The 60948-nt window shown below is 37.8% G+C and overlaps 3 protein-coding genes across 5 annotated transcripts; 1 reads left to right on the top strand and 2 right to left on the bottom strand.

Moving 5' to 3' along the window:
* Nucleotides 1-753: 753 nt before the first annotated feature.
* LOC134536066 (shematrin-like protein 1) lies at nt 754-2866 on the bottom strand. Its single transcript, XM_063375597.1, has 2 exons — nt 2591-2866; nt 754-1668 (listed from the first exon to the last, which is right to left on the bottom strand). The coding sequence occupies exons 1-2, from the start codon at nt 2600-2602 to the stop codon at nt 994-996; spliced, it is 687 nt and encodes a 228-aa protein (XP_063231667.1). The 5' UTR covers nt 2603-2866; the 3' UTR covers nt 754-993.
* Nucleotides 2867-4739: 1873 nt separating this feature from the next.
* Nucleotides 4740-12806, bottom strand: LOC134536065 (uncharacterized). The gene is made up of 2 exons (XM_063375596.1): nt 12698-12806; nt 4740-7093 (listed from the first exon to the last, which is right to left on the bottom strand). The coding sequence occupies exons 1-2, from the start codon at nt 12771-12773 to the stop codon at nt 6813-6815; spliced, it is 357 nt and encodes a 118-aa protein (XP_063231666.1). The 5' UTR covers nt 12774-12806; the 3' UTR covers nt 4740-6812.
* A 6133-nt stretch (nt 12807-18939) lies between these two features.
* Nucleotides 18940-50327, top strand: LOC134536064 (uncharacterized). Of its 3 annotated transcripts, XM_063375594.1 has the most exons (3): nt 18940-19219; nt 23076-23311; nt 47800-50327. In XM_063375594.1, the coding sequence occupies exon 3, from the start codon at nt 47812-47814 to the stop codon at nt 49948-49950; it is 2139 nt and encodes a 712-aa protein (XP_063231664.1). In that variant the 5' UTR covers nt 18940-19219; nt 23076-23311; nt 47800-47811; the 3' UTR covers nt 49951-50327. The 3 variants fall into 3 exon arrangements, with proteins under 3 accessions (XP_063231664.1, XP_063231665.1, XP_063231663.1); XM_063375595.1 differs by lacking the exon at nt 18940-19219 and having other exon boundaries at nt 19735-23311; XM_063375593.1 differs by lacking the exons at nt 18940-19219; nt 23076-23311 and adding an exon at nt 44178-44321.
* The last annotated feature ends 10621 nt before the right edge of the window (nt 50328-60948 follow it).

Here is a 60948-nt window from a genome sequence, read left to right as displayed (position 1 = left end):
AAATTTTGTATAGCTTTTAGACCGGCTGTTTCGTAAGGAAAGCGAATGATTATATTTAATTTAAAATAATTTATAAGCCTTTGGAGATGGTTTTTGTAAAGCTAAGTACCTACAGTCGTTTCTACGTATAGCTTTATGGCGTGTATTATACGTAATTTTCGTATAAAGAGAAATTTTGAAAACTGCAGCTTGTTTGCTTATTTATTTACTAATATGAGGTTCCTACCTACAACTTTTAACTTTGTCTTGGAAAATTGGCTGGTTAGTAGCCTACAACACTCAGGATTAGGGTAAGTGCTTGAATTTGATGGACAAAATAATTTTTTATTAGTTCAATTCTTTGAGGTCTGCAAATTTTGAGTCTGAAAATAACCCCATCTGAATGCCGCAATTGTGGTGTGCCTTAAATGGTATGAACATCTATTTAAAAGTAATGTTGTATTGCAAATGTTATAACTAACAATATTTGTGTATTTTCTTATTTTAATTCATACTGCAATGATTATATGCAGTGCAGAAGAAAAATTCAGCTATGTTATTTCATTTGTAATTTTCGTCATTTATCTTCATTTAAACAAGTAGAAATAATGAATTAAATATATTGAAACTAAAATATACTTTATTATCTATGGAAACTAAGTGGACTATTAAAAATAAGAAAATAACTAAATCTAAGTTCTCCTTATACTAAACTATCGACACTTTAGACACAGCTGCCTTTAATGAAAGTGATAATGAAATAATACTACAAAATGATAAGTATCAACGAGTTTATTTAGGTTATTTTTTTAATGGTTTATTTAACAATATTCTGTAAAAAAAATTTATGCTTCAAGTTACTATCATAAAATTTCGTGCTAAACGACACAGATTGCTTTCAATGTTAACGTAGTTTTCTTCAGCTTAGTGTGTACCCAAACACGGCCAAAACATAGCAATCGCCACAAGCATCGGGGAATCAGTCTTCGTCTTAGGTATCAAACACGGCTCGCTCTACATACCAGGGTATCCACACCCGCCTATAGTACCCCACGGGTACCCATACCCGCCATATCCTCCGAGACCCGCGAGAGGCCCGACTCCGGCCGCCGCAGCAGAGCTGGAGGCGGCGGCAGCACCGACGCCTGGATATCCCCAACCTCCGACGGGTCCCGGGTACCCCCAACCGCCCCCCAAATACCCGGGGTATCCGTATCCTCCGTGCGGCCCGCCAAAGTACCCGGGGTACCCACAGCCGGCGACGTCGACAGGAAGCGCGTAAAGACCGCCGTGCCAAGGTACAGGTACTCCGGAGGCCCCGGAAGCTCCCGAGACAGAAGAGGAAGAAGATGAAGATGAAGATGCAGAGGCCGCGGATGAAGACGAAGATGCAGATGCAGATGATGACGTCGATGACGACGACGACGACGACGGAGCGGCGTCGTCTGGTCCGCCAGCAGAGGAGGCGCTGGACGATGCCGAAGAGCTCGCGGCGGCGCCGACTTCTGCCGCAGGACCAGGGTACCCGTACCCCCCGTGCAGTCCGCCCAGGTAGCCCGGGTACCCCCAGCCGGAGCCCAGGAGTCCTGGGTAGCCCCAGCCGCCCCCGAGGGGTGCTGACAGTCCCCAGCCCCAGGCCGGCAGGCAAGCGGAGGACTGTGCCAGCGCCAGACCGGCGAAAAGAATGATCTACAGAGAGAGAAAAAAAAAGAATACTTATAGTTAGGTACACCTATATTTCGCGATTTCATTTCATGTTAAAGTATTTCACAAAGCACTGTAGCTTTTTCTAAGAGTCATGGCAAATTGTGAGGGTGCAGCAGTACGGTGACCACATTCTCATTGGCCCCGTCAAGAGCGGGACGACACCTCTCATCGACCTCAGCCAATAACCACAGGAGAAAAGTTACAGTATTTTGTGAAATACCTTGACACGAATTGTATTCGCGAAATACAGGTGTCCCTACTTATAGCATGAAGCGTAATGTTGAAAAAAAAGTTTATTTCGAAGAAAATAAAAATATTTTAGAGGCAGGTAAAATTGAATACATTAACATTGCATATTAACAAAAATATAATAAAGCATAGCAAAAAATATACTTAATGATAAAGTATAACCTAGGATAGAAATAAATCTTGAATGCTAACTAAACGTGCAAGATAAAAGGTTTTCTTGATGACATATAGTGAAAACAGCAATGGTGTTTGTATAAGTAGGGGCATGCAGATTTCGCTAAAAGATTTCGAGACTAGATGAAAGTTAAAACACTGTAGCATCGTCTGTGTTTCGTGATTTGGTGAGTTTCTCCTCAGGTACATATCGATTGTAACAACACCAATCACAGTGATTCAGTGCGCAAGAAAACGCGTCCTGAGTGCCTCGGTCAAACAAGGCAACGACTTCTCTCGCAGACGGCCGCCAATCACAAGGAAGAAACCACGGGTGCGGGTATACCTTGTTGCAGTCTAATAGGAGTTCAGTTTTTTCTCGCGAAAAATGCCTGCCCCTATGTATAAGATAATGTTTTAAATCAATATTCTCGATTTGCAAGACTAAATAATTTAAAGAAAATAATATTACGAATTTTTTTTTAAATTGGGATTTCCTTACCTGGATGATCATGGTTCTTCGAAGTCTGTATCGATGCTGTAGCAGTATAAGTAGTGTAGTTTTAAGTAGGACTCGCCAAAGTATTTATACTGCCAGAGAGTTTGCGCGATTTTTAATCCATCTTCTTCATTATCACGATTTTGCCCAAAGTTTGTAAACGTTTAACAGGAACGTGACACTATACACTGCAGTGAAGTTGTTTTTCCTATTTATTTTTTTTTACTTAAATCTTCAAGCACAATACTAAAAGAAAGTATTTTTATTTGAACGAGAGTTTGATATTTCTTGTCACTGTTTATGCGCGATAAGTACTATTACAATGAATTATTTGTTTGAATTGTCTTTTGTGAGAAGCATTTTCCCGGAAACATTAGAGCTCCCTCAGTTTTGTAAATAAAAAAATAACTTACAATGTTTTTTTTTTCAACGAAAATTTTTATTTCTCCTTTTGTTACAGTTGGAAAAAGCTTATTTCAAAAATAATTTTTCGGGAGAAGGAAATTAATAATGCTACTTTTATGGATTTTTATTTTAATTATACACCTACTTCTTCATCTTTTCAAATGTAATGAATAAACAAACTTGTTTAGATTATTTCTTGCAAATTCATACTGACAGTATATCAATTAAGCCTTGCCTGCAGCTGTAATGACAATGATACATACGTTTGGACATTTTACTCAAAATTCTAGGAAACTATTTTTGAAAACATATATCTCAGAACTGAGCTTGTAACCATTTTTATGCCTAAATTTCCCTGGAAAAAATTTCAATTAGTTACGAAATTGTAAAAGTTGTGTGCTTGGTGCACTAAAAAAAGTCTTATTTACTTAAAGAATTTGAATGTAATTTGGAATTTAGTAGTCTGTCTACAGTTCTGAGTGAAAAATAATTATTATAAATATCCTTTAGTGAACACTTTAGCTTAATTTACTCTTTAATTTACATTATTTGCAGTAACTTGTACAAATCGCGTTGAAAGTAACCAAAAACTATTTTCAATCTTATAAGGGCTTAATATTTCATTAAATATTTTCAAATAATTGAAAAGTCAACACTTTAGTAAAAACAAATATTGATTTTTAAGCTTTACTTACTAGATTCGGACAATAGTGTGTGGTTTATCTATAAAAATTACAAACAGTAGGACTTTTCTTGATTTTCATATGAAAGACATTATACTTACTTAATACGATTAAAGTGAGTAATCATCTACACCGGCTGAATGTACCACGGTACATCTTAAAATAGTTTTTTTTACATTCAATGTAATTAATTTTTATTATGCAAACACCTTTTCATATGGTCATGACAAGTAAATTTTAAAATTTACTGAAATTGATTAATGCGAAAAGTAATAAAAGTTGAAATGATTGTGTCCCAAAATATTTTTTTTATAGTATTGGTCAGGAAAGCCAAATACTTCAAACGAGGTATACCTATTACAGGAAATATAAAATAAAACTTTTTTTCTGCTAATGTGCTAGGATAAAAGCAGTTATATCAATGTTTTATATAGTTTTGTCATTTTAATTTTTAAAAACGCTTAGCTTAAAATGTATTAATAAAAAAGTTGGTTTTAATTTGCAAACCCCAGAATCAGGAGTCAAATTTTAACATTTCATGAAGTCACGTTAGTGATCAAATCATTATTTACGTTTACATCACACTAAGTATATGTTATGTTTATAACTTAATATTTTGGTAGAATAAGAAAGTACTAAAGTACTTTTGGTTCAAAAAATTATGTTGTTACGTGGTTTTTTCACTATAATAAAATACTGCTGCGAGACACTGAAAAGTATATAGAATATATGGGACTTTCCGGCAAGTAATTATAATTTACTTTTAATTATTTCATAATTGATAGTGATTCATATTTTTTGTTGCAATATAAAGATTTTTTGGCATTATAAGTAGTAAAACTAATTAAATGAGTACAAAATATAAATATGTCTTAGCGAACAGGTTTTGTTGATCCAAAAACAAAATTTATTCTGTAAAGCTGTTAATTGTTATCTGTATAAAATTGATTTTAATGTTTATCAAATTTTGGTAATTATTCAGTGTTTTATGATTCGATGTGATTCACAACGATTGTATACAATCCAAATAAAAACACCAATATCAAACAAAAAAAATAAAAAAGTAGGTTTTTAAAGTATTTATTTTAGCACCAAAGAGTTCATTCATATTTGTAACACACTTGTTTTGTGTTTTAAACATTTTTCAAAATGTTGACGATGTATTATTAGTTGCATTGTGTACAAAATGTTACAAATTACAATTTAGCAGTTTACTATGGACAAATGAATTTTTTGCACTTAAGACACACTGCCTTAAAGATAACATCGTACATAAGAAAAATGATGTATTTTGTTTCTGGCCATAATGAATAGTGTTGAACATTATTAATATTATTAATTGTGTATTAAAATATTTAATATTGCGCTCAAAATAATTTCGTAATTTGTTTACAAAGCATTTCTTTTCATATGGATAAATATATTAATATTATTTAAAATTGTTATATGAATATTTCTATTTATACTAGGAGACCTAACGCCAATACCAGGTTTTGTTTTTGAATTTTAACATTGAGATAGGTATGTTTTCTCGCCTTAATGGGAATATAATTTTTTGTAGCCTACTGTATAAAACCTATTTACAAATATTACTTTGATTTTAAATGGGTTACACATAGAAGGAAAATTATACTTAGCCTACTATTTTGCATTAATAAGTATTTGCAAAAACTATTTTTAAGGAAAATTTTAGAATACTTGGTAAGGAGAAGTAAAACTTTCATGTGATAATATACTATCTGTGATAGTGAGTGGTTGTTCTCTTCTAATATTATTTATATCAGCTACACATCTTCAATTAACATGACTTAATAATAAAATACAGTCAATCACTTTCAAATTCAGACTGTCCTATATGATACATAAGTGATATTTATTTACACGTAATTATTGTGTCTAGCTACATTTGAGAACACAAAGCAAGTTTTAAGTTATATAAAGGCAAGATATGATATCTTTCAGCTGCGTTAACTGTTCGAACGATTGTTACGTCCAGTTCGGGAAAAAGTATATCGCAAATGGGATGGCTCCGTTTAAGAGCGCAATGGTTTCTATGGAAAGAAAAAAATCATAGTCAGTTCCTCTAGTATTCCCCCAAAATTGAGTACAAAAAAGTATAGTACCAAAAACAAAGAAAATTCAATGAAGTGTAATTTAAAAAGGTAGCGTCATATTACGCGAACTTTTTAATGTGTAGAGACGTGCAAAATTCGCGTTTTCGATGGCCTGCAGGATAGACTGCACATACCCCTGTACACTCGGGCAAATAACGCAAGTTCATTGGCTGCCGACTTGTAAGTCGTCTCAGCTGGTTTGTCTGTGATTCGATCCTTCTTTGGTTGAGGGTTTATAACTGGTTGAGATTCGTCCAGATGAACAGTAAGCCAATAGCAAAATTATCTAAGAGGTATATGTGTTTGAATTCTAGCCTATAGCCGAATGAATCCGCGAATTTTGCAGGTCTCTAGTTATGTGTAGAGACCGGAAAAATTCGCGAATTCATTTCGCGATAGGCTAAAATACAAATCGTTATATCTCAGTGCTGCCTCTGATATTGGTTCACTACTCACCTGGATGACTCTGGGCCAATCAGAAACACCCAACCAAAGCTTTATCGAATCACAGGCTGCTACGCTGGAACGTCTCACAAGACAGCAGCCAATGAGTGGGTGGCATTTTACCGAGTGTACGTAGAACTATGGAGTTCATCCTGCAGGTCATTGAACCAGCGAATTTTTCCGGTCCCTAGTTATGTGTTAGTTAATATTACAAGATCCGTGGATTTTAATTTTTTTGCCGGTTATTATACAACTGATCATTGATGACGTAATTACGTTTAATTAAAACTAAGAAGAAAAACAGTCTAGGAACACTGGTATCTCGGTGCACTGGTGCAAAGCAGTATTTTGAAGGCAGTGGTGAAGTGGAAAGAGAACCACGTGGAAGGGAGCTGAGGAGAGCGGTACGGAGATGGAGCGGCATGGACGTGCCTGGTGATGGTGACGGTGATGATGGTGACGGTGGTGATGGTGACGGTGACAGCTGAATGGAGACTGCGGGCCACCTGATCTCCCCCCCCCCCTCACCCAGGGACGACGTCCCGCCAGTGTCTCGTCGGAAGCCGTCGGAAGGCGCTGTCACACGAGGCAGCCGATGGACGGGCAGGGCGGCTTCTTGCAAGGCGTCCCCATGTGCACGCATTCGTTCCCGTAGCACAACAGCTTGCACACCATGTCGGACAGCTCCAGGTAGCAGCGGGGCGGCGACATCATCTTGCTCGCGCACACCTCGTCGTCCAAGCAGGGCGGGAAGCAGATGTTGCGCTGCTTTAGCATCGACACCTCGCCCGCGGCCCGGCCCAGCAGCGACGCCAGCGCCAACGGGAGCAGCAGCAGTGCGGCGGCCGGTCGAACCATTTCTGCGGGCACGGCGTCGTCACCCTCTGTACTCGGTCATGCTCGCTCGGCGTTTAAAAAAAAAAACTAACTCTCATTTTGCATGCAAATATTTAATACAAATATATTAATAAAAACACGGTTGTAAAGCATACATAAATTCTTTAGATTATATGTTTTTTTTTAAATATGTAAAAACGTGAATAAAATTAATAATTTAATTTAGAAAAATCATCAAGATATATTTAAATTAATTAGTAATATAAATCAATAACTATTTTAAAATATTATTAAAATTATAATGTAATACTTTACAATTTATAATGCAAATAAATTATGCATACGGGAAAAGTGCCTTACTTATATAAATATGCCTGAAAAAATTTATAATAACAATTTCAATATTTAATATTCACAATAAAGGAATTATTTTAATGATATCGACCAGTATTGATTATCAGTCATTTAAGTATAGGATTTAAAAGTACCTGTATAATTTTTATTTGTATGTAGCTTTTTTTTCTCGTAAAATTCACTCTCAATAATTTTTTTCATAACTCGCTTAAAGAAGTTTAACTTCAAAAAATTCTCTGTACTTTTACAAAAGATTCCTTTGGAAACCAGTTGCCAAGAAATAGTTTGTAGTACAACAAGCAAGATACTGGAACTTTGTTCAACACATTGCTTTGGTTATTTTTGCATATATTAAATACATTTTTCGAGGTAATACTGAGTGAGTATTTGTTACGAACATTGGTGCTTAGTTTTATACTTTAACTGATGTTTCATTCAAACATAATTTTTAAAACGTGAATAAAATAAGTTAATATTAAAAAAAATACTTAATTTTGTTATATTATGCTTATTATGTGCACAGTTAATTCTGGAAAACTATTCAGGGAAAGGATTACAATTAACTTTAACTATTGGGATACAAAGCATAAATGCCTGGGTAAGAATCCGAATCCAGTAAGTATTACTGTGAAGTCCTTTCTGTAGTGACTCAGTAGTTTTCGTGTAAATGTACATATTTAAAAATACTCGTAATTTTACATTAATATTTATGTTCGATTTACGAAAACAAGAATACCGTGCATGCCCAATAGGGTTCCGATCTAGGTGTTGATAAGAATAAGCATGAAAATATTTGGAATAATCTGTGTACGTATGTAATGCAAATTGTTCTTAAGTTAAGCGAAACAAGTCTCTTGGTTACCAAACCAGTGCAATAACTTGCCGAGGCGGAGGGTTTGCTTTGCTCCGTTTAAATTCCGGACATGGAGAGATTGGCGAGAGAGGCGGGCCCATCTGGGAGCGTGCCTGGTGGATTGATTCGAAATTACGTCCAAGCACGCGGTTAGTGCAACACCTCGAACAAACGCCTGCCGAATCTCCACCAGGACGACGCGGCAAAGAAGAAACGCTCTTGCGTAAAGTAGTTGCCGAACTCTCGCGCCACTACGTGACTTGTTCCGTGCAGTTTCTTAGAAGAGCTACCCGGTGATTGCTACAGGCTACACCGCCCGTTTTGAAATCGACATGACGCCTCCACTTTTGAAATTGTCCACCTTGAACTCACAAACGTTTCTAGTTACAAATTTTCCAGGGATCATCGTGAATTTATCGTTTTTTGAAGTTATACTTCTAATGCGACTTCCAACAAGGTTGCGTTAAACGTTTAACGCTCCTGGGGAGGGGGAATAGAAAGAGAGAGAGCGAGAGTGAATGCTATTGTAAGGAACTAAGTAGAGAGTAAGGAAAAAAAAAGATCCTGGCAGTTTGTAGTGTCACCATATTTGTTTCAATTTTCAATACCCTTTTTTGTATATTACAATTTAAATTGCAGAAAAAAATCATGTTTCATAGACACATAAATAGTGAGTGTGTGTCATTTCTCTATGTCCACGAGGTCTCGCCGCGTCAATTTTCTCCTTGGGGCGAACCCGTCCGCTTAGTTAAATAAACAGCTTTTATCGGTGAATGATTTCATGATTTATTTCATGAAAATCTGCTCTCATAAAAAAGTAAGTTTTATAGAAATTCAATAGGTCTCTCTCTCTCTCTCTCTATCTCTGAAAATCAATCTATGAATCGTTACAAATTTATTTCCTTTATTTTTTTAGTTTGATTTGATACAATATGATTTCACTAAAAATCAATTTCTACCCCTTCCTATTTTCATTTCCACATTACGAAGTTTCACTTCTTCCGCGCGGAGGGACTCCACGCACTATTTTTGCATGCAATTAAAAACTTTTTTTTAATGATGCCAAAGAAGTATAACTTCTCTCGCGCGTACCTAATTACACGCACCCATTTTTTTCTTCGTAGTTGTCGGGTACTAAGTTCGCTTTATTCAAACATGAATCAACAAAAAAATAATCTTGGTGTGCAAGCAAAACATTCAAAAACGGTTTATTTCTACTGAAGCAAGACATGTATTTCTTCCGCGTGTGTTTTTAACCTGTTTATAACTAAAAACAGAACTCGCAAGTCGAAATACGGCGTATATCTATGAATGCCGAGTGATCTGAAACTATGAAGAACTCTTTGTTTATTTAAGGAGAATTATTCATTTAAAAGTCCGTAAACTTACTGTAATTTTGGACGGAGTTTCGCTAAACTATATTGAAGGGTTTATTTTTGTGTAATGAATCAAAGTTATGTCAGTTTTTTATAGGCTTTTTATCAGTTACCGGCAAGTACTGTAAACGTATAGTTTGGTAAAGCGAGGTATCAGTCACTGATTAAATTTAAATAGCCGTTCCAAATTTAAAAAAAAATCTGTATAATGTTTTTAATCAGTAAACCACAGAAAGAGAATTTTTGAAAATATTGTTTTTGTTCTCGAATGAATTTTAAGTAGTATACGATAAAAAAAAAGGCAGTTATAATGTTTTTCGCTTAATTATTCATTGGTTTCCAGGACCAGTCAGAACACAGGACAAAGGACAAACATCTTTACGCGGAAAAGTTACGTCTCACAAGAAAACAGAATGGTTTAGTGATTCTAACAACATAATACACAATGTGCTGAAAGGTTTCATGAGTATTTTTCTAAACAGATCGCATTAAATTCAAGAATCTCAACATAGTCAACAAAACATTATAACAGGTGTACGAAAAAAAATGGTGAGTAAAAAAATGTACTTTTATAAAGAAAAGTGTTGGCAAATGATTTTCCAAGTAAAAGTACAAAACATTTTACAGTGTAATTATAGAAGTAAAATGTACTTAAATTACATAGCTCATTTCATCCTATTCAGCATACAAATATTTAATTTATATGTTCAATTCACAAAACGATATCAAGGAGATATTCATAAATTTATTTTCAAAACATTGTAGTAGCTATTCTTTCTAAGAATTGAAAAAAAATTCAAATAAGTTTATAAAAATTTCTGGCTGGTTAATTCAACTGATGATGAGATATTTCTATTACATTTAAGTAGGGTGTTCTTTTCTCTGGTAGGTTATGTAGATTTTTATTTTAATCGTATTTAAATTTTATATATTTTTGAATCAATGTATTTCTATATATTTTATAGCCATAGTTTGAATTGATCAAAAAACAGCTATTTAAATTTTTATAATACTGAGCCAAGACTAAAAGTAAGTACACTATTAACAGTCACAAACAAACTAGCTTTTGTGGGTGTTAAACTTATTCAATGTTTAACTTAGTGAATTAATGTAAATTATGTAATAAATATATTAAAAGACGTGTGTTAAGTGAAGCATCTCAGCGACGAAGTATATTGAAGACACATACGTGCAATCACTCCAGAAGCCATGCTTAGTTGTGCCCGACACTCCGCTATTGTAAAGACTATATATATATATATATTTTTTTTTTTTTTTGCATATTGAATGAATGTTCAAAATCTCTGGCTAAATGTGGAACTTTCATGTTTGAAAATATTAAGTTATTGCTCGTGGAGGGGGGGGGGAATCCATAAACAGTTAACTGGTAAACTGTACTTAGCGCACAATCTCACACGCCATTATGGTCATTTTATTACTTGTCATTACACAGAAACGAATTTTCGGAACTTTTACTAAAGATTTCTTTGAATACAAGTTGCCAATAAATAGTTTGCAATACTAAAAGACACATACTGAAACTTTGTTCAACACATGAGTATGATTATTGTTGCACATCTATACTAATATTATAAAGCTGAAGTTTGTTTGTTTGTTTGTTTGTTTGTTTGTTTGAACGCGCTAATCTCAGGAGCCACTGGTCCGATTTGAAAAATTCTTTCAGTGTTGGATAGTACATTTATCGAGGAAGGCTATAGGTTATATTATATTATCAATAACATTAGGGATCCTTACTTAAAGTCCAATATAGAATACATAGAGATAGTGTGAGGTATATATGTAGATATAAAGAGATAAATACAGATAGATACATAGATATATAGGACTATAGATGTAGATAGAGATAAATATATATATTTAAAGACATGGATAGATTATTTGTATGTGTGTAACTACTTCAAACATATTACAAAACAAAACTGAATGAGGCATTGCAATGCATGCCGAGCATTAGCTAGATAATGGAATCTTTTCAATATTAGTAATCCCTTATTTTTCAGTATTTTTTCTATATTGCTTTATAGAGTCTAGATTACATACAGACCAGGTAAATAACTATAAACTGGCAGAACAACGTCTGTCGGGATCTGAAAGTGATATAAATTATTTTGCACACTTGACATTCAAATTAAGAAGAAAATTACCTACTAACTAAATCTGATCTCTAAACAGTTCCCCTTCACCCTGTGTTCAGCCCGGGCAACGCTGGGTACTGCAGCTAGTATGAAATACTTTTTTCGAAATAAAATTTCACACGACAATTCGCGCATGATTATATTTTTTTTTTGATTGATGTTTCAATCAAGCATATATATATATTTTTTAAACCATGAGATAATCTAATAATCAATAATTTGGCTTCATTTATTTTATTGCGCTTATTAGGTAATATGCGCAGTTGATACTGGTTGATATGGTTTACAGATACATTTAACTATTGGAGGCGCTGGGACAACTCGAAGCATAAATGCCCGGGTTAGAATCCGAACTCAGTATGTGATACAGTTGTTATCATTCAAATTTAAAAAAAAAAAATAGAAATATCTGTAGGTTTACATGAATATTACTGTTACATTTACAAAATAAATTACATGTTTTAGTTAGTGAGGATTAATAATTAATTAATTTTCTAGCTACAGCTACTTGGTTCTTGTTTAATATATGTATATTAATTTTCACCAATTCGGGAAGGTCAGCTGCCACACGGACCCCTTCCCCCCTCAGCGCACTTACTTCTAGAGACCGGAAAAATTCGCAGATTCATTTAGCTATACGCTAAAATTCAAATACATATACCTTAAAGCTGCTTTTGTTATTGGTTCACTGTTCATCTGGACGACTCTGGGCCAATGGGAAATTCTCAACCCAAAGAAGTATCGTATCACAAGCAAACTAGTTGAGACGACTCACAAGTCAGCAGCCGATGAACAGGCGTTATTTTTCCCGAGTACACTGAGGACTGTGTAGTCTATCCTGAAGGTCATCGAAACTCGCGAATTTTTCCAGTCTCCCTACTTACGTACTTCTAGCTGTCGGTGGCCGGGTGCTGAACGTGTCGGGCTTGCGACCGACTGTGATTCGACGCTCGTCGAGGGGCATCGTTTTTATGCGCGGGGCCCCGAGACGCGCCTAATCGGTCGCTTACGCCCCATTGTGGTCCGGGCCCCACGTGACCTCAAGTCCCAAGCGGAGACACGCGCCTCCCAGGCGAGACGAGTAATTTGCTCCTCAGCACGCCGCGGTACAATTTTTTTTTTCCTCTCTCTCTCTCTCTCTCTCTCTCTCTCTCTCTTTCCATTCTTTTTTTCCTCTTTTCGTCATCAGTTCGGCGTTTCGTAATTTTTACGCGAGGCGGTTGATTTTACAAAACGGCCCCCAAGTGCACAGAGAAAAAGGTTTGTTTGGGTCAAACAAATATTGTTTATATATGGCGAAACAAATATTTACTTGGTGGAACAAAATATTTATTTTTTTTTAGTTTAACCAAACTCGGTTAGAAACAAAAATGATTTGTTACACCTAACAAAATATACATTTGAGTTGAGAAAATCATTTTGTTGGGTCAACAGAACCTTTCCTACTAAAAAATTTTTGTTTAAATTAAGAAAATATATTTATTTCGCCATATGCAAACAAATATTTTGTTGAGGCAAACAAACCTTTCTCTCAGTGTGAAAGCTGGTTTACAGCCATTTGGATAGTTCGGAGCAAATATTATTTTAAAAAATTGACAATATGGGAAACCAGTAGGACCAACGCGAGACAAATTATGCCATCCAAATTTGTGGCGTGGAGTGTAGCTATGTTTTTTGGAAACAATGTGTGTTTAAAGTTACAGTAGTGACATCTAGCGGCATGTAGAGTAAAATAGCTTGAAAGCAATGCAGTAAAGCGTCTCGCGCTTCGCCAATGCTGATTGGCCAGAGTTTCCCATATTATCCTATTCTAGAGACCTGCAAAATTCGCGGATTCATTGACCTCTTGGATAGACTCCACAGTCCTTTAAATACTCGCGGAAATGACACCTGCTCATTGGCTACTGACGCGTGAGACGTCTCAACTAGGCTGTCCGTAATTCGGCACTTTCTTGGTTTAGTGTTTCCCATTGGCTCACAGTTCCCCGGATAAAATGTGGGCCAATCGCAGAAGCGGTACGAAGGTGTTTTGATGCTAGCCTATCGCGAAATGAATCCGCGAATTTTGCATGTCTCTACGCTATTACGGTGTTTTTTTTTTTCGAAGTTATGACTCGTCAGAGCGTAACGAAAAAAGTGCAATGCACAGGAGTGGGGCGCTCGATTGTGGAGAAAGGGTTTCGAAATACTGATTGCCCCGTTCCTCGCTCTCGGAGCCAGAGTTAGTGAAGCGAAGCTACAGCGCTGCATTTTTCGTTACGCGGGAAAACGACGAAGAGTCCTCGAATCGCGAATTTGTGTGTATTATTTTAGCTATCATAAACCCATTATTTCACTTTTTTTTATAACACTTATGACATGGACACTAGTGAATGAAGATCTATTTTCTACACCCTGCAAATTTCTTATCCCTATGAGGATGTATTTTTTTGCGAAAAATATCTGATTGCTCGTTAGACTGCGATAAGTTATGCCCGCGCCAGCGATTGTTTCCTTGTAATTGGCAGCTGTGCGCAAGAGAAAGAATTGACTTAGTTTGCCGGGATTTGCCGATCTCGTTTTCCTTCAGCACTGAAAGGCTGTGATTGGTGAGCTTACGGTAGACATATACCTGAAATAAACCCAAACAACTACGAAACACAGACAATGCTACAAAGGTTTTTACACATGCTGATCCAGAAATATTTTCGCGAAAATAAAAACACGGTCCTACCGTAGGTCGAAAGGGTGATCAACGTTTTCGTCTCGCAATTTCAACATCAAAAATATTTGTAGAAATTTAGGATTGCAGCATTCCAACCCTGACTTTTAGGAACAGGCTGTCGTAAGAATATTTGTGACACTGAATTAACTAAGTTTTTTTTTATGTTGCGATTATTGGAATAAGTGTGTTGCAAATGTATCATTTCGAACAAGATTAATTAAAAGTAGCAACCCGAAAAGTTTCTAATACAGGGAGATTTTGTGTAGAGTGTCTGGCAACCCTGGGTTTATGATTCATTTTTTAAATGGACCCTGATTAATATAAAGTATTTGGTACGCAAATGTCATTAGTCGTCTCCAAACTGCTTGAACTGTGCGGATTTAAGGATTTCAACTGGAATACAGTTGGCGATATTCTCAAATACGTTTTGCCAAATGAGGCATATTATCTGATAAAAAACAGAAACACACACCTTCATTCCTCTTTTTCTTATAATATAGTTCGCACGGGTAGATAAATATGTATAACAGTGCAACGTTTATTTTCAGAATCATTATAAAAATGATTACTAAATCAACTTCAGGTTCCTACAAATTGTTTTTCGCATTAGACCTTAAAATTCAAATTTAATTTACCAATTAGTTATCGATATGATGGCAAAGATAATTACAGATAGACTCGATTAAGATGCAAAAATCACTTCAGAGATGTATTTTTAAGATATATAAGAAATGTAAAGTATATGAGATAGCATATTTCGAACGCACGTGTAGTTCTACACCACGTGCCGACGCAATATGATAATTTTGTTGTAGGGGCCTATATGTAACGGTTTAATGAGCGTAACTCAGGTTTGCAGTCTAACTGTTAATTTATTCCATTCTTTAGTTAACAAATATTTCTATAGCTTATGAAAGCATAATTTTAAAAAAAGAAACATAGCCTATGTTGTTCTGGAATAATGTAGGTTTGTAAAAATAGGAATTTTTCGAAATCAGTCCAGTATTGTTTTCTGGTTTCTCATCTTACAAAACAATTCAAATTTCTATTTATTATCTATATCAGTATAGATTTGTCAAAAGTGCAGTGCTCATTTAGTTTGAAAGCTATGCAAAAGTTTGCTAAATCTCGCGTTGAAGTAATCAACATGTGAAACTTCATCTCAGAGCAAAGATGGCTTTATCCGTGACTTTTATCTTTTTCCTGGTGAGCTACCCAATAGTGGAACACTCACGAGATATAGTCCAATGCAGGGGTAGACAGAGAGATTAGCAAGCTATTTAATTGGTCAGTCCGAACGACATGGACGTAACCGGAAAAGAGCTAGATCATGGGACGAGAAGGCCGCTCGGAAAGTCTTCGACTGACGAAGAGTTATCTTGTAAAGCGAAGGGAAAGATAAGATCGTTCTGGTAACGGTATGTGGGTTGCAAGAAGGGGACGTATTTTTACACTGCAAATATTTCTCTTTTTTTTCCCCTGTCATTTGTTTTTAAGAGTCCTCTCCTCATAACCCTGCACTTTGCTGTCAAGTTGGCCTGCGCGTTTATGCGAGTGACTGCAAACCTTCCGGAAAACACCTCTCGATTGTTTGTAATTGAACGCCAAAAAAAAGTAATACTGCAGTTTTGAGGGCAGGGGCCTTTATTTTTGTAACCTGGGCATTTATAATGATGCTCGCACCAAGAGAAAGGTTTGTTTTCCACAGCAAAATATTATATATGAGGAAATACATTTATTTTGTTGATTCAAACAAATATTTTGTTGATCAAGAAAAATGGTTTGGTCAATTTAACTGTGTATTTTGTTAGGTGTAATGAATCAATTTTGTTACTCACAAAATTTGGTTTGGCCAACAAAATATTTTGTTACAGGAATTAAATATTTGTTTCGCCATGTATAAACAAATATTTGTTTGATTCAAACCAGCCATTTTCTCCATGCGGCAGTGAGATTTGTTTTCCTTCCAAAGATAAGTCACCCTCACGGGTCAGTGACTGGGCAGACGCTGATACTAGCGCTTCCATGCGGTGTGGTAAGAAACTAGATGAGTAAGAGAGGTGCACGGAGGTGAATGGCCTTCAGTCGGACTGGAAATTTTTATTTTTTTTATCTGTTTCGTAGTGGAGCTACGTGCCTGCAGCAAGATATGGTCTCAGAAGAAAGAGACCAGTTGGCAAGATGGCTTCGTTTAGGGATGGGAGAACTTAGCTGCGGAAGCTAACTTTTAAAGGTGTGCGAGGCTTTTCTTTAAAGGTACGTAGATTTTTTTTTGTTCTAGTTTCCTTTTTTAATTTATTTTAAATATTAACTTTAAATATCACATGTATGTAGATATGAAATACTCTTCGTGCTTAAGAAGCAATTTTTTTCTCCCCTTCTTCTAAGAACTGAAGTGTAGTAAACTGTACAATAATATTTTTAACAAAGTTTACACGTGGATTCTGACTATTGATTCATACGCCGTTCAAACCATGGCAGTCATTTCTTTTAGTGGCCATCGCAATGCAGCGAATGTGTCTTGTGGTGTTGTAGTCTATGGTGATCAAAATCTTTTTCCCCCGCTACTTTTCAGTACGTGTGAGGAAAAAAAATACAAATAATATTTTGTTTTCAAGTTTTGAAACGTCACAAATATGTCGTGTTTTGTATCGCTCACACAATTTTTCCATTATTTTTTTAGCGAGGCAGTTGTGAAAAAAAATTTAATACTTGTTGCTTTTTTAAAAGTCACTTATTGTTCATGATTTTGATTATGAAGTTCTATAAAACATCAAAAAAAGGTATTTATATCACACAGATGACTTAATCTCAACGGCGAACGTTGGCATATAACCATTAAGACCACGTAATTAGATTATTTGTGTCAGGCCTATTATCTTACTCGTCCATGGTACAAAAATAATTATTTCCTGTAATTCTAGTAAGATCTTCTAAAAAGCACATGTATTAGTGATAAGAGAAATTTGTTTGTTTTTTGAAGTGGAGATTATGAAACAGCTTGTTAAGTTAGTATTTATGTCAAGAGTTCAGCTTAAGACTTTTTTGTATATATTTTACGTCAGCTATTGAAGATTCCGAGGCAGTATATCACACAATAGAAACATTTCAATAAGAAGAAAAAAAATATTAAGAGGATTGCTGAAGAAAGATGATCTTTAAACAGCAGAGGAAGCTTTAAACAGCATAATCTGGCTTAAGTATCACTTGGGAAGAGCTCTGCGAAATGGTCGTCAAACAGAATACTTCATTTCCAATAAGCATAGACCAGCGAAATTCACGTGGTTTGTGGCATTAGGCTAGGCTCCGAACACACGTAGACTTTCTCCAAATTACGTTAAGTTTGCTTGTCTTTACCACTAAGGAGGAAATATATTCAAATCACAATTCATTTCCGCTTATATCTATAATTAATCTTGTATAACGTGACATAGCCTAGTACATAAACAATTTTTTTTAAAAGTTCATATTTTTATTAAAATTATAATGATTTTATAGAAAAAATTGATTTTTTTAAAATAAAAAATACCAAACGGAATCAACTGGCTTTTAGTAAAAATTTCTAAACAGTTATTATTTACTTGGATGCTTCATAAGGCAGCTTTATGTTTTACAAAACAGAGTTTTTTTATGTAGTTTTTTTTTAACCTGTTAGTTACGGTGTGGATCTGATTTAACTTTTGTTAAAGCATTCATGACCACCCGCTTTGCCCAGTGGCGCCGATCTCCGTAGCGTAGTCGCATGCACGCTGACTTATATGGTGCAAGAGGTTCTGGGTTCGAGTCCCGGGTAAGGCATGGGTGTAAATTTGTAAGTGTCTACATTTGTCACTAATTTGTCGAAAGTCAATTAAAATGTCGCACGTAATTGTCATACTATAAAGAAATAATAAGTAAATAAAAGTGTGTGTGGGGGGGGGGGGGGTAGTTTGTGATAGAAATTTCACGTGCCAGCAAAACATTTATTAAATTAAAAAAATTTAAAAAGTGGCTGGCGTGTCTGGTGGGTGGGCCAAGGGAACCCGGGTTCGGTTCCCGGCTCCGGAGGAAATATTTCAAACCTTTTCCCTGGGCACAGGTCTGGGCGTTTGTGCTGGCCCTCTCACCTCATCCAGCGGAAGGCAACGGTTTACCACCGCAGAATCATCCTGTCTCGGCAAGTGAATGAACGCCTCGGGCGTTGCATGCGCTCACGACACCCAGTAGAGGGTAAAAAAAAAGACTAATCACTATCAACGCATTCTTCTTAAAAAAATTGATTGCAAAACTGCTTATAAAGATTTTTTTTTCATCCGCAGCAATTGTTTAAGAGTTTTGCATTTTTTTTTATTCGAAATGAGTCAGCCGGTTCAAAAGTAAGTTTTAATAAGAGAAGGAAAAAAAATTCTCAGTGTTGCAATACACAGTTACTTATTTTCTTCTGCATCGAGACACGTTCTTTCGTGCCAGTTATCTCATTTCCCCAGAGAACGCGTGCTTGCGGGGGTAGTAGCTCTGAAGACCGACGCTCGGCGCCGAATTAATGCACTGTATCACACTCGGCGCGAGACCTACAGCTCGGCTCGAGGGAGAAAACCTGAATCTCCACGTGGTTCCAACGAAGGACATCGCATTCTTATCAAAGTGACGTTTCAAGTGAACTAGTTTTTTTTCCTCGTGTCTCAGGTGCCTGCCCGGAGTTGGGCAAGCCGGGTCTTGCGATAACCGTAAGTACGTTCACAATTTGGTTACGTAATCCCCGTATAACTCTGGTAAACAGTTACGTTAACGAGACATGAAAAAAAAACCATCAACAACTCTTTATTTAAAATAATATACGACGTCATTCCGTACACTTTGAAACAATTATTTCATATTCAGTAAAATATTATAAACCATATCATTATTCCAATTATTCCATTAGTTGAATTTAGTTGTAGTATTTTTGTTAAGGTACTAAAAATAGGGGGGAAATCTGTTATTTTTTAAATTTAGTTTTTCCGAAAAACAAGTTTTTTATTTTATTTTTAAAACAGAGTGTATTTTAAGGTTACATAAACCTGTGCATGGTACAAATTCCCGTTTTCTTTTTATGACCGGTTTTATTTTGTGATTTAGTTACAATTTCGATTCAAAGTAGGTACCGAGTTCAAGTTTAGATACAAGTTAAATAAAAATTTTCCACTGTAAGTATCCCTGATATATTTTTACCTTTTTTTAATAATTTTACTTATGTATTCATTATAGTTATCTTGAAATCTAGGTTGATCATGGTACTATAATAATTTTTAATATTTTGTTTTTTGTTTTTAAAATATTACTTATTAAGAACAATCATTAAAATCATTACTTACAATCAAATACAGACTACCCATATTTCAAGTAGAAGTTTGCCGATTAAATAGAATGTATACTGTTCCACGCGTACGAATATATAGTTCAGCCAAAGTCACTCGAAACAATGTGGAAAACATAAATATCTCTTTTAGAAGAATATCCTGTATTTCATATCCATTAAATTATATCCTGAAATAAAAACATCCGGATAAAAATCATTAACTAGAACAAAATATTTGTTTCCGTGCTTCAAAATTACAATTTCGATCGTTGTATTTCCAATGATTTATCAGCAAATAAAAAACTACATGTCTTTTACTTTCTTATCGTATTATTTATAAGAAAAATGTTTCTATTGATAAGTTGTTTTACTTATAAAACTTTATAGTTGGCTAACATTCTGAACGAAGATCCTTGAGCTATGACTTACAAAAACAGAAGACAAAAGTGTTATAAAACTGGCATGCCTTATCATCAAGTGAACTCTGTTTTTCGCACAAAATGTGCCATTTTTTTTCTTTTGTGTTGTAATAATTTTTTGTTCCTTCCGTTCATTAAGATTTTCGAAACAGCCATTGTCAATTGTTCTGATATGGATTTTTCTAATTACATACATTAGCTAAAACACATACATTTACTTTAAGAACAGTGGAAAATTTTTATAATGTATCCAGTTGTGTAGCAATCAATCAATGTTCGAAATGTCAGTGTTAGGGAAATCTAACAGATGAAAACTTGTAAAAAAATTTCTTGAATTAATTTCTGGAAATGATTAAATAATGTTAAAATAAATATACCAATAATTTAATTTTAAAATACTACTTGTAATTTTTAGGTGACCGGAAGGAGATATTATTTTTTGTAAAGATTCATTTCGGTCAGTGATAGCTTGGATATTTGACTTTTTTAAATCCTAACATACCTATATAGTGTTATTATATTCTTATACTTTTTTTCTTAAATTCAGATCCTATCTTTGTTACGCGTTTCTATCAATCCCTCCAGCATTAATCACGTCATTAAACTTTTATCTACCCATAACACTTTTGCGCCGGTGGCCTATCTTAAAAATAATTAAATCAAGAGCCTCAAATTTCCAGCTACATATTACATTTTAAAATAAGAGTTTTATTTGAAACCTCTTAATTTAAAAAAAAAAAGCAATTTCTGTCGATACTCACTTGAAGCGTCACATTTGTAGTACCTAATAACATTGATTGTGACAAAACTAATTTGCTGTGGCTATTTATTTAAAAACATGTACTTAATAAAATATTTGGATTTCTTGCATATAAATACAAATTTTTTGTATAGTACGAGTCGTCAGTAGCATGTTTTTGTTTACTGTATAGTCTCTTACCATTCTCTATATTATGTTTTGAATTGCGTTAGCTGAGTTTCTATCTTAGTTTTCGTTTTCGGTTATTCCTCGCACATCTTTAGTACGGAAATATATCTAAATTAATTTCCTGATAACCTTAGTCTTCTTTAGTGGTGACTTTAATTTACTGTAGTTAAAATACATTATTTTCATACAAAAATACACTTCATTTCAGTAAACTAATCTATTGCCTAAACAATATGCCTTTGGCATCGAAATGTTTAAATTTTTAAAATGTAATACTAACAATACATTATATCTGCACACTCAGAGTCAAATGAGCGTGAGTAAAACCCGGTGATTTTTTTTAATTTCATATTATGATTTTAAAGTTCGTTTTACATCGAACCATAACATCGCAACGTTTCCTTACACAATTAACGAGAGTTATAAGGGCCTAAGTCCAAAACTTTAGTTGAGCCAGAGAAACGTTAAGTCCAGTGTCTATGCTACGTTCCTGTGGCTTTTGGAGAAAGACCCTCATTTGGAATTTTAAAAAAATTGGTCATACGTCCGTTGTATAGGTGGACTCTCAATGATACGTCACGTCCGCTCGTCACTTGTCCGTACACCATCCGTTCGTCCGTGAACCAGCCGAGCGATTCACAATGGTGCGCACGTCCATCATCATACTTTCCCACTTTGATGCCACCAACAGACTAGACTGTTTAAAAGCTGTGAAAATGTACTTTAAATATTTAGATAAGACTCATGTTTATTCATATATTTTCAGTTTTACCATATGTAATTAATTACACTTCTAAATTCTCGGTCGGTTTTTAAATCAAACAACAAATCATTAAATGTGAAAACATTGAATGGAATAAAGTTAAACAAATACACAACACTTCAAAACCTTCTGTGATAGCGATGGTTACCGACAATACCTTGCTAAAATATTTGGAGGTTATAATTCCCTCCGTCTGTCCGTCTAATGTTAAAGCTTGGGAAGCTTTCGACGGACGGACGGATGGATGGAATTTTTCGGGCCTCCTGGTTGGTTGCAGCTCAAGGATGAAAAAAAAAAGACTGACGATACGGATCATTGTGAGTGCAGCTTCACTGGACACACGCTTGTGGAGGTTGGTGAAAAACGCAGTTACATTGGGAGAGAGTTTTTTTTTTCTTCTGTCCTACGATGTGGCCCGATCGTGACTTACAATTGTTTGGTTTTGAGATCAAAGATATTTGCTGCTCCATTCGCAACGACTCGCTTCGTTAAACATGAATGATGAACGAATTTGTTTTTTCATGCACTGCAGCCACGTTGCATAAGGAATCATTTTCACGTTAATATTAACGGTCCGTTCATCCAAGCTCTTAGTTATTTTCTGTGGAAAATAGCTTTATTTCTTCCACTCAGTAGTATGTACGATATTGAGAGTAAGAAAACTTTAACCATAGTTTGGAGCAGTCCAATAGGCATAGACATATGCGGTGGTTGCACAAAGTTGACTACATTCGAAAAATTTCGGAATATTAGGTTCTATATTGTGTGGTTATCAGAAAAAGTTATTAATTCCGGTTTCTTGAAATCTGGTGTTTTGTAATATTTAAAGTAAATAAAAAGGTACTGTGTCTGGAAAAAAAAGAATCAGGTCGAGCAGAACCTATTCCTTATGGATGTTTCAGACACTGAATCATTTGACACGTAGGCCTGTGCAGTTTGGTCTCGTTGACAGCAGAATACGTTCACCTTCTTTTTTGTTGGTTAACAGCTTTTTGCAGGAACCAAATGGTACATTATTTTTATCAATGGTTTCACACTTCTTTCTGTAATTTAATTTATGATTCAATTTAGATGAAAGTCAAGTTCATCCCACATACTATTCAGGGTGTATTTTTTATTATTTTTTATTTTTCAGATCCAAGCATTAAGGAAAGTCCCGTTGGTTCAGAGACCAAAAAGATCTGAGCCACAAGGGATATTCTTCGCCATGTCTCCGTCTGCCATTCGCGCCGGGTTCAGCTGTGTGCATGATCGGTGACCGAGGGTCCAGGCAGACAATGCGTCCACGGTTGCGACGCCAGAGAGACGGAGAGAGGTGCAGCCCAACGACACACAAGCACCACTGGCTCCTGATTCAGCGGGGAACACTGGGTGGGTCAACTGACTGGGTTCCCGAGAAGGGTTGAGCGGCGTTAGAGGGGTTTGAAGGGGAGGGGATGTAGGTTCCACGGGGGTGACGTGTTGGTTGTGTGTAGGGGGCTGGTGGAGGGAGGGGAGTGGGGGGTACTACTGACCCTCTGACAGATCGATGGCGCCGATGAAGGCAATTAACAAGGCTCGTCGACAAAGAACAAGCTCGCCAGCTAGTCGCGAGCAAAGCATTTGTGGTGCGGTGAGGGGTGAGGAAAGGGGGTTGGTTGCAGAGGGTCGCGGGAGAGGGGGAAGTGAGGGTTGAGAATTGTTTGACAGCAAGGGGGCTCGAACCCTGGATCAATAGGCCACAGATGTACTGAGTGTTGTGTGGCTTTCGGCGCCATCGCTGTCCGTGTGTTGGTGGAGACCTCTCTTCCCCTCGGCGCGCGGGCTTCGCGTTGCCCCCTTCGGATCACGCTCCACCGAGGGCGCAACCAGAACATGAGTCATCATCATCATCATCATCCTCAACATAGTTACGGCTCACATAAATTAATCTGCGCCACACATTTATAAAAAATAATTGTCACACTACTTACGTAAGGATAACGTCTAAAAACCCATTACTAGAGACTGGAAAAATTCGCGCTTTCGATGACCTCTAGGATAGACTCCACAACCCTCTACATACTCAGGCAAATGCCACTTGCTCATTGATAGAGACCTGAAAAATTCGCGGATTCATTTCGTGATAGGCTATAATTAAAATACGTTTGCCTTTTTACTGCATCAGTGATTGGGCCACAGTTTATCTGAATGACACCCGGCCAATGAAAAACTTTCAACAAAAGAAGTATCGAATCACGAGCGTCCCAGTTAACAGGTGTCGCGAGTCAGTAGCCAATGAGCAAAAGTAATTTTCCCGAGTGCATAGAGGATCATGGAGTCTATCCTACAGGTCATTGAAATCGCGAATATTTCCGGTCTCTACTCATTGACTATTCACTCGTGACACTTGTCAACTGGGAAGCTTGCGATTCGATACTTTTTTGGTTGAAGGTTTCCCATTGGCTAAAAGTCCTTCAGATAAACTGTAAGCCAATCACAGAAGCAATATAAATGTACAGTTGTTTGGATTCTAGCATATCGTGAAATGAATCCGCGAATTTTTCCGGTCTCTACCCACTACATCAAACCATTTTTGCTCAGCTCAGAACAGTGGGTATTAAAGTCACTGGTGGTAAAATGCATTCAGTTAAGGAAAAATAGCATAATTCGATAAATTAAAAGTTGCAAACAAAATAAAATTTTTAATTTTAATGGAAATAATGGTTGTATTCCTGTTTCTGTAAGCTAAGCATTTGCTCTGAAGTCTTCGCGGCTTGTATTATCATTGCGGTCCACTTGCAGTAAATGTGAATTTAATGTTTTCGAATAATGAATTCAAAATTTGTGCAGATCACCGAAAATTCCTTATTTTCTATGTTCAACTTAGCCATTCAGGGCCATAGATTGACGACGTGACCATATCAGGGCTCCAAAATAATTTCAGGAGGTGAGGTGACAATTTACGGAACCGAAAATGAACGCTAATATTCTCCGAATAGTTCCATGAAGTATAATTCTCTTCTTTTTTTTTTAATTTTGAACTGTAACCTACCTAGATGTGAGTGAAGCATTTTAAATTGAGCTTTGAATTAAAACCAACAAAGTAATTGGTTATTTCGTTGGCGGGTTGCAAAAATTACCACAAAAAAATTCTGTACTTTGATGTTTTTACAGAACAAAAAAAAAACACCTAAAAACTGGTCTGTAATCGACATTCCATTATATAACCAAAACTTAAATCAGCAAATGCGACTTTAAATAGGAATACCGTATACAGACTTCACCAATGAATAAAGTCGGCTTTTTTTTTATATGTAGCATCGTAGCTGTCGGTATACGGCATTTGGCAGGAGTAATTTCATGAATGGAACGGAGGTCGATTGGGACGGAAATAGGTAACCTTGGTGCTGCCATCTGTGGAAGACTAAAAAAATCTTGAAAAGATGGCGGACCCGCGTGATTCGTCCGTGTATATTGCTTTCTTGAACATCGCAGATTTGACATCGCTCATATCGCACCCTGAGTACAAGACTATCGTAACTCAAAAAATTGAGTTTTTGAGATATTTTTACCATAAGCAGGAAAATATAATTATCTAGGCACTGCAAGACTATCGCAATATTGTATTTACTTTCACAGGACTTATGGCAAATAATGTAGTGTTACACTCTGAAAAACATTATATAAGAATATGTGCGAGACTGTGGTATCTGAGTTGTGATAGTATTGCACTGATTTTTGAGTTACGATAGTCATGTACTCAGGGTGCGATATGAATTAAAAATAAAACTTTATAATAGTACAATCATCATTTAATACTTTATGTTATAATTTATAGTCATAAAGAGAAAAATTGACGACTTAAATATGTTAACATGCAGGTATTACAATTTTGACAACTGTAAGTTAACATTGAAGTGTAGAGATGACGCAGCGTTCATCTCTCTATAGACACACAACAAATTGTTAGCCTATGTACATTTATTCGACGCCATGTTGAATAGAATAAATTCGTTGTGAATTTTTTTTTACTGTTAAATCTTTAAAGTTGAATCAGATCAATAAGGTAAAGTTTGATTTTCCACACACCTCAGGCGTTTCTTTTACTTACCGCTCAACTTGAATGTCAGGTTACTGGTTCTATCGGAAAGCGAATAAACTGTTGAAGCTCGGTTGTCTCGTCTTAACACTTTCCTTTCTTTTCCTTCCGTCGGTTGCTGGTTCCGGCTGCAGAATGTCGGATTTTCTGCAACTCCGATCCTTATGAAACTTGCTGCTTCCTCGATAAAAGGCGTGGAAGAAAATCCCCCCTCCCCCTCTCCCAACACTACTTCACAAATATTTCCTGCCGAGGGAATTGCGTATATTGACAATTTGTTATGGTTAGGACGTTTAATTGTTTCGACGGACAATACGGTGTTGCTTCACCAGGATTGCACACACAACTATCACGTTACGTCACTGGGAAGTGGTGTGTCGTAGTCATTTGTGAACACGTGTCCGGGTCTGTCTCAATACAGTGCGCTCTGTAAGGTCGAAACTCTGATGATGGCTTCAAATCGGCGTGGTTTTACAGGAGAAACTACTGCACTCGTGCCTTCTATGTTTTGTTTACTGATGATGGCTTCAAATTGGCGTGATTTTACAGGAGAAACTACTGCACTCGTGCCTTCTATGTTTTGTTTGCTGGTGATGGCTTCAAATCGGCGTGATTTTACAGGAGAAACTACTGCACTCGTGCCTTCTATGTTTTGTTCGCTGGTGATGGCTTCAAATCGGCGTGATTTTACAGGAGAAACTACTGCACTCGTGCCTTCTATGTTTTGTTTGCTGGTGATGGCTTCAAATCGGCGTGATTTTACAGGAGAAACTACTGCACTCGTGCCTTCTATGTTTTGTTCGCTGGTGATGGCTTCAAATAGGCGTGATTTTACAGGAGAAACTACTGCACTCGTGCCTTCTATGTTTTGTTTGCTGGTGATGGCTTCAAATTGGTGTGATTTTACAGGAGAAACTACTGCACTCGTGCCTTCTATGTTTTGTTTGCTGAAGATGGCTTCAAATTGGCGTGATTTTACAGGAGAAACTACTGCACTCGTGCCTTCTATGTTTTGTTTGCTGGTGATGGCTTCAAATTGGCGTGATTTTACAGGAGAAACTACTGCACTCGTGCCTTCTATGTTTTGTTTGCTGGTGATGGCTTCAAATCGGCGTGATTTTACAGGAGAAACTACTGCACTCGTGCCTTCTATGTTTTGTTCGCTGGTGATGGCTTCAAATCGGCGTGATTTTACAGGAGAAACTACTGCACTCGTGCCTTCTATGTTTTGTTCGCTGGTGATGGCTTCAAATCGGCGTGATTTTACAGGAGAAACTACTGCACTCGTGCCTTCTATGTTTTGTTTGCTGGTGATGGCTTCAAATCGGCGTGATTTTACAGGAGAAACTACTGCACTCGTGCCTTCTATGTTTTGTTCGCTGGTGATGGCTTCAAATAGGCGTGATTTTACAGGAGAAACTACTGCACTCGTGCCTTCTATGTTTTGTTTGCTGGTGATGGCTTCAAATTGGTGTGATTTTACAGGAGAAACTACTGCACTCGTGCCTTCTATGTTTTGTTTGCTGAAGATGGCTTCAAATTGGCGTGATTTTACAGGAGAAACTACTGCACTCGTGCCTTCTATGTTTTGTTTGCTGGTGATGGCTTCAAATTGGCGTGATTTTACAGGAGAAACTACTGCACTCGTGCCTTCTATGTTTTGTTTGCTGGTGATGGCTTCAAATCGGCGTGATTTTACAGGAGAAACTACTGCACTCGTGCATTCTATGTTTTGTTTGCTGATGATGGCTTCAAATCGGCGTGATTTTACAGGAGAAAATACTGCACTCGTGCCTTCTATGTTTTGTTTGTTTAACTATCTTAAATTTTAGTTGTTTTTTAAAAAATACTTCTTGTCCTATGGATTGAGGCAAAGTCTGTATCATCAGTGGTTTTACCGACGTTCCGGCGTGCCTGTTTGCAGCCCTCTTCAAGGGTAGTTGACAACTATGTCCTGTTTTTCTAGCAGTATTTACATATATAGCGACATTAACAGTCAAGACATGATTGGTCATTCGGGGTGGCCATGATTGTAGGATGGATGGTCAGACCAATCAGAAGCAAGGTACAGCAGCCTTGACTGTGGCTAATTTTTGGTTGGTATTTTAGTGTTTCCCATTTTTATTTACAATAAATTCCAAAGCATCCCTTACACGGTTATGGGAATGTAGGTCAATAGTAAATACTTAATTTAAAATATGTTAAAACACTATGAAGCTAGGTGATAAAGTGGTAAGACACTGAATCATCATTACGTAGGTTAAGGGTTTGAAACATAGTCTAGTCATCTTGATCAAGAATTCCCATTAATTATATCAGTCACTACAGGATTTTTTTAATGTGTCCTCACTATATTCCATGGTTGATTATTTTCTTTAATATACATATTTTTTTTATTATTAGTTTTTTCACTAACGATTATCCTCGGAAAAAAATACTTGTTCTTAAAATATTTATCTGACAAATTCTTTGGTTTTTATTAATTTCCTAATAACCAACGTTTATAAAGTGGGATGAATTTTTTTTATTCCTCCCTAGTGTTTACTTCAAGGAATTACACAAAATAACAGCATCACCAACACACCAACGCCTATGGTGACAACTTAAAATTAACGAACACCAAATAAATTTCACAAGTAATGATTCTATATGTCCATCACGATTAACTGTCGCCTATATTATTTACCTCTACAATTTTAGAAACAAATTTTGCTATTTTTCTTTGTCAAACTGGCTATTTTTTCAATATAATATTTAAGATTAAAAAAATTAAAGGTAAGGTGAATTAACTATTTAAATTACAAAATAAATCCAAAATTAATAATGATTTATACTGAAAGATGATGAGTGATTTTTTAACTACTGGTAAGTAGCAGGGGAAAAAACTATCAAACATGTCAAGTAGGCCTAATGCCGGAACCTATGGGGAACGAAGCGTCAAGTAACTACGATTTGCTATTGTAGTTGGTAAATATCCGCTTCTGCAACAACATGATTCAAGGCACTAAAACGTCACTGGCATTACGTGAACTGAAAAAAAATAATATATATTGCTATCCTTTCTTGCGTGTTGAAATAACAGCACAATTTCAGTTGCAAAAAAAAATTGGGACGAAGATTTGTAAAATAACGTCCTGGCAAACATAAGCATTGTATAAGTGGACCAAAACGATGAAAGTTCTAATCATTCCAAGTCAAAATTGAATAAAAAGAGCAAGCGGCTACGAAAAAGTTTATGATTGTTATCCAGCCTGAACGAACATAATGTTTCGTGGTTCGGAGATGCCTAAAATGGGACGTGGCCTGTTTAAAATGTTCGTTGAGTATCGTTGAATGACTTTGTATTTGACCTGTTTAAAATGTTCACGGAGTATCGACGAAAAGAGTGTCTCGTGATCCCGATTCGTTTTGCCTGTATGAAGATTTGTTGTTTCTTTTTTAATTCGTTGGGAAAATATAATACAAAGTTCGTGGGTGGGTATCGAACACATGGTCCTTTACCACATGGTTTACTGGCACTTGATGTGTGTGTGTGTGTGTGTGTGTGTGTGTGTGTGTGTGCGCGCGCGCTAACTACTTTCTCTTCTGTCCTGTTGTTCATGTGATTTTTTTTAGGTATAGTATTCCAGACCTTAGACTGTTTAATATATAATTTAAAATTTAAGTAACTCTGTACTGCCTAGTATCAAACCACGGACAAGGATATTTCGAATGATTCAGTAAATTAATTGCTGATATTTAAATGGGTTTTTGAATTTTTCCATTATGTCATCATCGACTTACTGGAGGCTGGTAGATGAGGAACTTAAATTGCATTTAGAATTTTGTAAATGATTTATTAAATAAGTGGTTTTTACCTAGAATAAACATGTTTGCATCCGTTTAGGATCGAAGAAATCCCTGTAATGGATTTAATCAATTATTATTTTAATGGGAGATTTTTTGGATGATTTTGAGAACGTTTTTTGAATTTTAAGCTAACAAAATACAGAATTTCAATATGGCGGCCAAGATGGTAGACAAGATGGTGGGCGTCCTGATAATAAATTATTACTAAACTCTAATGGTTAAAAAATTAACTAATATGGCGGCAGCGCCCTCTAACCGATGAAAACATTATGTCGGATCCAATATGGCGGCCTCCATAAGACGAAAACAAGATGGCTGCCATGACATCATACTGGCTGATGTAATATATCCCTTGGAATTAGTGATGGGAGGTCAGTCTGCCGGAGGCTTCCGTGGAAGAAGGACCCATCGCCATTTTTAATCTAATGACTTCGCCGGATCCAAAACCCAGTACTTTTTATCAATTATACTATAATTTTACTTCTACCAGAGATTTGATCGTACGCATTTATAAAACTGACCTGAGAAAAACCATCGTCGAAATTTAATTTAAAGTTGGGGTTAGTAATGTGGTTTTAAATTAGTATTTTCGTGCTGTTGTGGGTTTTATTCGGTAGATACTAATATTTTCCCTTATGATTACACAATGGAGACATTCATTTTTCGTACGCTAAAACAATCAACATAAACAAAGGAATGAGGTTAAGTCATGTCCGTTGAAGCCAGGCCGCTGTGCTAGTTTATTATACTATATAGTGTATTATGAATGTTTTTTGAACGGGGAACGGAATATAATAACGTTAATTTTCAAATAGTTTTCTCCTGCCCTTACTGAACTATAGACATTTAGCAGTAAACGTATAAAATTAATAAATTAATCTATATTTTTATTATTGACAACGATGTTTCGAGCGCGTAGAACCCGAGAAAGTGGTTCCGCAAACGTACATAGATGGCAGCGCGGATCCGCAAGCCGGCGACAGTGCTGCCATCCTCCGCCTCACCCGGCCAACACGGCGGCGCGAGCCAACTCAGCTAGACACGCGGGGAGCGTTTAAAACTAAAACCAGCCGGTGAAGGATTCCTTCGCACACCGCAGAGTTTATCAAAGGCAGCTCAGCCAACTAATTACCTTTGTCAGGGTTCCAAGTTCCTCCGGATTTATTTCGGGAGCACCGTGTCGCTGCAGCGTTTCAAAAAAAAAAAATAGTTCTCTACGTTCAGCAGCGTGTTTTGGCGCGCTTCGTCGGATCGTAACTTACCTCGCCGTCGTAAATTACGCTCGGCGTTCTCCACTTGTCGTTAACTCGCGACAACGGCGTTTTCATGGCGTCCTGTGGGCTCTTCAAGCAGAAATGTAGACTGGACACTTTATTCCTTTACTTTGCCGCGCTGGAATTACGTCAGAAAATAACTCCACAAAAAAAAAAAAACAAAGAAAGTGAACAGGTGATCACTGGCTTATCTAAGCCCCGCTCCCTAGGAAAAAATAAAATATTAATATGGTTGCTTTTATTTTACTATGCATTTCTAAATGTCAGTTCTTCTTCAATTATAAAATTTAAAAAAAAAAAAAAATCATGATGCGTTTCGACTACGAATTCCTGCGAGTTTTCACAATATTGAGATGAAGTATCGCTGTCGGATGGGATAAATTCAGTTTCTCTTAGGGAAGCGTTTGAATCTTGGGGAGAAAATACGACATTGTACGACTTCAAAACCTTACGTGAATACATTTTGTTAATATAAACTGCAGAATTCAGACCTTTAACGTACTTTTTATCCTTTCGGCAGGAACTGGAAAATTTCGAGTTTTCATTGAACTCTATGGCAGACTTCACAATCCTCTACGTACTCTGGCAAATGACTCCTGCTCATTGGCTGCTGACTTGTGCGACGTGTTGTCTAGGTTCGCCGGCCGGGAATCGAACCGGGGACTTTTAGGCCCCCTACCAGCCCCCAAGCGGGCGGAATAGAACACTGATTTAGGACCATGCAATTTTCCGCGAAAAGATTTCGTGGCCAGGTGTGTGTCAAAACATTGCTAGCATTGCCTGTGGTCCGTAGTTTATTGCAGGTGCGTGTCTACTGTTAAAATGTCAAAACGCCAATCACAACCGTCCAGTGCGGAGGCAAACCCATCCTGAATGCCCCGGTCGACAACCAACTACAAGGAAACGATCGCCAGCGCAGACGTAGGCCTACTTGATTGCAGTCTAATGGGCGATCAGATTATTTTCGTGAAAAATGCATGGCCCCTACTGATAGTGCAAAATATTACGAATTTCACCCTCAGTGACGGGAAAATAACACGAATTATTCAGGAGTACAATAACTAGAGACCTGTTATTATTTGGAGAGAGAGAGAGAGAGAGAGAGAGAGAGTGGAATGGCGATCATTATACACTTGAACTGCGTCCTCGTTGGATTATGGACAGGTTTTTTCAACACGACCTTAAGGACATGAAACCAAGAAACAACATTTAAAAAAAATTCAAATGATCCGATCGCATCCATTCCGACTGGAATGTGAAACTACGCCAGCTGTCAATTACTTTAGCGTGCAAGTATGAGTTCATCCTGGTATGAGAAAATAAAGCCAGTTTATCAGGTCTCTAATAATATTACGTGTGTCAGGCAGCTGAATATCCTGCTTGTGCTGTAAAATGCAAAAAAAAATATTTTTCCCGAATTTTTACAAACGATTGCTTTGTAAAACCAGTTACCACCAGCTACAAGCTACATATTGTAACCTTGTACAACACATGGCTTTGGTTATTTTTGGAATTTATGATAACACAGCATTTCTTATGAAAATTGGCGCATAAATTTTATATTTTGATTGATATTTCATTCAGGTATTTTTTTAACTATGAAAAATATAGTCAAATATTCAATAATTGGACTTTATTTTGTTTCATTATGCTTATTAAAGTCTGCAGTTAATAATGAAAATCTATTCGGGGAACGGGTTACAAATAACATTTAACTATTGAAGGTACTGGGTCAACTCAAAGCATAAACGCCTGGGTAAGAATCCGAACGCGGTATTACTGCGAACTATATTTCGTAGGGGTAAAGTTGTTTTTATGTAAATGTACAAGGGGATGCACCACAACACCGAACGTACAATAACGCCGAAAACCATAACGCCGAATGCAAAATTGACCACAACGCCGACGGCTAGAAAACTGCTCTGTACCACAACGCCGAATTACGACAACGCCGAAATACATTAACGCCGAAAAATGTCATTGCAGGACTGCCACAAAGGTTAGGTTAGGTAAGGTAAGGTTAGGTTAGGTTAGGTTAGGTTAGGTTAGGTTAGGCTAGGTTAGGCTAGCCTAGGTTAGGCTAGCCTAGGTTAGGTTAGGTTGTGGTACATTTTTCGGCGTTACTGTAATTCGGCGTTGTGGTACACAGCAGTTTTCTAGCTGTCCGCGTTGCGGTCAATTTGGCATTCGGCGTTATGGTATTCGGCGTTATTTTACGTTCGGCGTTGTGGTATTTCGGCGTTGTGGTAACGACCCAATGTACAAATGTACAAATACCTATATGTAACTTTACTTTAATATTTCTGTGTGTGCAGATTTGCGCGTGCAAAAAAAAAATCATTCATATGATGTTTAATGCATTTAGTGTCAAAAGTACGTCTTCAAAAAAAAACTTGAGGGAGGGCCCTTCCGTAATCCAGACTCTGGCTACGCTCTAGGAGCGCGGGGGCGCTTAGGGCGACATTGGCTCGCGCATCACACGGCTCTTCGCCTCTACGCGCCGGGCAAAGAACTTGCGCGCGGTGCCTGCGTCGATAACGCGTCTCTGTGAGACTTTAAGCGGTTACCATACAATATTAAAGATGAAGGCGCACACAGTGTGTAGTATTTTTTCATACCTAAAAAAAAAGTCCGTCGAAGTCACGTGTTTTAGACTCTCCAAAAAGTACGCGTTGTAGACGAGACCACTAAACGGAAGTTGTATTTACAAGTGCGGTGACTTTTAAACGTGTTTCGTGATCAGAAACTTAACAATAAACGTAGAGCTGTTTTTTTTTTTTTTTTTTATGTCGCGAAAACACCTGGATCTCTGCGCGCCTAAGACAGGCGGCCACCTCAACTAGGTAACGCAGGGCGGTGAGCTCTTCACAAAGGTGGCCCCCACCAGCGGAAGAACATGTGTCGGTGGGCGCGGAAGGAGGAAGGGGGGGGGGAGAGGAAGAGAAAGACTTGGAGCAGGGACATGGAGAAGTCAGTCGCTAAAGTGTCACGTCGTCGGCAAGCCAAGAGCCCAGGCGGTAAATTAAGGCGACGAAAGAAGCGTCCTCTCTGCTCTTTCGTAACCCCCCCCCCCCCCCTCATCAACCTCTTGCCCTTCCAGTTTCCTTCCGGGGCTTGGAAAGAGGAGTGGGGGGAGGGCTCTTGTCGCAGGCGTGCCACTTAATCCCGACCCCTCGTTCCTTACCCATAGCAGCCACACACCCACCCTCCCCCCGCCACCAATCGTCCTCCTTCCAGGGACTGCGGAGAGCGGAGTAATATATCGGCCTGGAATCTGGCATCGTGCCACATTGCTTTCAGGCACTTCCTCCCCTCCTTTCCCCCTTCTCCAACCTCCGACAGAACTCCCATGCTCCTACCTCACGGTTTCATCTTTCCGACCCGCGGCATCCCAATGGTCTCTGTCTGTTCCTCCCGAATTTCTCCTTTGTTCGCGTCTCTCTCTCTCTCTCTCTCTCTTTCCCCGACACTCCCACCCCCGCCCTTTCGCACCCCGGCGTCGCTCCGGCCTGGTGTAGCTGCGTGCCAATTGCGTCTCGCCCGAGGGACGGAGACGACTCGGAACCATTCGTCACTCCTGCTCGCGAAGTCGAGACCACTTTTTCCTCCCTCCCTCCCTCCCTCCCTCACTCTCTCTTTCTCTCTCTCTCTCTCGCCGAAGAGCTTACGTCTTCGGCCGGGTGCACGCAGAACGACCCCGACGACAGGCGGCATTCGCTCTGATGCAGTCTGTCTCTGCGCTGAGATCGCAATGCAGAGCTAATGGCGCGCACTGTTGCCACATTGATACCACTCGGCTTGTTAACATTATTATATACTATCAATAATTATAACAAGTTTTACTATAATTTTAATTTTACTATTCTGAAACAATAAACTTGTGACTTTTGATAGTTATTATTACAGGTGTATACATTTTGAAAGAAAGAAAAAAAAAACACTTCCAAACCTCAATTGTTATATCCAAGGAGTAACTATTAGTACGTGCGGTCACTGTTAGTAACAAAGAATTATACGTATTATGTCATATGGTCAAACAGAGACAAAATTTAAATATTAGAAGATATCGTGGGCTTAGTAGAAAAAGTCGGTAAATCCAATTTTTGGAAAAAGACTGTTAGTTCACTTACCAAGTTTTGCTTGCCTAGAATAGCGTTATAGGTAATGGACTTGCCGAAATAAAGCTAGAAGAAAACGTCCACAATCATTCATTATTTGGACTTCCAAACGTTTTCTTGCCGAAGATATTGCCCTTACAACTTCATCTGTGAAGTTAACCCATTTTCACAAAAAAATGGACTTACCAACTTTTTCCACTAAGCCCACGATATACAAATAGTGTGTGCGAGGAGTCTACGCGAGACAGAAGTGAAACTTCAAATGCTTGTTAGGTATAGACAGAGATAAATAATTAGTAGTTATTATTGAACAAGAGATAATTAATGAGAATAGTAAGGATGCGGGGTATTATATAAAAATAACTGAGGTGTAGACAAACACAAGCATCATTACGAGAACTCCTTAGCATCACTGCTGCGTCATTTCCACCTCTCCCCTGCCGACTCCCTTTCCGGCCGTTACAACAAACTAGCATACAGCATACTACGTTAGGGACGCCTTCTTTTCACAGACGAGAGAGAGCCAAAACCCGTAGTTCCCCGAAGTCCATGCTTTTTTTTTTTCCGTATCTTTAATGTAGCTATCCTAACCAAATCAACCGTCCACAATGTTTTAAAGTATTTATAATGTAGCTAACCTAACCTAACTGACCATTAGTATCCTTTTATCAACACAGCCATATTTATTTACAATGACCAAAAAATAAACCGAAGATGCACGATCGGGCGTTTGGCTCTCTCGGCTGTGAAAAGAAGGCTTCCCATTCGACCGCTAGCGCATGCGTTGGAGTGGCGTCGCCGCTGACGCACTCTCCTCCTCTACCGGTTCCCCCAGCACGTACCTAACGATTCCCCTCGTGCGATCGGAATTTTCGTAACGCTCTCGCACTGTGTTCATGATTGGACCGCAGTTGTTTTGACACGCCCCTCTACGACCGTGGGCCAACGATGCCCAGCTAGGAGACAAGTAATCAGAGCCAATTAGCAGCAATAAAAATGTTTTCTCGCTAAGAAATCCATCAGTGGTAAAGCCAACGTGGGTTGAGCACACCTATGACTTTTTATTCTACCCTGAGGCCAGAACGAACCCGCAAAATTTCCGTGTAAGCGATCGGATTATTTCGAAAAAAAAATATACACGCCCCTACTAAAATGGTCTACGTACTTATCCTTCTTCCTCCTGCAACAGTGTTTCTAAACCAATTCGCGTAGTGGTCGATAGGCGTAAACAAACATCACGTGATGCTTTGCATGCGATAGTTGGGAAATCGCTACCACTTGTACTACGCTTGAGAAATTTTCAAATCTGAAACAAGTTGCATGATACCGAATTCAGTGACCAGTCTTTGTATAACAACCTATCAATAATTTTTTTTTTTGGAGGGGGAAGGGGTGAATATATATACACCCACTTTTGTAAAGCGCGAAATTACTTTTTTTTCTCTCTCTCCTTGTTGCTTTCGGAACTGAAGAAATGGGTAACAAAATCAAGGCAGCCGTGTTCGGCGAACTGCATTAGGTCCTAGCCTCTTCAATTTCACCAACAACAATGACAATGAACTCAGGGAACAAAGCTTGGTCTCACAGTTAAAAAAAAAAAAAATGTAATGGACGCGTGCCAGTCCGAAAAGTTTAAAAACTAACAAATGGGTTAATATATATTACCCCCCCCCCCCCCACACCAAAATTATTTAATTGTGATTAATGTCTTGTGCTACGCTGCTCGTCCCACGAAGGTGAGTTCTTGTCACCCAGCGGTTGACTTTTAAAACGGCTCTTTATAATAAATAGGAGCTCATTAACTCTCTCGCAAGCTTTTATCAAGTCCTGGCGGTGGGATACAAAAAAAAATGTTTCACGAACCTAAAAAAAAAAATTAAGTGAGCGGGACAGCAGCGAGCTGCATATATTTAACTTTTTTTAATTTGCTATTTAATTCGCTTCTTCGACCTCCATCTTCCCCAGGTCTGCCCTCTTCACAGAAATTCCTCAATTCTCTCCCGCGTAGACGAGGCCTGCATCCATCACCAAGTATTGGAGGGTAATCAGCGCTCACGCCAGATGAGTTATGGTGCAGCTTGTCTGCTAGCGCGCGCGAACACACACACACACACAGCCACCCTCGTTAGCTTGGGGTCTCTCGATGATAAATGTACCCCTCCTCAAACTTATTCACCCCTCCCGACCACCCCTAATTCTTTTTTTTTTTTTTACCCCCCTTCAGACTCCACATCGCGACGTTCTTACGCCCAAACACACCCCTCGCCACACCGCCCAAACAGCCGCGGACGGACTAATGTGACGGCTCCTGCGCTGGCAGGCGTAATTTCACCGGCTCAGGTTCGGGAGGAAGATCCACCTATCCGACGCGAGTTCGATTACTTCTCGAGGTTCGAAGGATTAGCCCTGTTGACTCAGTTTAGCCTGGTTCATCACTGATGTTCACACAAGTGTATAATTCTGTGTTTGTTTCATCTTTTTCGTTTTGTCGTGTTTTTTTCTCGTTTCAATTGTTGTGCTGAATTTTTTTGGGTTCAATATTTTGGTGCTGTCATCATTTGTGTTTTTTTTTTTTGTTCTCTTAATACATTTTTCTTTGTTTTTCTTTGTTTGTTGACCACATTCCTGTTATGGAATATTATGTGGTGTTTATATCTTGTTTGCTTAATTTGCGTTTTTGTATTTTGGGTTTTTTGTAGTTTTCTTCTGCAGACATACTTGTGATTAGCAATGGCGTATGCCCAAAAGCTTACATCAGTCTACCAACTGCATGGAATTTTTTTTTTTACAAAAGATCCCTTTGGAAACTAGTTGTCAAGAAATTGTTTGTAATGCTCCAAGGAAAAAAATTGTAAATTTTGTGCCTACACATTGTTATGTTTTTTTTTTCTCATGTAAGTATAGAAAATATTGTTTTTGGGAGCAAGATTGAAATTTTCTTGCCACGCAAAATTAACGCACAATTAAAATTTTTGATTGATTTTTTTATACAAGCATATTTTTTTTAACAATGGGAAAATTAAATTTTATTTCTTTTGTGCCTTTTAATGAGCACAGCTAGTACTGGAAAGCCATTTGGAAGACGGTTTACATTATAATTTTAACCAATATAGGCACCGGGACAACACAAGGCAGAAATGCCCGAGAATGAATCCGAACCCACTATTACTACGAACATTTTTTTTTGTAGCAATACAGTTGCTTTCAAGTAAATGAACAAATAAAAAAAATTGCAATATTACATAATTATTTCAGTTACATGTACAAAAACACATGGTAGTGAGTCTTTCAGTCCTAGTACCCAACACTAGAATTCGTTTCCGGAGTAGCTACGTAGACTATGAATCATTTGGTTAGAAGACAGAAATTTTCAAACTATATATTGGAACGGCTCCGATAAAAGCGAAAAAAGACTTGGAACAATACCAAAACCTAGCTTTGCATTCTGATTTTCGAAAGTGAAATTTAATTAAAATAACTGCCCATCTTGTTCAAGTTCACTAAACAGTTGATACCATCCGGTTTTATCTTTGGCTTTGTGAACTATTGGTTCACGCCATCCGCAACAGATGGCAGCACAGTGGTGACTTTCCGTTCACGAAATAACTCCCGCCAAATGCCCCGTACACCGAGAGCTAGGATGTTACACGTCAAAAAAAATTGGTTGTCTGTAAAGTCGGTTTACGGACGATAGTTTAACGTGACAACGTCATAACAAAACATTGATTAAATGATTGCATACTTTTATGAATCAAATTGAATCATTTTTATTGAATTATCACTATTTTGTATGGATACTTACAAAGGAGTGAAATTAAATCTACAATTTAATTGATAAATTTACTTTTATTAGCACTCATTAATTCAAATATGTTTATTACTTTAACGAAGAGATTATTTTAACTAAAACTTTTATACATGTTTGCTATTTAACTTCTTCCAATCTGTGTTATTCTGTTAAGGATAGGACGATGATAGGAAAAGTAGGAAACGAATGGGAGTGTTTCAAGTTTAATGTGCCTCGAAAAAGTCAAATCGATGGTTGTTCCAATCAAGTGGAAGAGAAATAGATGCGGCGCAAGCGTACAATGAGCGTAACGGGACACAGCGTAACGGGACAATGTGCGTTACGGGACACTTTTTCGTGCGTGCAGCCGGCGTTCATCGATTTATTAGACGTTGTCACGTCAAAAAGTATGTCACCAAACAGCTAGAAGAAACTAATTCCAAATCGCTGTGAAACGACGAACCCGAGAAAGCTTGCACACGTGACCGTTAGGTATTGTTTCGCTGTGGTGACTGGTCATTCAGCGGAACAGATCAGTCGATGTGGCTTTATGCACGCCGACGCAAAAATGAAATCAAACACGGTATGGTTATGGAGGAGGGGGAGTAGGTGTGCCGGTTTTTATGAAAGGCGAAACCGCGTCGGGTGTCGAACTATGCGTTGCCGCCGAAAAGAACGCAAATTGGGACTTCCACTCCACCCTCCTCCCTTTCCCCCCCCCCCCCCCTCCTTTCCATGTGTCGGGTCGTCGACTTTCATCATATCGCTCGGTTCAAGCGACCGTATCGCAAATAGCGCATCGATCCTTCTGTTCGGCAGGACTCCCCCGTGGTGCTAAAACGGCTTATGAGTCGAAAAATTCGAGCGACTAATTGGAGACAAATTATAATGTACACCATTACACAATTTTAATATAATTTTAACTCGCTCACGGTAGTTTGACACACCCCGAAATAAACAAAACAAAAAAAATTAATATAATCTACCTAAGAAAATATTGACACTGATTGACTGACAGGCAACGCACAGTCAGATACTATCACGAATTTTTCAGGTCCCTGCACTATGAATCATGTGACGACATAGTGCCTTCCCAACTGGTTCAGTAGATGGCTTGTAAATTAAACAGTCTGGTAAGTCTTTATATACTTTTGAGGGCAACAGTATTAAACATATAGAATATAGAGACGAACGAATGTAACTAATTTTTAAAGTATCACTGAAGGCGTGGGGGGGGGGGGGGGGGGGGGGGTGGCGGCTTATATCCGTCACAAAATATGCTTTTCAATAAAGACCCTTACCAATTATTTCGTGTTGAAAAAAAAAATAATGTTGCTGTTTTTAACAAAGTGGCCTGTTAGTGACAAGAAAAATTTTGTTGTTACTATTCAAGATTTTTTGTCAAGTTTGCGAAATTATTTCATGTTTATTGGTGGCCACAATAAATCCAGTTATGTTGGATCGCTATTGTTTAAGAAATCTCAAACATACACAGAAATGATATACGGAGAATGTAAGAAACATTGCGTACTATCGTAATTTTTTGTTGCACGTAACTTTTTGTCCTTGGGTATATTAACTTTTGCATGTGTATTTTATTTAAAAATTAAATAAAACGTAACACAAACATGTCATTTTTATGTAGATCCTACTTTGATATTTTGAGCGCATTATCTTTATCATGGAAATATAATTTTTAAGCCCTTTGACCTATAAATGTTTATTTTTGTGTCTAGTAGAAGAATGATATTATTATTTGAACGGAATTCGTTAAAATCGTTACATACAAAAATATGTTGAAATCAAATGTTTTTTTTTTTAATTTTATTATTATTGAAAAAGCAATTTTCCTTCGATCCTAATTTAAACTTTTAAATATTTTCTCGAACGGGGCTCAGTAATCGAAATTCCCTCTCGCCGAAACATAAACAGTTTCGTAAATTAAGTTTTTAAGAAGCCACTCCAGTGTTTCAGGGGCACTACGCAACCCGCGTTAACCTCATAAGATTCAATGCTATTTTCATTTTGCTTATAACTTATTAACTAATATAGATTTCGAAATGATGCTTGCTTGATATGTAAGACAACGATGCTCTTATCAAAGCCCCTTTCTTCAAAAACGTGCATAAATTATGGTTCAAACCTAGACAATACACTTATGCATATTAGTAAAGATTAGAATAAAACCATAATTTATGCACATTTTTGAAGAAAGGGGCTCTGATAAGAGCATCGTTGTCTTACATATCAAGCAAGCATCATGTCGAAATCTATATTAGCTAATAAGTTATAAGCAAAATGAAAATAGCATTGAATCTTATGAGGTTAACGCGGGTTGCGTAGTGCCCCTGAAACACTGGAGTGGCCTCTTAATGACCAGTCTTATAATAAATTGAAACCGTTATCTTATTTTTATACGACATCGCCTATCACTTTGAAAAAAAATGCATTATCTGGAACAAAAATATCCAAATAATAATGTTTAGTTAGACAACAAAACACCCGCTTCAGTTACTCGTCCTTTAAAAAAAAATAATGAATGGTTTTATCATCAATTCGTTTGAAAAAAAAATTCTTAGTGGGTCAATTGCGAAACTCCACTCGGGACTGGTTTCAAATCATCACTCGCGCACCGGATTTTTTTTTTTTTTAATATTCATCCGGTAGTCAGGTGTCCGCAAAACTCCGGGGCAAAAAAAATCAAATAATAATGACTGGACCAAGTTACCCGATACAATAAAAATATATCGTTGCGAGAAAAAAAATATATCCCGGAATCCTTTAATTTCCAGAGTACCGCATGGCACGGTCTGTTCTTTTTTTTTAATTGTCTGTATAAATTCAATTGAAGTTCGGTGGAATAACGTTGTTCGCGGTTAACGGTGTCGAGTTTTCATTTCGGTACCGGGGGCGAGCCGAACGCAAGCTCGCTTGCCCTCGCACGCAATTTGAGCACCGTTGTTTTCATCCCCCCCTCACTTTTCCACCCCCTCCCCAATTGCTAACCCCGATCCAACCCCCTACCATCGACCCCCCTCCCCAAAATCCTCGCGAGTTCGCTCCGGAATAAATCAGCGGGCGGACAAACGCGTCCGGTGTAATTGGGCTTTGTAGGCTGCACCAGGGAGGGTAGCAATTTCGGGTTTTGCGCGCTCGTGGAGGTGGAATAGGGGGGGAGGGGGTTGGAGAATGACGAGGGATAAAAATGCCTTCAACCCCCACAACCCCCTACCCTCGCCGCACCAGACCACGGCTCTTTATTAAGCCCCGCTGCGCGCTCTCCGGACAACAACCCAACTTCGAGCGACTGCCGTGAATTTGTCAGCTGCTTTTAACGTCACGGCGAGGCAACTCTCGCAAGGATACCAGTTTTATAAAAAAAAAAAAATTTAAATTTAAATGGGGATTATGGAACCACTCACATTGTTCCTTCAAGTTGGTACAGTGTGAAGTGTACATATCCTAAACAACCTCTTTCCACCCCACTCCCCTTCATTATCCATATTTGTCTGTGAAATTTTCTTGTTGATTAAATATGTGTTTTAGTTTATGCTAATTTTTTTTAGAAACTTTAAAGCGAAATTTAATATTTTAATATATCAAAATATTCAAGATTTTATCATGTGGAACACAATTTTGAAGTAACCGTACGCATGTAATTTTTGTCGTAAAAAAGAGCCTTTTTATAGTATACCTATCATTAACAAATCGATAAAAATTCGCTTTTCCCGAAACTCTGAAAAACCAGCGGTTAAAAAAAAGGGATGGGGGTAAGAGAATTTTCTTTCCGGGTTAAAGAAACTAAAAAAAAGTACTAATTAATTCTCGTATTTGGTCCTAAAATTCAAATTTATTTTAACAATATTCGATTTGCAGACCAAAATTAAAACTATCCTAATATAACGTCTTTGGAAAAAAGAGCAAAAGTCTTGAAAAAATACTAAATGCCGGCTTTACACCTGGTTTCTGACTTGGAATTTTATTAAAATACAGCCCACATCTTGTTAAAATTCACTAAAATGTTGATACTACAAATTTTCCCTTTGTCTTTGTGAACTTTGTTTCGCTCCATCCGCCTCAGATGGCAGCCCCACGGTTGCACATTTCCGTTCCATGCGACTTCTGTTCCTATCAAATGTCGTATACTGAGAGCTAAGATGTTACACATCAAAAAGCTTGTACGCGTTACAAGATGATTTATGTGTGTGTGTGTGTATATATATATATATATATATATATATATATATATATAACTTTATCTGTCCGTGTGAAGCCGGATACCCTAGATAATCGTTATTTAACTCAGATTTTTTTTTTGTAGCTTACATGTGAATAACTTGTAAACTTGTGAAAATTCACATGTCATTACTAATTTACAAGAGTACTTTTGTGAACTACTTGTAACTGTATATTTTAACGAATGTTGTAAAATTTAACCTTTTAACTGGTTAGTTAAAAACTGGTACTATTGTGAAATCGGCCCCTGATGTTCAGTTATTGTTGCGAAAACACTAATTAAACAGCGTATGTATCTGGTTCTTCTGAAATATTTTAGTGATGGAAAATTGTCCAATTTTAAAGATACGTCATATTGCTGTTTTCAACACTCAGGCTGCTTTTCAAAAATGATCCTATAAAAAAATTTAAAAAAAAATGTCTGAAATCAGGTGATGTTACGTTAGTTCAAACTTAAATTCTTATCTCATCAGACATAGTTAATTTATATAAATCTCTCTTCTTTTTTTAAACCGCATCATCTATGTTTAAGCAAGAATAGGATAGTAAAAACTTAAGGTTCTAAGATGCTTTATGAAATACACATTTCTCCTGCAAAATTCAGTACGTTGGTAATAAGCTGTTTCTCAGAATTCATTTTACTGAACAAAAAATAATAATTCGTTAACATGTCAATTGTTAGATTCGCTTCGATATAATATTTCTATTAATATAGATATATGCAGAATTGGACTACTTAAGTTAATCTCTTGAATTGAACGTTTTCGAATATTGTTTGACTGATGTTCACATTAGTGTGTGAAATGTTTTTTTTCTTGCAACGCGATATGCATGCTGAGAGCGATATACTTAATTGAGCGAGCTTTTGAGATGTCGTATTTCAATTTTTTTTCCTTACTTGGTGTTACAAAAGAATCTTAAGTGCTAACGAAGTGGAAGCCAAGAATACAGCGAAGTCAAGTCTTATCCACCGTGACTATAAACCACGGTCATGCAGCTCAAATAATACAGTTGTGTTCCAACATTCACACACAAGAAACGCAACATGCTAGCAAAGGTATGTATGCGTGCATTCGCTGCGTACTAATTTTCAAATACGTAGTTTCGATTATTCTAATTTGGTGTAATTTATTGTTCCCGTTTACCTCTTATCTTAATTTACGATATCTCAACTTCCGCATAATACGCTAAACGCATTGTTGATGATTTAGTGTTACACTTTTTTCACATGTATGAAATATTTTAAAAACAGTCTTTGGCCAGAAATTAATTCGTTTTTAAACCATTCCTTGACACTTACGTACTTTGATAACCTTCCATAAAAAACTGTTAAAGAACTTATAATTCTTTATGTGCTTTCACGGTAAAAATTTTAGTATGCGACAGAAATATAATGGAATGAGAGCGCATCACTCAAAGGAAATATAACAGGTTGAATGTCCAATGCGCATGCGTGTTTCTGCTTTAGCCACGAGCCAAAGTCGTCAAGATTTCGTACCCGCGTGTGGTAACAGGTACACGTATAAATTAACTTTCGTGAACATTGGGGGATGTACGAAGCGTATTGATGTGACAAATGAATCTTACGATAGTGAAACTCTTCTGGAATACACTTCGTGAACTTGAATAGTTACAACAAGACATAATTGCAACTTTAAAATTAAGTGTATTTCACTAGCAAAGAAAACTATGTTGTAACAAGCACATGGAGTCAAAGTTATTCGTAATTTTTTATTTTTTTTGGCTGTCTAAAACATTACTAATGCTGTGCTGTCTTTTATTCATATTTTCTAACAAAAAGTAGCAGTCTAACAGATACTTTAAAACTAAACAAAAAGTATAACTTCTAATGCGTGTACAAGCTCATTTTTCTCTTTAATTATTGTATTGTTTTATTTCTAACACTTTAACCTTGCCTCATTATACCGACACTTCATGTCCATATGTTAAAGAAAATTGTAATGGTTATTTTCCCCTGCAATTTACATGATTTCATAACTGAAACGAATTATAAATACTGTATTTTGCGAGGGGAGGGGAATTAACATTATGTTTGTTTGCTGATTATACCTGCAGTATATTTAACAATTCTGTTTACATTGTTTACCTCAACGACTAAGAAACTACATACACTCTATACTTGTTGTCTTTATAGAAAAAAGTCAGATATTGTATTACCAATTTTAAAATGTCATTCAAGAATTGAAAATCGTTATTTGTTTTCGGGTTTTTAAGAAGTTAAAAGATACACAGTAAATAATTTCTGTAAATACTGTAGACTTATAATGTATGAAAACGCATAGGGGATATGCATATTTATCTGATATTACAGTTGTCCCTCGATAATCCGACACTTTTTAATACGACGTACTCGGTAGTCTCAACGCGCCGCCAGCAGTCTTACCAGCTGTTTGTTGTGGAAACAATACAAGCCTGCAGCGACATGAATTCCCCCCCCCCCTCCCCCGGGATCTGTACACTTATTTCGCGAGGACAGATCAGTAAGTGCGCAGTTGTAGTGTAGATCGGACGTTCAGTATTACTACTGCTGACTGTATTTACACTGTTTGCTTTGTGCGTCTAGTGAAAGTTTAGAAATGGCAAGCACAAGTGTGAAACGTAAACATAAAACATTAAATTTATCTGAAAAATGGGAAATTATTAAACGAATAGACCGTGCAGAAACTCCGAGTGCAATATCTAAAGTGTATGACACCGGACGACCTACTGTCTACGATATTGTGAAAAATGGGGGGAAAAAATTGAAAAATTCATGAAGTCTGTTGAAGATGAACCCACGAACAGAAAAAACTCTTAGGACTAGCGAGTTACCCGAGGTCGAAGACGCTCTTTTTATTTGGTTCAAACAGCAACGGAACCGGAATGCACCTATTTCAGGAGACATTTTGAAACAAAAATCCCAGTTTTTTTTTTACCAAGAAATAACAAAGAAAACTGACTTTCGCGCTAGTCAAGGGTGGTTTGAAAACTTCCAAGAAACGTCATGGTATAAGATTTATGCAGATGAGTGGCGAAAAAGTGTCTGCTAACGAGTCTGAAATCCAGGAGTTCATCGGAAAGTTGGACGCAAAAATCAATAAGCTTGGCCTAGTTCCTGAACATATTTACAACGCCAATGAAACCGGCTTAGATTGGCGTCAGCTACCAACAAAAACATTTGTTACTGAAGAGGAAAAAAAAGTTTCTGGGAGAAAATTACAAAAAGAACGAATCACCCTGATGGTATGTGCGAATGCGTCAGGAACTCATAAGTTAAAACTGCTTGTTGTTGGTAAATAAAAAAACCCACATGCGCTGAAAAATGTGAAGGTCGAATCTCTACCAGTAACCTACATGGCTCAAAGCCGTGCATGGGTCACCAAAGAAGTTTTTCATGATTGGTACACTAACAGCTTTGTCCTACAAGTTAAGCAAGATTTTAAAAATAAGAAGTTACCAGTGAAAGCCCTTCTGTTGCTTGACAACGCACCCGGACACCCTGACAAGGATGAATTAAAAGTTAAAACTGCCAATGGGTACATTGAGGTAATGTACTTACCAAAAAACACGACCGCTTTGATCCAGCCAATGGACCAAAACGTCATAAAGACTCTCAAGGCACATTACAAAAAGCGCATTTTAATGGATGTTGTCAGTCAACCTAATGATGACATTGCAAAAATTTTGGAATCCTTCAACATTAAGGATGCGATTTTGAATGCCGCGTTTACTGGCAGCAACTAAAATGCACAACACTGATAAAATCTTGGAAGAATATTTGGCCTAATAACCCACATCTTGCAACATGCAACTCTGCATCCAATGATTCTGAATCTATTTTGGATGCTATACTTGAAATTTGTAACGAAGTGGAACTTGCGCCAGCATCAATTGAAGAGTTCAAGACGGATTATTGAAGACAACCTTGCTACTGATGTGACAGACGCAGAAATAATCCAGGAAGTCACGACAGTAGATGACGAAGTGATCGAGGAGGCAATGCCGGAGAAAAACTTCACTATCAGCTGTGATGAAGCGTTATCGGCAACCAAAACTTTGCTTCGTTGGTGCGAGGAGAGAGAGTTAGATTTTTCAAAAATTTTGATGTTAAAAGGCATTCAAGAACAAGCAATAACGGACTGCCTGCTTAAGAAGAAGCAGAAGAAAATCACAGAATTTTTTTAATGTTTAAATATGTAGTATGTAGTATGTACTTTTTTTTACATATGTACTGTACATTTTACTTTACTTTCTTTCCGTAATTCTTTTAAAAACTTATATATACCGCCATTTCGTTGCCTAGTTTTAATAAATTACATTACTTATATTGTTTGGTACTTTTTGTTAACTTCATTGTGTTCAAAATCATTGAGAAAAAAACATCTTTGATAATCCGACATTTTCGGTAATCCGACACGCCCCTGGTCCCTTACCTGTCGGATTATTGAGAAACAACTGTACATAGTAAATTTTAATTTTTGTCTAAAATAATTTTGAAAAAATTAATGTATGAAATAAATTTTTATTGATTGCAGGTCACTGCATTAATGTTACTGGCCGTACACAGCGCCACCATGGCACTCCACCTTAAGCAGCAGGTGAGTTCACAAGACCAAAGAGGTGGTCTTCGGCAGTCCAGTGGACCAATACCATCCGAATATGCTGTAGCACTGCAGAACCTGGAGCATATCCAAGGGAACGGAGCTGGGACCTTTCTAAAACCATTCATAAAAGGTGTCTTCGAGGCAATCCCTCTGCAACACACCGATAATCGTCAAGGCAGCGATTCTAAGCGCACCTCGGAGTCCGGGCAAGAATCTTCCGCAAGTGTCTTCAACAGAAATGCATTGCTGTTGTTTTCGGGCTTCGCTCCGGAGCATGGAAACGAAACAAATGCGACCCTAGCGCAGAAACGGTCCGAGTTCGGCACCTATGGGGCTGTTACAGCAGTATTCTCGGAGAGCGCCCAAAATCACAGCTCTGAAATGAACTCGTCCCTTGCGCAAAGATCATCCAAGTTTAACGTCCACGGAGCGATGCTACTCTTGTTCTGGGAAAAGTCCGAGGGTCGTGGAAATGGAACCAAACTTTCTAAGACCGAGGAAGGGGAAGAAATTTCGCACCAGGACCCAGAATACCATTTAGGTAGTACTGGAAAGAAATTCACATCTGATCCAAAACCACCTTTATATGACTGCCACTGGGTGTTATCTTTGTTTAATACGGAGTTTCCTCGAGATAACAGCACTGAATCCAACATACCCTACTGGCCAAGTGTATTAGAATACAGTGGCCACGAAACAATAACACTGAAAAATCTTAACAGTAATAATGAAACCGAAAATGGACATAACCTACCCCTTCCAAACAATAATAGCACATATTATCCAATTCCACTGCTGGATTCAGATTACTCTCCAGCGGACAGTACTGAGGTCAAGATGTTTTCCCAGCCAAGTGTATTAGAATACAGTGGCCACGAAACAAAAGTACTGAAAAATCATAATGGTAGTAATGAAACCGTAAATGGACCCAATCTACCATCTTCAAACAGTAATAACGTTTATGATCCAATATCACTGCAGCATTCAGATTACTCTTCAGAGGACAGTACTGAGATCAAGATGTTTTCCCAGCCAAATGTATTAGAATACAGTGGCCACGAAACAAAAGTACTGAAAAATCATAATGGTAGTAATGAAACCGTAAATGGACCCAATCTACCATATTCAAACAATAATAACATTTATGATCCAATATCACTGCAGCATTCAGATAACTCTCAAGATGATAGTACTGAGTTAAATATGCCTAATGAGTCAATGTCGGCAAGCATGGAAGCGATGGAAATTTTACCACAGACTCTCGAATACCTTAGTAAGAATAATGATAACAACAAGCTGCTGCGTAATACAAAACCATCAAAGCGCAACTGCTGCGAATCAACGCTGCTGCCAAACTCGAAGTATTCTCAGTGGTGTGGTACTGGAACCATATTGAAATTTGAGCCAAGCTTACCAAATTGCTGTGGCTATGAGAAATTTCCAATAACTTATACCAAGTCTCCTGAATGGCTCGATGATGTATACAATGAGAAACACGGAACAATACAGTTTAACTGTGGTGGCAATGAGAACATACCTTCACAGTATGGGGAGTACCACGAAGAACTTGATCCTAGCAACAAGGTGCAATTTTGGCCAAAATTTTCCACGTACAGTAGCTATGAGTCAGTGCCACTTCCATACCAGAAGTATTTTCCAGGACATGACACTGGTACCTACATACCCTTAGAGTCAACAACATTGTATGATGATTACGAAAACATCGCATCGCAGTTCTTCGGGCATCATCTATACCCAAATATGAGAAATATTTTACTACTTGGACAAGAACAACCCAAGTGTAGTGGCTGGGAGACCTTACAATTTTTGTGTCCTGAGTATATCCACGGGAACTTGTTTGGAATAAACTTACCCCTTACGTGTGAATCATCCTCGAACATTGCCTTTAATGACAATTGTTTGCAGTACACCAAATATCCCAAATGGAACAGTTATTTAAGCACTGTGCTCTTTTGGCCAATAATGGTCATTTATGGTGGCTGCATGAAAATTCCTTTGCAGTATTCTGAGTATTTTTACTGGCCTAGTAATGAAGACAATGTGTTTCTCGAGACAATGTAGTTAAATTATGTTGCATCTGAAGAACTCCCCACTGCTGAACCTCAAATTTCATCAAATGCAAGATGACATTTCGTGTAGATCATGGACGTTTATTGGCTACGATACTAAACCATTCCTGTACGAAAATTAATTTCAAAAGCTTTTTACTGGAATCTATCTACCACATGAGCCAGAACTATCTTTGTATGAAATTGTGTTCCCTAATGCCAAACACCCTAAGTGGCCTAGCAGTAAGTGCAATATTCCCTTTCAGCCAATGCAATTATTCTATGTTGGAAATGAGATATTACAGCTGAACTCATTTTATTTTCAAGAGCATAGTATAGGATGTAATATAATACATCGACCAACAATATAAAATTCCTGAAGCTGAGGATTGATATTAGTTCCGGTTTGTTAGCCTTGGACAGGTATTGTAACTAATATGCGCATGAAACCAAAATACTCCAGTTGATTCCTTGTTGTAGTGCATTTGGTGATATTCAGTGCAAGGTAATGAAGAAAGATAGCCTTCTGAGTATGGACATGTAAATCCCAGGGTCATGAGTACCCTCAAAAACACAACATTGAACATTACATGTCCCTGAGCAATTTAAAAAAAAAGTGTAATGCCGTGAGCATTCTCGAGAGCACAGTTTGAGACCTTTATATCTGAAAGTGTAGTATGTAATTAACTAGAAGCTGCAAAGTATTCCCATAGCAATAATAAGTGTTTTTTTTTCTAATATCATGGGTAAACAAGGACTGATGTATCTCAGAGCCCTAGTCTGTGATCATGAGGGAAACCTAAATATGTGACGCCAGCTACTAATTTATTTATGATTTTAAACAATACTATATTTATATATTTATTATTTTTTAAATATTTTAATATATTATATTAATATTTGTTATACATGCATATTATTTATTATTTATTTTTAATTTTTTATGTACATCAGAATGCATTCTTCTATACCATTTTTTTTTCTAAAAAATGGTATTTAGTGATTTTTTCCGCTACTTTCTTAATAACAAGTAGTTATTATGTATGTTTCTTTATTAATGCTAGGTTTTCTAGAACATATTTGGCAGTTACTAAGAAAATTTAAATCACATTCAATATTTTTTAGCCTACTTATGAAATTCTTCTTCTTACATCTAAAAGTACAGCCTAAAAAAATTCGGTTTTTTTAATCATCTTAACATTAAAATTAAATATTAATATTAAATACTTTTATTTATTCTTATTCAAAACAGTTTTTTTTTTCAGTTTTCTTGGAAAATAGTCTAGCTATTTATTTATAAAAAACTATTTCTTTGAATGATTTGAATTGACATAGTCCTTGACAAGTTTGTAGGGCCTAGGCTACAGAACAACTGAAGTACTGTCTGAAGATCTTACAGCATGGAGAATTATTGCGAACCGAGCTTAGGATTTTAAATTAAAAAATATATATACACAAAATAATAAAAAAATACTATGGTTTAAATATAATTGCAAAAAGATATACCAAGTATTATTATTCAAAATATCCAGAATATTTATTGTTTTTAAATATACTTCATCTATTTAAATAAACTATTTAGGTAGGTATTTTAACCAGTTTACTCTACAAACTAAAAAAAACTTTAGATGTTTCAAATGTTTCTACTGAACGTTCAAATTTATTCTGAATACCTCAAATTACTGAGCACACTATTCAGCTAATAACTATGAATATAATTTCATACTTTGCCACATATGCATCAAAATTAATTAAATTATCTGTAGAAATAAAGAGAATTTAAATTGCATTTATAGTGATACAAATCACACTTGCAAAGTTACTACAGTATTTCCTAAGAGTAAAAAGTAAGTCCTAATTAATTTAAATGGTGTTAAAAGTAATATTTATATATTTATTATATAATAAATATTATGTAACTTATTGTTTTAGATTTGCTGGTAACTTGATCAAAAATGCGATGTTCAATTTAAAATAAATAAATAAATAAAACGTTGATTTCAAAAGCATCAACTTCGGGGGTTAACTTCCAGGTAAAAAAAAAAAAAATAGGGAGCCTATTACAGGTTGGTATCCATTCGCACGTGTTTGTGTACGTAAGCGCATATGTAGATGATTGGAGGCGTGGAAGAGAGGAGGAGGGTAGGTATTGCGCAAGGTTTGGTGGACGCCCTCCCCTTTCACCGGCCTGCCCATGTGCTCCTGTTCGCGACCTGGGGGCTTCATGGGCGAAGGAGGGGGGAAGGGGATGAGGAGTCAGTGGCAATTTGGCGGGTGGGTAGAAGCGGCGCTCGAAACCTGCCCGATGGCGATCGCTTGTCGGCTAAGTGAATTGCCCGGCGCTATCACGGCGCATAACAGCGCGGCTCAGGAAGGATCACCGGTTGCCATGGCAACTGCAGGGCCCTTCTCCGCCCCCCCCCCCGTCCCCCCCCCCCCCGTCCCATCGCCCCACCTCAACGCGTCAACCATTCCATTCCCAGGTGCGACTTCGTGGCAACAAGGGAACAAGTGTTCTTCGAACGATTCCCTTCAACGGGCTGCATAGGTTCGAGATAGGTTCGTAAGAAACTAAAAGATTTTAATGCTATTACCTTACTAGCTGAATCTTGAAATTTCTGATTCCAAACAAAAAATTAAAAATCGATAAATTACTTTTATTGTTAAACTCCTGACACATTTAAATCATCAGTTAAGTATAAATGAGAGCAATTATATATAATTTACTATAATTATACTTGCATGTCCAGACAAAACCTTGAAGAACGGACAAAGAAATACGAATGCAGAAAAGCCACACGGTACGTAATGTTGATGCATAAAGACAGGATTTCGTGGTAGGAATCAGGCAGACGACATCACACAGCGCAGACGAACACAGTTCACTGACCACGACGAGACATTTGCAACAAGAACAGTAAACGCAGACAAACGACGACGTTGGAAAACACAAGAGTCAAAAAAATTGGTTGTCTGTGAAGTCGGTTTACGGACGATAGTTTAACGTGACAACGTCATAACAAAACATTGATGAAATGATTGCATACTTTTATGAATAAAATTGAATAATTTTTTTTGAATTATCACTATTTTGTATGGATACAAAGGAGTGAAATTTAATTGCTAAATTTACTTTTATTTGCACTCATTAATTCAAATAAGTTTATTACTTTAACGAACAGATTATTTTAACTATAACTATTATACATGTTTGCTATTTAACTTCTTCCGATCTGTGTTATTCTGTTAAGGATAGGACGATGATAGGAAAAGTGGGAAACGAATGGGAGTGTTTCAAGTTTAATGTGCCTCGAAAAAAGTCAAATCGATGGTTGTTCCAATCGAGTTTAAGAGAGATAGATGCGGCGCAAGCGTACAATGAGCGTAACGGAACAAAGCGCAAGGGGACAATGCGCGTTACGGGACAATGAGTCATCCTTTTTCGTGCGTGCAGCCGGCGTTCATCGATTTATCAGACGTTGTCACGTCAAAAAAGAGGAACCCAGCGGTGATACTGAACAGATGATCGTTACCACACAACAACGCACAGACGAACCCAGCGTCGAAATGAAACATATTCTGACAGCACGACGACGACAACACAGAGGAACACAGTAGACTTCGTAAGTGGTCTTCGTGAGATTTCACGTTCAGTTTTTTTTTCAGTGAAGGCGATGAAGTTGCTTTGGTAGACCCAGCCACCGCGACTGAGGAGCCAATAAGTTCTAGGCGATTCTGCGATGTCCCACCTCTGCCTTCCGCTGTGTGATGTAAGGGACAATACACAGAAAAAAATTTCAGTCCTGCACTCGCGTAGGGAATTTTCCCTCAAGTTGGAGGGAGGTTGAAAATAGCCAGCCTCCATGTGTAAGGCCTACGAAAGCCCGCAAGAACGCAAGATGCAAAATATTCTGCCACCACGTTTTCGGGTATCGGTTTATAAACTACGCAAGGTGCAAGAACGGGAACGCAAGTACTGTTCAACTTTGTTTTGCGTTTTGGCTAGCATTTGCAATGGTCACATTTAAAGAGAAGTATTCCGAAAACTTTTCTAGACTCTCGGCTTGTGTGAATAAAATAGCACAATGGTCTTTTTATTATATGCGAGTATATAAGTATATGCCTACACTTAAACCTTCACACGGTGAAGAAAATAACACCTTTAAATTAATTTTTCTACAGTTATTTTTAATTTCGCGATAAATATTAATTATAAAAAAAAAGCAGGAGCTCGAAATTTGTTTTTAACTGTATTACAATTTTTATTTATAAATTTGTTGACGTCTTGCGACTTGCGTGTTTTATAAACGACTGTTGCGTTAGTTGCGTCTGTTGCGTCGTTGCGTTACTTGCTTAGTTGTAATAATATATAATTGTACTTTAATATGTGAGAGATAGTGCGATAATTGCGACCCCAAGGAACTATTAAAATTATAAGTTGGATGGTTTTACTATCATACAGAGTCAGTTGCGACAGTATAATTTTTTTATTCTTTGTCTCGAGAAAATAATTAATCAGTATCGCTTAAGTACACGTTTCAGACTGTGAATTCTCAGTTTTGCCTTTTACTTGTTTCTTATTTCATGACGAATTTTACGTTTGTTCATGCAAAACTTTTTCCGACGTAATATTGTCTTGAGGAGAAGTTTTTATTTTCCCATTTATTATATTGTATCGCACAGACACGCGAGTAAATGAATTTAAAAAATTAATGCATAAATACATCCAATATGTCACATACTATTAATTTAAAAAAAGCGTCTTCAGAATATATTTTATATACAAGTTTTCTAACTGTAACAAAACTTTGCATTTATAAACAAAAAATATTTAGATATATAATTAAATTAAATTTATAATCATAATAAAATTTCACTTATATTGTACATATGCACGATTTTATTAGCTAGTAAGGATTGCTTAGAAACAAATAGGTTCAAAAAGATACACATTACGTTTTTTTTTTTTTTACTCAAACACAAGCTTGAATAACAACATTTTCATACACCAATACCAATTTTTTTTTATCATTCCTGTTTCGTGTTAATGCCTGTGTACTTTCCTTTAACTCTGACTTACCCCAGTTCCCTACTTTATTAATTTTCTGGCTAGTATGTATCAAGAACAATGTTGTGGACTGTAACTGAAACATATTTTTTTTTTTAAAGACAACTATGAGAACATAAATGATAATATATTTTTTTTTAATTAACTAAGCTTGAAATGAAAATATTATTTTGCCGAGGACACAGCGTTTGTGCGATTTTCGTCTGCCTGGGGTCAACGACCGTGCAAGACCGGGCGGGTGCTCCAGTTGCGAGCTGCAGCGACGGTACAACAAGCCCGACCCGACTGTACCCGGGCGCGCGCGCCCCGGCTAAGTGATGTTACATTAAGCGCATCACCACCTGGTTATTTGATGACGCGCCGGACCGGAAGGAAGTGGAGGGGTGGTTGGAGGGGGTTGGGGGAGGCGTTTCCCCCCCCCCCTAACCACCCCGGATCCTCCATGAACTATTGTATTTACTGATGGACTGTCAACAAATTGTTAATGACCGCCGGCTCCCTGGAGCTGAGTCCGTTTACCCCCCTCCTCACCAACCACGAGGCCCGCAAGGCGCACTTGTATTATTCTCTCCCGCGCGAGGGAGGTTAGTCGTGTTGACCATCGGGCGCCCCACTCCAAGATGGCCGCCCTGATGGCCGGGGAGAAGCCTCGACGACCGCAACTCACCTCCCACCTCCCTGGTGAGCGCACGACATCCACCCCTGCCCTCTATCACACGACACTTTTCCCTTGAACTATCAGTAGAGACCTGCAAAATACGCGGATTCATTCGGTGATAGGCTAGAATTCAAACACATATACCTCTTAGATAATTTTGCTATTGGCTTACTGTTCATCTGGACGAATCTCAACCAGTTATAAACCCTCGACCAAAGAAGGATCGAATCACAGACAAACCAGCTGAGACGACTTACAAGTCGGCGGCCAATGAACTTGCGTTATTTGCCCGAGTGTACAGGGGTATGTGCAGTCTATCCTGAAGGCCATCGAAACCGCGAGTTTTGCAGGTCTCTAACTATCAGAGTCAAGGACGTTCGCCCGTAAGAGGGGGGAAAAAACTGCGAGGAACGGAATTTTTTTTTATGTGTAACATCTTAGCGCCCGTTTTTTAAAATGATTCATGCAAATGGGGAATTCTGATTTGATAAAAAATTTCTTGGACACAACGCCATTGCAGTTTTGCACTGTTTGCCATTGAGGGTAAAAATATATCACAAAATTAATATTAAAAAATGAAAACATTAAAACCCACGGCAAACAAGCCCTGAATCAGCTGATGTCAAACAAACATACAAACCCGACGATAAACCAAAAACATGGTTTTACGGACAAACACAACGACGACAGCACAGACTAACACGTTCAAACATAATTATCAGACAGCACAAGAATTCCTGCAGACAGACAACAAAAAATCCTGGACAACGCAGCAAATATATGAATGAGTAATTTCCGGGAATGGAATGTGTAACCACGGTACTGCCATATTATTAAAATAGAATTTTAAGGGGCCAATTTTTTTTTTTAATTCTGAGTCTTTATTTAATCACTCAAAACCATTCGTAACTGGATCCGCCATTGATTATTATCATTCCATCATCACAAAAGATACGAAGAAGGTCAAAACATGGATAAAACGAGTTGTACAGGACGAGAGGCAACTTAGTTGCCCATCACGCGTACTGTAGGATGTATACAAGTGTATAGATCTCGCCATGTTGATATTTATTCTTTTTTTTTTCAATACGTTAATTCAAGGGCTATTCATAAAATTTTACCTCAATACCTCCCTAGTAAAAAGCAAAAAAAAAATTAAACATACATTTATGTATGTTTTTATTCTTTTTTTCATATCATGAGTGTAAAATAGGCGCGCAATTCTTCGCAAATATCATCACATGCGCGCCTTCTTACTGCCATTATATTACATCAAGTGAATTTCCGTTGGAAATATTTTAGGTTGGACAAAAAAAAATGAAAATGAGGTAGGTATAAAGTTAAAATTTTTGTTAATAGCTCTTGAATAAAAGAAATGACCGCTTGCAATGAAGCTTCCGTGGTATTTTTTTGTTTTGACGTGGCACAGGATTTAACTTTGGGTAACTTGTTGGAGTCAATACTTGTGAACGTTGTATAGTCGCCCATGTGAAGTAATCAAGATTTCCTTGCGGGGCGCTGGCAGTATACATAGAGCACGTTGGTAAATGCGTTGTTGCATCAAGGTCTGGGATAAATTTTTTTCACGCCTTGAGCATTAAAAAAAAAAAAAAAAATTGTGGTTGAATGGTCAAAATAAGAATTTGTATGAGAAAACTACGGACAGATCCAAGATGGCGTGGGGCTCTAATCCCCTTTAAGCTCTGATTCGCACCGCCGGCACTTGGGCGGGCGAGAAGTTTGGCTGCGTGCAAACGACGGGCTGCTCCGGGGAGGTCGCGCGTAGATTATGCAGAGACCGCAGAGCGCGTCTTCAGTCGGGGACGACACCCCCCCCCCCCTATCCCCCCCCCCCCCATGGTCGCCCAACCCTCAAACCACCGTGTCCCTCACCGCCTCCCCTGATCCTCACCTTCCAATTACAAACTCTTCGCAGGCGAGAGGTCGCCTTTCCGCTTCATTATGCATCAGGCGGGCGTCCGTCAAGTCAACTCCTCTCCCCCCCCCCTTCCACTCTTGTGGGGCCCGCTCAGTGGTGGTGCTTCTAGCGCGGTGTCGCCTCTAAGCGCGCGGTCTTCTGTGAAACTTGAGCGGTGGCCATAAACGTAATATGACGGGGGAAACGAAGACAAAGGTGCGATGCAAGGTTCATGGATGCTTTACGTCTGTTCTTACGCCTAAAAAAAAAATGACTCCGGAAACACGTTTTTTAGCCATTTTATAAAGAAAACACGGTTCAAAAACTTAATTCGAAATCAGAAGTCTTTTTTTTTTCGCCCCATCGGCAAATTCTCGAGTGCTTTTCGTGAACAGACCCCCACTCGGAGGTCTTGGGTAGTTTTCTATTCGCGTTGTTCTTCCTGGAGCTCAGCGCGCCTTACACAACCTACCAGCGCACACACACAGGCCCGTGTGCCAAACCTATCCCACAAGACACGCACCCCCGCCGTCGATTCAAATGATTCTTCACCAGTGTGGGGTGCACTTGAATTACTATGCACTTAGCGAGTGGTAGAAACTTCGGTTTCTGGCCTCGCCCACGCTTACTGCCCCGGATGGCAATATGATGAATCGGCGGCGGCTCAGCTCACCGTGTGTGTAAACGGGTATACAGGGGGCCTTAATGGGGTGCCTCCCATTTGAGGTCAAGATTTTATATTTACAGTAATTACAGATAAACTTGTAGACTTTTTCAATTGTTTAACTTTCACGAAATGAAATATATATACATGGCATACTTTTTGCATAATTAGCTGCTAAAGTTAAATTTTTAATGTTTTTGGGTTGTACAAATAAGGAGAATTTAATTTATTGCAGCACTGAAACTTTTTAGGTTTAACTGCAATGCCACTCGCTACTTCAAGAAATGGTTTGAAATTCTTTCAGAAAATATTAATTGATTTTACCTGGCATTTAAAAATTCTCAAATTTGTTACGATTTTGACAGCCAAGAAACATGAAATAAGTTTGTGTGATAGAAATGCAAACCATATCATGAAGTAGCCATTTGCATTGCAGTTAAACCTAAAAAGTTTACGTCCTGCAATAAATTTAATTCTCCTTATTTGTACAACCCAAAAACGTTTAAAATGTTAACTTTGGAAGCTAATTATGCAAAAAGTATGCGCTGTATATATTTTTTTATTTCGTGAAAGTTAAACAATTGAAACGGTCTAAATTTTGATCAGTGATTAATATTTATAAATATAAAATCATGACATGAAATGGGAGGCGCCCCCTTAACACGGGAGGGAGTTGCACGGGTCGGCTCGTAGCGTCGTAGCACTCTGGGTCGATGTCACGGGCTGGCAATGCACGGGTCACACCGCACCCGCCCGTGGCAAATAGTACCTGAAGACTTAGATTCTAAGTCATGTTTTCATTTTGTCTTCGAGTGTAGTAGCAGAGCGCACGCCAGTTTCTCGGTGCGAGAGGTTCCCTGTTCGATTCCCTGGTGAGTCGTGGTCGCGGATTTGAATTGCAAGTGTCGTAATTTGTAACAACTCCTATAATTATTATGGAATACCGACATCAATCAGGTGCACAAAAGTGGAAAGAAAAACATCAACAAAGGAAGGGGGAAAAAAAAACCTCACAAAGGTAAGAAAATTTTTATTTGATATTGGTTCTAGTGTCATCTAAGAAAAATAATGAAAATGAAAAAAAAAGCGGAAAGTAAGGAGAAAAATAATTCATTACAATATCCTAATCGCCCACAAGATTTGAAATAATAATTTTATACTGACGTTCAAGATCCAACATTACGTGCCGAGTTGGCTACGACTGTTATAGACTTGTCAGATAAGTTATCTCCACCACTGAATCAAAACGACATCATTGAAGTGGATAATCACATTGCAGTGATGTAGACTGCCAACTGACAATCAAAAAAAAACTGAGCAAGTTGTTTTAAGATGACCCCTGTTCCATACACAGTTGTTACATTTCAAATTGTTCAGTATTGAGTAAATTGTTTGGTTTCAAACAGAGTTAATGTTTGATTCTTGTCATATTTATCTGAAAAGTTATAATGGAATGAAGATATGTTTTCTAGATAAAACATTTTGAAAAACCCTAAAATGCTGTTCAAAATTACATATTGTTGTCATAATTACACAACATAATAATCTCTTAAAGGTTTGCAGTTTTTTTTTCAAATAATGAGTTAGTAGTAGTTTCGACAGTGGTCCGACTAAATTATTTTGCCCCCTGGACCCTTGATTTCTCTCGATGGGCCTGCTCATTACACTGCAAAAAGGTATGCCGGCGGTAGCAATCGTTTCCTTGTGATTGGCGGGCGTCCGAAAGAGAAGCCATTGCCCTTTTTTGGCCGGGCTAATTCAGGACGTGCTTGCTTCCGCACAGGATGAGTATGATTGGCTTGCCGACAGTAGACATGTAGCTGGAATAAACAGAGAAACTCAGGCAATGCTGGAAAGTTTTTAACACACAAGCAGCTGGGCTGATGACATTTTTTTTTGCGTCGGAGACGGCGGTGTCTTGTCACGTATTGGTAGGGACTGGAAAAATTCGCGGTTTCAATGACCACTAGGATAGACTCCACGATTCTCTATGTACTCGGGCAACTATCACCTGGTCATTGGCTACCGACTCGGGACACCTGTTTATTGCGATTCTTATGATTCGATACTTCTTTTGTTGAGTGTTTGCCATTGACTCAGAGTCCTTCAGGTAAATTGCGGCCCAATCACTGACGCAGCCATTGAGCTAAACGAGTTTGGATTCCAGCCTGTCTCGAAAGGAATCCGCGAATTTTTCCGGTCTCTACGTATTGGGTAGGGACCGGAAAAATTCGAGTTGTCAATGACCTCCAGGATGAACTCCATAGTTCTACGTACACTCGGTCAAATCCCACCCACTCATTTGGCTGCTGTCTTGTGAGACGTCCCAACGTAGCAGCCTGTGATTCGATAAAGCTTTGGTTGGGTGTTTCTCATTGGCCCAGATTCATCCAGGTGAGTTGTGAGCCAATAACAGAGGCAGCACTGAGGTGTAACTGTTTGTATTTTAGCCTATCGCGAAATGAATTCGCGAATTTTTCCAGTCTCTACACGTATTGGTAGAGACCTGAAAAATTCGCGGGTTCATTTCGTGTTATGATAAAATTCAAATAATTATACCTAAGTGCTGCTTCTGTCATTGGTTCACTGTTAATCTGGAGGACTGAGGGCCAATTAGAGACACTCACTCATAGAAGTGTCGAATCACAGGCCACCCAGTCGAGACGACTCACAAGTCAACAGCCAATGAACAGTTGCCATTTG

The sequence above is a fragment of the Bacillus rossius genome, chromosome 10 (assembly GCF_032445375.1).
Source record: "Bacillus rossius redtenbacheri isolate Brsri chromosome 10, Brsri_v3, whole genome shotgun sequence".
In the NCBI taxonomy this organism is placed as follows: domain Eukaryota; kingdom Metazoa; phylum Arthropoda; class Insecta; order Phasmatodea; family Bacillidae; genus Bacillus; species Bacillus rossius.
The sequence above is the reverse complement of the archived record's forward strand: the minus strand, read 5'-3'. Positions and strand labels throughout refer to the sequence as shown.

Bases quoted from the DNA above. Each gene is read 5' to 3' on its own strand.
- LOC134536065 (XM_063375596.1), bottom strand. From the start codon at position 12,773: ATGCCCCTCGACGAGCGTCGAATCACAGTCGGTCGCAAGCCCGACACG. The intron at 7,094-12,697 runs GTACGTAAGTAG...CCGTGCCCGCAG, and splicing joins CCGGCCACCGACAGCTAGAA to AAATGGTTCGACCGGCCGCC.